Below are 72,089 nucleotides of genomic sequence, written 5' to 3'. Positions count from 1 at the left end.
TGAAAGTAGTGGACAACTTCTTTAATTTGTATAGTCCATTCTCTAAAATACAGGTGTCCCCCCCTTTAGGTATTTAAAGACTTGAGCTAAGAAGGTGAATAAAGATCTGTAGACCCTAGTACAGGAGTGGGGGACCATTTTACTGCCAGGGGCTGTTTGGATATTTATGCCATCACTTAGGGGGCCATACAAAATTATTAACTTGAAATTTATCCTGCTACATTTGGTCAGACATTTAATTAACTCACCCCTAATATGATGGCTGGAACTGCTCCCTTTGGTGTGGCGTATGATGTTAGGTGGTGTTGATGATGTTGCTATTCACAACTGCTTTTCCAGATTTGCAATGTCCTGGAGCGCAGGCGACTCTTTGCAATAAATTTTGAATAGAACTCGCAGCAGTAATCTCTTAACACAGATGTATATTACACTGCAGGTTTCCTCATAGTAGGAAATTCATCACTGCTCATGTAACATTTCTTGAACTCAAGCAGTGGTGGGTCTGGAGTATATACATCAAATAGGAGACACCGGAGACTGCTATATGTACATCACATAGGAGACACTGTGGCTGCAGCATATACTTGTTATAGGAGACACTGGTGCTGCAGCATCTATATTAAACAGGAGACAATTGGGGCTGCAGCATATACATTACGTAGGAGACACTGGAGATGGAGCATATACATAGCACAGGAGACACTGGGACTGGAGCATATACATCACATAGGGTACGCAGTGGCATATACATCACAGGAGACACTGGGGCATGTACATCACAGGAGACGTTGGGGTATATACATCACAGGAGATGTTGGGACATATATATCACAGGGGACATGGGGCATGTACATCACAGGAGACACTGGGGCATAAAAATCACAGAAGACATTGGGGCATATAAATCACTGGAGACTTTGGGGGTATATACATCACAGGAGGGGCTGGGTGCACATACAGTATGTCACAAGAAAAGCTGGGGCACATACATCACAGGAGGTACTGGGGGCATACAGTGGTATGTAAAAGTTTGGGCACCCCTGGTCAAAATTACTGTTATTGTGAACAGTTAACCAAGTTGAAGACGAAATGATCTCTAAAAGGGCTAAAGTTGACACATTTCTTTTGAATTTTAGGCAAAAATAAAAAATATTGTTATTTTTTACATTTTAAAAATTACAAAAAGGAAAATGGGCCGATGCAGAAGTTTGGCACCCTTGGAGATGTGTATGCTTAGATAACTTTGACCAAGGTTTCAGAACTTAATAAGACTGTTAGGGTTATGGTTTGTTCACTATTATTGTTAAGACAGGCCTGGTGATGCAAATTTCCCAGCTTTATAAAAACCCAGCCTCCTCTAACCTTGTGCCAAAAAACAGCAGCCATGGGTTCTTATAAGCAGCTGCATAGCACTCTGAAAATGAAAATGGTGGAGGCTCCCACAAAGCAGGAGAGGGCTATAAGAAGATAGCAAAGCATTTTCAAGTTGCCCTTTCATCAGTTCAAAATGTAATTAAGAAATGGCAGTTAACAGGAAGAGTGAAAGTCAAGATAATGTCTGGAAGACCAAGTCAAATTTCAGTGAGAGCTGCTGGTAAGATTGATAGAGTATGCTGTTCCCCCAGATATAATTACTATTCAGCTGTTCTCTTTGCATATCGTAGAAAATAAGTTCAGCATTTGTTTGTTACTCGCTAAATGTATTATCTTGCTACGCCGCCATCTGCTGGCCAGTAGTTGTTTAGTGCTTGCTCTTGTTAGTTCCAATTAAGTTGGTTCAAACTGGGTTTGGCTTCACATGGCAGTTAATGGATCAGTTGCTCTAGGCAGCCATTTTATAGTCCGAGTTGCTGTGAGACAAGGACCACATGTGCTGGGCTTGTGAAGTTATCAATTTCTGACCAGCAGCAACCAACATTAGTTGCTTCAGAGAAAGTTAAAGTATTGTACAAACAAGTACTTTTGCTGTATCCGGGTTGTAAAAAAATCAAGTCTTGAATTGAATTGGACCCGACGCTGTGGTTCTACATTTGAGTCTGCGGACGCTGAGTTTGCGCTGGTCCTGTCTACTGCTGATCTTGGATAAGGAGGAAGGTACGTTCAGCGGTATCTCTAATAAAATCCGAGGCCTACCACACGAATCAGGTATTGACATGAGTGCCTGTATCATCTCCTAGCAAGGGGAGCTGGAGAGGGAACCAGAACAGGAAAGTGGGCCTAAAAGCATTGAGACTGAAGAGCCAGAAAGAGCATCTCAGGGACCAGAGGAGTCAGCATTGAGAGGGAAAGCTCAGGCTGTGAAAATGAACATGTGCTGTACTGAGACTGCTATGGATTCTTTGTTATCAAGTAAAGTTGGATTGTTAAAGATGAATACCGAGTCTGTGGGTGAATGTGTGGTGTCGTCCGGATCCGGGATCGGAAGACTAGCCGGAACTGCAGTTACAAACTTGAGTTTGTTCAATACTCCCACACCACACGACAGACAGGACATTATCTATTCTTTCCCAGGAAGCCAGGGTGTGGGAGAACAGCAGCCCTTCGCCACAACTACCACCCTGTGCCACTCACAAAATTGGCGTAGTCGGCAGGATTCCTTGCGTTCAGGAAGCAGAGGAACCCCCAGAATGGCAAATATGGCAGCCGTTGAAAACTCTAAAATGGCGGATGATGGCGCGGAGCCTGGCAATAGCTCCTCCCATCGTGGGCATTCTGCAAGCAAAACGGTGCGAAAATCCTTCTGGCGTGGGCGCTAGCCTGAGCCCAGGTTGCAAACCCCATGCATAGTGCCCGCTCGTGGTCGGCGTGGCACAAGAAAAAGAAGCTCCATCCTCTGTAGCAGATCCCTGAAGAATGGAAGGAGACAGAGGAAGAACGAATGGGACAACAGAAAGCGGTTCCACACAGTTCCAGTACTCCTACACGACAGACAGGACACTGTCTATTATTTGTGGGAATCCAGGGTGTGGGAGGATAGCAGCCCCTTGCCACAACTACCACCCTGTGTCACTCACATATACATCACAGGAGGGTCCGGGGCATATACAGTACAGGGGACGCTGGGACTGCAGCTGGTCTTGTCGTTGTCAGTGGGACTGGAGAACAGAGTGCTAACTCCACCCACATAGGACGTCCTGACACTGGCACACATCAGAGTGTAATCCTTCATTGCACACGCTGCAGCATTCAGTAGTGAAAGCTGTGTGCGCGTGCACACATTGTCAGGAGTAAAAGGGATGGTGGCCAGCATTTTTCTGGCCATTGGCCCAGGCACTGCGGTCACTGGGAATCTACCTGGGGGCCGGAGAAAAGGACATGGTGGCCGTATATGTCCTGCAGGCTAGCGGTTCACCACCTCTGCCCTAGTTGAAGCAGATGCTGATATTATTATTATTTATATAGCGCTATTGATTCCATGGTGCTGCACATAAGAAGAGGATACATACCAAATACAGATATCACAGTAAACAAACTAACAATGATAGACTGGTACAGAGGGAAGAGGACCATGTCCTTGCGGGCTTACATTCTACAGGATACTGAATCATTAAGTACTCAAAGAGACATGTATGTGGACACTACTAGATGCTGCAAGGACCAGCACCCTGAGGAATACAGCAATGAGATACATTGCTTTCATAGACTCATATAGATCACATTGGAAAGGATCACAGACACAGAAGGTTGAGCTCAAACTGGATACTCAATGTTAGGCCAGGGTCCCGAGAGCATCGGATGAAATATGCTAATGACACTCGGCTCCAGCACAGCTGTGGAGGAGACAGAGAAATTAATTTCTCCATCTCCTCTGTTGCCGGCATCAGCGGGAATCACACTGAACTCGGGAGTTATCCGAGTGTAGTCCGATGTTTCACACGCAATCATAGAACTATATGGGTGCGTGCGATCTGAAACCAGCATGCAATTGCAGCATGCTGCATTTTTTTTTCAGTCCGAATGCAATCCGATTGGAGCTGAAAAATACGCATATGAGCACACACTTGCAAATTAAAATTGGACCGAATGCAATGCAATTTTTTAAGAAGCATGGCATGGATAGCACCGTCCATCGGACCGATATTAAGTTGGAGGGGTTAGAATGACCTTTGATCAGATGAAACTCTGACATGGGAAGTTACCTTCTCCACCTCTGCGTAAATGAATCCAAGTCTTAGTGTCTGGTTCTCAGAGCAAATCTCCTGTTGTAATTACCTGGTCACTGCAGGAGGTCCCTACTTCAATGGAAATTGAAGTGTCAGCTCTCTCTCACTTCCCCAGTTATAATTAGTTTCTCACTTCCCCAGTTATAATTAATCCCATATATTCAATGTGAATTCCTACTTCAATGGAGTTTGAAGTGTCAGCTCTTTTTCACTTCCTCAGTTATAATTAATGTAATATGTTAAATGTGAGGGTGATATGCCCCCTCTCTGGAGACGTCTTTATGGATTTATATTTTTTCTCTATGACACCTCCCCCTTTTAGAGGTGGCATGGGAGACTGATTTACAGATCATCTCCCAAGCCCATCTCACGGGACAACCTCCCTGGATCCGACAATACCCTCTCCTTCTTGGCTTTTCCGTGAGGTCACTCAGCGCCTCAAGACTGACATCTATGGGTAATGCAGTCTGAAATTCCTGGCTAGAGGTAGCCAGAAGCAACGTTAAGGCTGCTTTCACACATTGCGTATTTTTTACGCGCGCGTATTTTCCTGCAGTTTTTACCTGCGTTTTTTTTACGCAGGTAAAAACTGCACCTCCATTCACACACTGCGTTTTTTCCTGCGTTTTTTTACGCAGGTGCAGGAGAAATGAAGTGTGAGGAGCATGGACACCTGTATGTAATGTAATGTATGTGTATGTATGTAATGTAATGTATGTGTCTGTGTGTACTGTCTGTGTCTATGTGTCGTGTGTGTGAGTGTCCCCCTAGCAGTGTATGTATAGACTGCTTCTGGCTGCAGTACATACTCTGCTTTAAAAGAAAAAAACTATGGATACTCACCTATCCGATGGATGGGAGGGGCGTCCGGTCCGGTCCCGCGGCTTCCAGCATCGGCCGTGAAGCGATCAGCTGACTGTCAGGTGACCGGCTTGTAAATCAGCTGACCGGAAGCCGGTAAGCTACAGTCAGCTGAACGTTTCTCCGGCAGATGCTGGAAGCCGCGGGACCAGAGCGGACGCCTCTCCCATCCATCGGATAGGTGAGTATCCATAGTTTCTCCTGCGCCTCCATAAAAAAGCGCTGGAATTACGCAGTGTGTGAACACCGCTGCGTAATTCCATCGCTTATAATGGGCACAATAGTAGAAAGCGCAGGACGCAGCTGCGTAAAGAATTGACATGTCAATTCTTTACGCAGCTGCGCTTTCGCGCTGCGTAAAATAACAGTGTCTGAACGGCAAAGTGAATTTCCCATTCACTTTGCTGGTAGACACAAGGCACATTGCGTATTTTGAAAAAGCGCACGCAAAAAAGCGCGCAAAAATACGCAATGTGTGAACGCAGCCTAATGCCCAAACCTCACAGGAACCCTCTGGGACCTACTCTGGGCCAGTAACTGGTCCTGTTATCTTGCTGGATGATGAGGGTCAAGAAGGCAGCATGTAACCTTCGTACTGGGCACTCTGACTGCGGGTAACAGCGGAAATATAGGCTGTCTCCCCGACGGATAACAACACGTTCCCATCAGCCTGACAGGCTTTGAATAACCCTTTACCCCACCCTGTCAGACTGGGTATACTACTTTCTCACCAGCCTAACAGGCTTTGTGCACCACCTTCCCACACCCTGACAGACTGTATGTAACACTTTTATCTCACCTTGACAGGCTATGGGGCACACTTTCTCACCACCCTAACAGGCTGTGGATAACACTTTCCATCAATCTGACAGGCTTTGAGTTCTATTTTTCCATCACACTGACAGCCTGTGGGCAACACTTTTCCCTCACCCTGACAGGCTATCAGACACACTTTTCCACCATCCTGACAGGTTATGAGTAACATTTTTCCCACACCTTGACAGGCTGTGAGACACACTTTCCCACCACCCTGACAAGCTGTGAATAACATTTCCCCATCACCCTGACAGGCTAGGGGTACCGCTTTCAAATCTCCCTGACAGGCAGTAGGTAACCCTTTTCCCTCATCCTGACATGCTGGGGGACAAACTTTCCCACCATCTTGACAGGCTGGGGATAAAACTTTCCCCACCTCCCCTGATACCGCTGGAGCAGTGCTAATCTTGGAGCAGCTGCCACAGCCCATGTCATAGTCCGTCATGACACTGGTCAGCTGCACTTAACCACCTGCTTCATCACCTCCGTGCCTGTTCTCATAACCCTTAGCACTGATGCTTAATCCTTTTAGGAGATCCTCAACAACATCACCCCGCAACGTAACATGGCTGGGTTCTCCTGTACCACGAAACACATTATCATCATGCATGATGTTGACACCCAAGTTATTGACATTTGAATCAAGTGAAGGGCCAGATCTGGGAGAGTAATTATTGAGTAATAAATCGTCCCAGATCAGTCCCCAATAAAATATTTGTGAGGAGGTTATTGGACACCCTCACTTCCCTTAACCCCCTCCTGGCACCCTAGTCTAGGAAAACCCAGACCATCGATAAAGGCGGTGCACACCCCCATCCCAGTGATAGTCAGGGTCTTCCAAGGGATAAATTCTTCAGGGAACTCAATTCAGGGTGGATGACAGATCATTCTGCACCAGTGTCCTTAAGCCCCACAGTGACTGTGTCGCCCATAGTAACCGGTTGCAAGTTTTTCACGGACCCTCCCAACCGTCCCACCCACAAAAAGGACTGCCGCATTAGGCCCCTGGGCGTCAGATGTGGGGTTCCTCTTCTGCCTCTCCGGGCAAGTGATGCTAATATGTCCAAGTCGGTCGCAGTTATAGCACTGGCAGGAGCCCGATGCAAGCCGGATGCTGTGGCAAGACCCCCGAGGACCAGCTGACAGCGGCACTGGGTGTCGCCTTACCCCGTTTCCAGCTGGCGATGGCTGACTTCCCACCTCAGGTGTATGGCTGGCCTCATAGGTATCGACTATCTGTGCGGATTTAGCGGCCTACTTTGGCTTCTGGTCCATCATGAATTGTCGCACCTCCACAGGGCAAAGAAGAAGAAATTGGTCTTTGATCATCAGGTCCTTCAAACCATTGAAGGTGGTAATCGATAGTCCCTGGACCCACTGCTCGAAATTGGTTCTGAGTCTGTCCACCACATCACCGTAGCTGCCATGAGTTCCACGTTGGAGGATCCGGAACTTTTTTTGGTACAGCTCAGGAGTCAGCTGATATTTCCTTATCAGAGCCTGTTTGATGGCCTCATAGTTTCCATCTTGTTTTTGAGGGAAAGCGTTGAACATTTCCAGAGCTTTACCTCGTAGCCCTTGGGTTAAGTATCGAGCCCACTGGTCATCAGGCAACTGGTACTGTCTGCAAGCCTTTTCAAACACCCTCAAAAAATGTGTTCTTGTCCATGACATGAAAATGCTCGGGATGGGGTTTAAAGGTGTTAACATTACTGGATTCACTGTTCAGTGGGGTAGATTGCTCCTTTTGGAGTCGGATTAATTCTAGCTGGTGCTCTCGCTCATCTTGTTGCTCAGCAGCCTCTCACTCGGCTTGTTGCGCTGGTCCGGGGTTCTGGTGCTACATCGTGTTGGTGCTTGGCATCACCCTCCACCAAGGCACAGATCAACATCTCTTTGATCTTGTCTGACCCATCGAGACCTCGCTCCTGACAAACGGATCAGCACAGCTTTCTCGTTCTTCTTATGAACAGCTGCATCTTAGCAGTCAGTCGCCAAATAAAAGAAAGAACAGAAAAACAAGAGAGGGGGGTGGGATGTAATTGCTACAGCATTGTCTCAGGTATAAATAAACAATGAGTCCGATCCTCAAAACTCTGCCCAGAATCCTTGCAAATGTAATGCAGGTGCCGGAATGCAACGCACAGAGACACAAGGCAAGAACAGTAAGAGTTGAATATAAACAGTTTATATATATATATATATAACAGGTATGCTGAACAAGGGATTGCAACAAGGGTAATAAACAGTAATTAGAAGTATTATCAAAATGCGAAGTCTCTCAAGGTAATGTGGTGCCCTCGATAATGGGAGACACCACGTGAGTTCCTTAACTGTGAATATGGCCCTAGCGGGGGTCACCGGTTATTCCCGCTAGGCCAAAAGTCTTTTCCGGACAAATTCAATTAGATCACGTTGAAGTTCTTTAACCCCAACCGTTCCCCTCCCAACCTGAGTACCTAAACCCAATTGGCCCCGGTACCGTGAGTGAACAGTAGAAGTGACGGCCCTGTTCACGTATGCAGCTCCTCTGCTTTCACTGGCGTGACTTTCCTGGGGCAGCCGTCTCTCAAGTCCTCTCTGCTTGGCCGGTGGAGGCAATCTCTCGAGCCTTGGGTAGGGGGGTCCAGACCTCGTCTGTCGGCGGGCGACCTCGGGTTCCGCGAACTCACTCAGCACCGCAAGCAGGTTCCGAGTCTCCTCAGCAGGCACAGCACTCGGGTCACATCTGTGAGGGATCCGGAGCTCTTCTACCGGTGCCCGGCTGTGGCACCTCACAGGCCTCTGGCTTAGGCCTGTCACGCGGGGCTTCTCCGCACGCAGGGAACACGCCTGCTCCTTTCTGCTGCTTGGCACCAAAGACTCCTCAGGTTTGGCGCGCTGGCCTCTTATCTCCCGGAACTCCTTCCTGGAAGTCACCTGATCGGGTCCAGCGTCTAAATCTGCTCTCCCTTCAACTTCCCTTGCATATCTTTGTTCCGCTTGACTGTGTTTGCCCAGTAGATGGCAGTCTCTCTCCATCTTTGAGACATCATGTAAGAGTTCCCTTACAAGCTCTCTTGTCTCTGCTACACAGAAACCGTGCAAGTTTTTAGTGACAGGAATGATTGCTCAAACCAGATCACTAATGCTATGTGATATCCCATCCCTGCCACCAGTTTGTCAAGGATAACAGCTGGTGAGGGGTCGAGCATATCCCACCACTGCAATCAGTTGTCAAGGATAACAGCTGTGGGGTCGTGCAGATCCCACCGCTGCCACCAGTTTGTCAGGGAGACGCAGCTCCGCTGACTTCAATCGTCAGGTCAGTAACGCAAATTGACTGACGAGTGATGGACGAGGGTGCGGCTGCTTCCACTACTAGGTCGCTTATTGGGGAATTCACAGTGGGCGTATGGTATATACACCTCCGATTCCAACACATAGAAGATAGAGATATATATATATATATATATATATATATATATATATACGCGGTACGGTCATTGCCAACTCCACAATAACAAAAAGAACTACTAGCTGCCACCACCAATCCTTAATACAGACCGAATGGACACCCATTACAGGTAGTGTATGGCTCCAGGGGTGCGGTTTACAGAGCAAGAGGAACAGAGCTATTAAATTTTATATGTTTAATCCGGAAAGGTAGGCTGTGTTTATAAAAATATACAAAGATGATACAAAATGGGAACAAAACAATATGGTATACTGTATACCTTTACATAAAATATATTTACTTAGAAAATTGGTGGCGTGTTGAATACTTATTTGACTCGCTGCATATATATAGTGCTAACCATAAATAAGTAGACCTCCTTTGAAAAGTAAGATTGCAACACAGCTATCTATTTCCATACATCAAGAACGACCTCTTTTAGAGCCTTGATGCTGAATGGAGAGTGATTTAAAGGGGCATTTAAATGACACTATTGCATAGCGCATTCAACTCGTACAGGCGCCCATCGGTCCCTCCGATGCAATCACTGGGATTAATGGGTTGTTATGGCACCTACGGACCTATCAAAGGCACCCATAACCGCCAATTTAGTGCTCCTAGCGGAGCTTATATAATAAGAGATTAGTAATTTTTATATTCTGCAATACTGTGGTATTTCATTATATAGTAAAAGCAATTAAACGATTGCTGGTTCAAGTCCCCTAGTGGAATTAAAAACAAATGTAAAAATAAATTAAAATGTTTTTAAAAACATTAAATAAAAGTTTAAATCACCCTACTTTTCCCAATTCAAAAATAAAGAAATGTAAAAATTTAAAATATTTGGTATATCATCATGTCCCTAAACGTCCGATGTATACAAACATAAAATAAATTAACCCATGTGGTGAACACCATAAAAAAGGAAAAATCAAAATGCCAGAATCACAGTTTTTAGTTTGTCTTTCTGAAAAGCAATTCCGCCCCAAAATGCTATCAATAAAAACGACAGCTCATTATGCAAAGAAGCCCTCACACAGGTCCATCTACGGAGAAATAAAAAAGGTAGGGTATGTGCCCATGATCAGGAAGCGTTTTGGAAGCAGCTTACCTGTGCAGGGTCCAAAATGCTGCGTTCTACATTAGAAGAACAGTGGATCGGATGTATAGAAATTCCATTTCCACTGTGTTTCTATTTAACACTGCGTAAACTCACCCGCAATGCGGGTTTACGAGCCGCAGCACGTTAATTATCACCAGCGTCTCCGCATAGCCATACATTAGATGCCGTAAATCCTCATGGTTCAATGAACACATGCGGATTTAACTGCGTGATTAGAATGCACCGTTTTGGAAGCAGCCAAAATACGCTGCGTCCAAAGCGCTGCTATTTCATGATCGTGGGCACATAGCCTTATGGCATCAGAAAATGATGAAACGAAGCAATTTTTTTTTTTTACAAAGTTTTTCATTTTTTTAACCATTAAAATATAATTTAAAAAAACATATACCGTATTTTTCGAACTATAAGACGCACCTTTTTCCTCCAAAAATTTGGAGGAAAGTGTGGGGTGCGTCTCATAGTCCGAATGTGGTGTGTATATATACACATACACTGTGGCTGGTGGGGTTAGCGGTAGCGGCGGAGGAGCGGGGCACAGGAGGCAGGAGACGGCTGCTGCAGCTCTCCTGCGTGTGCCCGCTGCTAAAGAAAATGAATATTCACTGCTCCCCACGCCCATGAGCGTGGAGAGGGGGGAATATTCATGCTTTTTAATAGCAGGCACACGCAATTGCATGGCTGCAGCAGGAGCCGCGGTGCGGCTACACTATGTGCCGGCTATTACAGAGAATGAAGTCACTGCTCCCCACACACACAGTCCTGGTGTGGGGAGCAGTGACTATTCCGGCAGCTCATCATTTATATATTTTTTTTTAATTGTAATAGTGCATCAATAATAAAAATGGTAACAATACATTTGTGAGGCCTAGTCCCAGTAAGTTAGTAAGTTAGTGTAGGGAGGACATTTGGGGGAGAAAGGTTGAACTGGATGGACCTAGGTCTTTATTCAACCTATGTTACTATCTCACCTTGTAAGGGAGCATGGCAGTGACGTAATGCGTGGCTCACACGGTGAGATCAGTGCTGGCAGCAGAGCAGGACGCAGAGCTGGAGCACAGGGAAGGAAGGTGAGTAGAAGTGGGGTTTTTTTTGTGTGCAGCGTGATGGGGATTAGGGGGGCCATGCATACCAGGAAGAGGGATGAGGGGTGCCATGCATATCAGGATGAGGGATGAAGGGTGCCATGCATACCAGGAAGAGGGATGAGGGGGGCCATGCATTCCAGGAAGAGGGATGGGGGGGGGGGGCATGCATAAAAGGAACAGGGGTGCCTTGCATATCAGGATAGGGATGAGGGGGGCCTTGCATACCATGATAGGGATGAGGGGGGCCATTCATACCAGGATAAAGATGAGGGGGCCATGCATACCAGGATGAGGGGTGCCTTGCATACCAGGATGGAGGGGTGCCATGCATACCAGGATCGAGGGGTGCCATGCATACTGGGATGGAGGGGTGCCATGCATACTAGGATGGATGGGTGCCATGCATACCAGGATGGAAGGGTGCCATGCATACCAGGATGAGGGGTGCCATACATACCATGATGGAGGGGTACCATGCATACCAGGATGAGTGGTGCCATGCATACTAGGATGGAAGGGTGCCATGCATACCAGGATGAGGGGTGCCATGCATGCTAGGATGGAGGGGTGCCATGCATACCAGGATGAGGGGTGCCATGCACACCAGGATGGGATGAGGGGTGCCATACATACCAGGATGGGGATCAGAGATGCCATGCATACCAGGATGTAGGGGTGCAATGCACACCAGGATGAGGGGTGCCATGCATACCAGGATGAGGGGTGCCTTGCATACTAGAAAGGAGATCAGGGGTGCCATGCATACCAGGATGGGGATCAGGGGTGCCATGCATATCATGATGGAGGGATGCCATGCATACCATGATGGAGGGATGCCATGCATACTAGGCTGGGGATGAGGGGTGCCATGCATACCAGGATGGGGGGGGGCACGTATAATAGGAAGGGGGGGCCATATATACCAAGATGGGGGACATTAACAGAATTGGGGGACATTACTCCTATAATAGTGTCAGCAGCAGACCCCCTCCCCCTTAACAGTGCATCATGACCACATTTTTTGCTTCAAATTTGTTTGTACTTTCCTCTTCTAAAACCTAGGTGCGTCTTATGGTCCGGTGCGTCTTATAGTCTGAAAAATATGGTAAGTTTGTTATTGCCATAGCCGTAAATTTTACCCTTTAATGAATGCTGAGAAAACATAACCCCCAAAAATTATGGTGGAATTGGGATTTTTTTCACCAGTTCACCTCACTTGGAATTTTTCCCATTTTTTGGCATATTTTAAGGTGAATTGAATGGTGAATGTTTGGCCGACTATAAACTTTGGCACTATAAGTGTTGACTTACTGATTGTTGAGATTGTTAGAATAGAATCTGGTAACCAGGCTTGGCAAAGTCTGTCTTGAATGGCGCAGAGATGCTTGGTCTCAGCTATATTCCTTGCAATTAAACAGCACAGTAAAGCTATCTCTGGATCACTGTGATTCATAAGTTATCCCATATGTGAAAAAGGGATAACTAACTATCTTGGAAATAACTCTTTAAAGGAGTTATCGAACATTAAGAAATTTTGAACAACACCTCCCAGTACTTTAAAATATGAAAAACAACTGAAACCAAAAAAATAGCACTCCCAAATCTTTGTTTACATGCAGCCGGTAAATGACCACTGCAGCCAATCAGAGACTGCAGCAGTCATGTGTCCAACTTCTAGCATCACCTCTTGGTAATGTGCGCTGTAATGCCAGTAGTACAACCAGCAACTGCTGTGACCACATGCTGGCCGCATGTAAGGAAAGTATGGTGACCATTAGCACTGGATTGCTGGCAGGGAGACTAGGTAAGTATGGGTGCTTATGTTACATAACACTTTTTATCAGATAACCCCTCTCTTTGAAAAGCAATAAGATTAGACAGATGAATTTTAATCAGACCTCTATCAGTATTGGGACGTTATGCCGGGCAGACTGTTTATACACACATTTTTTTTTACAATTCAAATAAACTTTGAAAGAAAAATCTCATTTATTTCTATGGCCAATAATGTATTCATCTCACTGATTGTCATTTACACATAACTGTGTTAAAAATGATTTACATATTGTTTTCAAGCATTACAGATTTTACTTAGACTGGTTATCCTTATCCACAGAAAAATATTGAGAGTCCTCTAGTGGCCAAGTGTAAAACTGTTTTTCAGTGCATATGCCATATAGCAACATGTTTATAATATATCAATAACCTCTGGGACGGATAGAGAAAAAATGTAACCGAGTATACAGGCAAATACTTCTATCTGCAAACATGCTTTTTATAATTCTGTGACATGCACATAGACTTAAAAATATACAAGAAAGTGGGGCAATGCGGAGGGGGAAGACACAATTGCCAGTTACTTGAAGCATGGAAGACTTTTGTGTACATATAGCAAAATATCTACAGTGGAATGAGAATACCCCTTTAACCCTTTCACCACCTTAGGTTTTTCTGTTTTTTTTTTTCATTTTTGTTTTTTGATTCATCAGGTCATTACGAGTTTGTAGATACAAAACATATATAGGTTTTTTTTTAATTTAAGTGTCCATACGTCCAAGGTCGTTAAGGTGTTAAAGGGAATCTGTCAGCAGGTTTTTGCTATGTAATCTGAGGACAGCCGGAGGTAGAGGTTAAAACACAAAATTCACGGATGTGTTACTTATCAGGCTGTGTGCTGTTGTTTACTTACAGTGAAGGTTTTATTTCTAGGACATTATCATTGCTGTGATGAGCTGGCGTGCGCTTGCTAGTCCGACTCCACCCCATCCTGTGATAAGCAGCTCACTGTCAATAGACAAAGTATATACAGAGCCTGGTGTGGGCGGGGTTAGCTTTCTCAGCTCTGCTCCATTCTAAATCTAAAAACTCTGATTGTGTCAGAACTGTTGCACCCAGTAATCTAAGTGATACATGGGTGGATTCAGGGTCTCTTTGCCTACTTTCCGCTGATCTGAGATGAGGTAGCAAAAACCTGATGACAGATTCCGTTTAAAATGAATAAAACCATTCACCTTATTTAGCGTCGCAATATTGCTCTTGGTACTTTACATATAATTGGCTTTACATATAACTTATATGCACCTAAAAAGTAACAGGAGCGTATGATGTACATCATTTTGATCATATTAACCCTTTGTATCATGAGTTTTTGCATCACCAGGCTTGAAGAGATGATGTTTGTCTACTTTGCTTTGTAAGGCCTAAACTTTGCTGACCCGATTTTTTACTTGGCTATTGATAGCCCCCATACCTATGGACACAAAAAGAGGGCACCTGCTAAAACCTAATGACTCCATTACCTCTCAACAGGGCCCCCTTCAAGGCATTACTGCCCTTACTGCTGTATGGGGCCCGGTGAACAGAAGTAAATTATAATTAGTATATAATTGTTATTATATAACAAACTAGAGACAGCCAATGCATCTCACACACCCCTATGAAAAAGATATATGCAAGAAAAGAGACTAATCTATATACACCATGTGCTATTGTATAATCAGACCACACTGCCCAGTACCCCAAAGCGTGTTTCGCATGCAGCTTTGTTAGAGGGTACTGGGGCAGTGTTACTAGCTGGTATATATAGGATACAAGTCATCTGAGATCGTTGCACCTTAATGGGCGCATGCCCGCTGCCCAGTGTTCCGTCGCCAGCCGTGGCCGGCGTCCCGGAAGTCCCACTGCGCATGTCTACTCAGCGGGAGCTCCGATTGGATGCCGGGCGAGGAGAGAGAGGACCCAATGATGCAGCACACCCATGAGTGTAGAGTTTTTGAGGTAGTTCCACCTTTGGGGGCGCATGTCCGCTGCCCATTGTCCCATCGCCCGCTGGTGCCGGCGTCACGAAAGTCCCACTGCGCAGGTCTGCACAGCAAGAGCGCCGGCCAGACGCCGGGCGAGGGCTACAATGATGCAGCATGCATGCGCACCAGTGGAGAGCTCTGATTCGCCATTTTGGAAATGAGCACTATCACAGGATATCTGAAATAATGCTGAATAGCTATAGTATAGAATAGACAGACCTAGATCAGTCTGTCTAACCAATTAAAGTATTTTTCTATTTTCTTATGTATATCTCAGTAGTATTATAAGTTTCTTGCTCAGCTCGGAAAAGATCGACATCTTATGGATCCATTCAATATTGCAACTATTATTTTGTATAAATGAATATTAACCTCTTAACGACCTTGGGTTTTTTTGTTTTTGCGTTTTCATATTTTGCTCCCCTTCTTTCCAGAGCCATAGCCTTTTTATTTTTCTGTCAATATTGCCTTGTGGGGGCTTATTTTTTGCGGGACAAGTTGTACTTTTAAATGGCATCACTGGTTTTAACATAAAGTGTACTGGAAAATGGGAAAAAAAATTCCAAGTGCGGTGAAATTGCAAAAAAAATGCAATTCCATGGTTGTTTTTTAGTTTTTTTTTTACCAAGTTCACTGAATGCTAAAACTGACCTGCCATTATTATTCTCCAGGTCATTACGAGTTCGTAGACACTAAACATGTATAGGTTCTTTTTTATTTAAATGGTGAAAAAAAAATGCAAAGTTTGCAAAAAAAATAAAAAAATGGAGCCATTTTCCAAGACCCATAGTGTCTCCATTTTTTGGGATCTGGGGCTGGGTGCAGGCTTATTTTTTTGCGCGTCGAGCTGACATTTTTATTGATACTATTTTGGGGCAGATGTGATGTTTTGATCACCTGTTATTGCATTTTATTTCAATGTTGCGACGACTAAAAACGTAATTCTGGCATTTAGAATATTTTTCTCGTTACGCCGTTTACCAATCGGATTAATTCTTTTTTTATATTGATAGATCGGGCGATTCTGAACATGACGATACCAAATATGTGTATGTGGTTTTTTTTTATTATTATTTTATTTTGAATGGGGCAAAAGGGGGGTGATTAAAACTTTTTTTTATATATATATATTTTTAAAAACATTTTTTTTCCACTTTCTGCATGCTTCAATAGTCTCCATAGGAAACTAGAAGCTGCAGTTATCTGATCGGCTCTGTTACACAGAGGCAATGAGCAGATCGCCTCTGTGTAGCAGAAATGCTCACTTGCTATGCCACTGGGTGGTGCTCATAGCAAGCGAGACATGACAGCCACAGGGGTCTGCTGCAGACCCTGGGTTATAATGCCCACCCATCGGTGACCCGCAGAGATTGACAGCGGCATTTAACTGGTTAACAGCCGCGGGTGGATCGCAATTCCACCCGCGGCTGTTGCGGGCTCATGTCAGCTGTAAGAATCAGCTGACATGTGCCCGATTCAGTGCGGGCTCAGCGCCGGAGCCCGTGCTGAACCGGGGGTGATGGCCTAGGGCGTAGTAATATGCCCCAGGCCAGTAAGGGGTTAAAAAGATAAACAGAAAAAAAGTGTTAATGCAAAAATAGTAATAAGACAATCAATTGAAATAGATAACTGTATTTTAGGTTCTTTATCAAGGTGCAGCACTGTGTTCAATAGGGTAGGGTAACCTCCATTAAATTCATCAAGACACAGCACTATGATCAGTGAGAATCTCCAATCCAGTCTATAGTTCAAAGGTGCAACCATTCATCGTCCCATTCCTATATTCTGTAATGTAATAATACACCATTAATCTAAAATGCCCTCATGATGATAATAGCTATAAAAACAACATTAGCCCAAACACCCACAGCAATGTCAAAAATCAAGGAAGGAATTATTATTATTATTTATTATTATAGCGCCATTTATTCCATGGCGCTTTACTTGTGAAAAAGGAGGTATACATAGCAAAAACAATTACAAAAGTCTTGAACAAAAATGAAACGGCAAACTGGTACAGGAGAAGAGAGGACCCTGCACGCGAGGGCTCACAGTCTACAAGGGATGGGTGAGGATACAGTAGGTGAGGGTAGAGCTAGTTGCGCAGCGGTATGGTGGAGCGATGTTTACTGCAGGTTGTAGGCTTGTCGGAAAAGGTAGATCTTCAGGTTCCTTTTGAAGGTTTCCACGGTAGGCGAGAGTCTGATGCTTTGGGGTAGAGAGTTCAAGAGTAGGGAGCATGCACGTGAGAAATTTTGTATGTGATTGTGGGAACAGGAGATAAGAGAGGAGTAGAGAAGGAGATCTTGTGAGGATCGTAGGTTGCATGTAGGTATGTACCGGGAGACTAGGTCACAGATGTATGGAGGAGGCAGATTGTGGATGGCTTTGTATGTAGTGGTTAGGGTTTTGAACTGGAGTCTCTGGGCAATGGGGAGCCAGTGAAGCGTTTGACAGAGAGGAGAGGCCGGGTAATAGCGGGGGGACAGGTGGATTAGTCTAGCAGCAAAGTTTAGGATAGATTGGAGAGGTGCCACAGAGCAGGAGGTTGCAGTAGTCGAGGCGGGAGATGATGAGGGCATGCACTAGTGTTTTCGCAGATTCCTGGTTGAGGAATGTGTGGATCCGGGAGATGTTTTTGAGTTGGAGTTCGCAAGAAGTGGAAAGGGCTTGGATATGTGGTTTGAAAGAGAGGTTAGAGTCCAGGGTTACCCCGAGGCAGTGAGCTTATAGGACTGGGAAAAGTGGACAGCCATTGATTTTGATGGATAGGTCAGATGGGGGGGCTGAGTGAGATGGGGGAAAGATGATGAATTCAGTTTTATCCATGTTAAGTTTTAGAAATCTAGCAGAGAAGAAGGATGACATAGCGGACAGATATTGTGGGAGGAGAAGGACAGAATAGTGTCGCTTGGATTTGGCGGTTAATAGGTCGTTGGTGACTTTAGTCAGGGCAGTTTCAGTAGAATGGTGAGGTCGGAAGCCAGATTGTAAGCAGTCAAAGAGGGAGCAGGAGGAGAGGTAGGAGGACAGTTCAAAATGGACGTATTGTTCGAGTAGTTTTAAGGCAAAGGGGAGAAGTGATATGGGGCGATAGCTAGTCAGAGAGGATGGGTCAAGGGAGGGTATTTTGAGGATGGGTGTGATCGAGGCATGTTTGTAGCATGAGGGGAAGACACCAGTTGTTAGTGACAGGTTGAAGAGGTGGGTTAGAGTTGGGATTAACATTATAGTAAGGTTAGGGATGAGGTTGGACGGGATAGGGTCAAGGTCACAGGTGGTGAGGTGTGACTTGGAGAGTAAGGAGGAAAGTTGATCTTCCGTAATGGCGGAGAAACTGGTTTTGGAGGAGGAGGATTGAGTAGATATGAGAAGGGGCTGTGGGGACTTTAGGCAAAAGCTTTGTCTGATGGTATCAATCTTCTGCTTGAAGAATGAGGCAAAGTCCTCCGCTGAGATGAGAGGAGGTGCTGGTGGATGGAGGAGAGAATTGAAAGTGTTGAATAGCTGTTTAGGGTTGTGTGACAAGGAGGATATGAGAGATGAGAAGTAGGTTTGTTTCGCTGCAGTGAGTGTGGACTTGAAAGTAGTGAGGGACTGTTTGAATGTGATGAAGTGCTCGTTGGAGTGGGACTTTTTCCATCTCCGTTCAGCAACCCTGGAGATGCGTCTCAGTTCTTTAGTCAGGATGGTGTGCCAGGGTTGCCTGTTGATTGCGCGAGCTTTGGTATGTGTGAGGGGGGCGACCGAATTGAAGGCTGCAGCTGTTGTGGTGTTATATAAAGCGGCAGCAACATCTGTATCGTGTAAGGAGCTTAAGTCTGTAAGAGGGAAAAGGAATTCAGAGAGTGAGTGTAGGTCGAGGTGTTTGAAATTTGTGCGAGGGTATGCAAGTTTGTGGAGTGGGAATTGTGCACCTGGGGAGGAGAGGGAAGAGAATGTGAGTAGATTGTGGTCAGACAGAGGGAGAGGTGAGTTGGAGAGGTTAGATAGGGAACAGAGGCGGGTGAAGATGAGGTCCAGTGTGTGGCCATATTTGTGAGTGGTTGCGGAAGACCATTAAGCAAGGCTGAAGGAGGTTGTGAGGGATAGAAGCTTAGAGGCAAATGAGTGGGAAGCGTCAATAGGGATGTTGAAGTCATCCATGATGATAGTGGGGATGTCAGCGGAAAGGAGGTGAAGCAGCCAGGTGGTGAAGTGGTTGAAGAAAGTGGTGGCTGGCCCTGGGGGGCGGTAAATGAAAGCTAGTTGGAGGGGGAGTAGATGTGCACACAGTGTGCTTTGAAAGAGGGGAAAGTGACAGAGGGCGGCAGTGGAATTGGGGAGAAGGAGAAGTTATCTGACAGGAGGATACCATCTCCTCCGCCATGCTTGCCACAGGAGCGGGGTGAGTGGGAAAGATGGAATCCACCATAGGAAAGTGCAGCTGGAGAAGCTGTGTCAGAGGGGGTGAGCCAGGTTTCTGTGATGCCGAGGAAGGAAAGTTTGTTAGTAATGAAATGATCATGGATGTAGGAAAGTTTAAATACAGAACACTACTCCAAAAGCATAGATAATACATACTGGCTAGAGATAAATAGGTCATATCTCCCCATTTGATCAGAATAGACAAAAATATGCAGTGGGTCCCCAATCATAACACCTAAACTTGGAAAAAAATCCAAAAAACCACTTGCAAATATATAATTACACTCTTTATTGACAATTAATGACTAAGAATTCATTATAAAATGGTCACAAAATTTAAAATATTTTCAAGAGGAAAAGGATGAAACAAAAAGATCAGGCACACATGGACAGAATTATTTTAAGTTTTTGGTAGTAAATTTTAGTTCCTGTAGGTAAGTATTCATAAAAAAGAAAAAATGAATAAGGTAATGGCAATAATATCTCCCATATTAATTGATAAATGTGGCCATTTGGAAAAGGTCATAAGTTAAATACCATTTCAATAAATGCCCATAAATCGGCTCAAATGATATGGCTCACAAGAGATTTTTAGCAAGATGGAGAGAGTAACCAAAAGGTGCTTGCACTTAGTAAAAGCGCCAACCTAAGTCATTAGACTTATCCATCAAGAATGTGACTAAGTTCAGTCCCGTGCCACCAGTGACACCCCAACACGCGTTTCGCACACCCAGTGCTTTCTCAAGGGGAGACATGACAGCCGGCCCCAATGCAGATCCAGTGTCAGTAAGGGCCGGGGGTGCGGTTAAAGCCGCTGTTCTGTGACTGAAACTATGCCAGGTCCACCCTCATGGCTAAAACCAGAACACTGCCGTGGGGAATGAAGTTCATTTCTCCCCGCAGTGTTCAGCCAAATGTGGACGGGTTAATAACACTATTAATATGCAGATTAACCCCATATCTGCAGGTTAATAGCATTTTTTTCTGGTGACAGATTCCCTTTAATCTACTTTCACTTTGATGACATTTTATTTGAGAATCCCAGTGCATGCTGGGATACTCTAACAACACGTCATCAAGGGGCAGAGGCTGCGGTCACTGAGGCATCCTCTGTCCCCACGCTTTGTTTCCCTCTGGCCTCGTTTAGCTGCGCACTGCCAGCGGAGCGGAAGTCTCAGGGACTCACCGTCGCTTGCGCAATATAAGGCTGCGGCACAGTACGCAGCCAAACAGGGCTGGAGGGAAACAAAGCGCGCTCCATGGGAGGGGAGGCAGAGGAGGGTACGTCACAGGGCCCTGTGACCTGCAGGGGAGGGGGGAATATAGTAATTTAGCACAGAGGCAGCAATTTAGGGGAATAGTAAGCAGAGAGGAGGGGATTGCTTGGAGTCCCCCGGACGCCAAGCCTCTGGAAAGCAGACTTCATAAAACCGGATTTCTCTGCAATCAGACCTCTACTATGGGCCATACAGGTATGTATACATTTACTTTTCTATCACCTGTATGCCCATAGTAGAGGTCTGATATCGCCCAGGGGGTGACACATTCCCTTTAATAAGGGCTGTGGAAGGCCATCTCCTATCACTGAGTCTATAAGCTGACAGGTGACCCGCCCCAGAGCTCTGACTGCCAGAAAGCTACTGCAGAAGTGACAGAATCAGGTGACTACGGAAGCCGGAGAAGGCACTAAGCAGAACACAGCTTCGCGTTTTTGTGACGCAGGCTTGTAATGACTGCTTGCAGTACAGGGGCCTCTCCGCCAGCTGAAGGCAGCCGCGCACCACTCAGCCGTGCTGCTACCCATGGTTGATATCTGTGGCGCGCACGCACTATCCTGGCGGCCGCACATCAAGTCTCTGCGCGTTCACTGTAGTCGGGAGCGCGTACGTGTTCTAGCCACGCCCACCAGAGTTCCAGCGCCGGCCTGCACCGCCAGCTAGGGAGGAAGCGGCAGCAGCAGATCCTCCCACAACACGACGACAAGCGCCCGGGACATGGAGCGGCCCTGATTCACTACTTAGCACTGGGGTAGAGCTGCCGTCCGCAGGGAGACACTGACAGGAGACATGAGCAACAACAACAACCGGCAGAGCAAGCGGGTCACCAACAGCGGCTCCATCCTGCTCACTACGCAGGAGAATGACACTCTGTACGGCTACCTGGGCAAGAAGTGTGTGGTGAGTGCAGCGGGCCTAGTGCTGGGAACGGCTGGGACCGGGCCTGGGGAGGGTGGACGTGCCCAGCATCCTGTGTGTATGTATATATAGCATTGCATGCATCTGTGTATTTATGTATTTCATTTAGTATGTATATATACATAACCTCGGGGTGTATATATATATATATATATATATATATATATATATATATATATATATATATATATATATATATATATATACATACATATAATATGTGTGTGGGCAGAATGTGTTTATTTGTGTGTATGTATGTGTGTGTGTGTGTGTATATATATATATATATATATATATATATATATATAATATTTTATTACACACACACACACACACACACACACACACACACACACACACACACACACACACACACACACACACACAGCGTCGTACCCACTGTACATTTTATTTCTGCACGTGCCTGCGTTACTTTGTGGAGAGACATGCGGTATTGGCCCTCCCATAGGGAGATATACTGCAAGTAATCCAAGGCTTCCCCCCCTCCTTTCTTGCACATATTTCAGGTAGGGTGCTTCCTGTAACTTCTGAAGACACAGAGCTTCTTAGAAGTGACTTGAGCTTTTCTTCCCCTGGCTTCCTGCTTGTACTGGGAATCACTTGTCTGTATCTGGAGCAGGTAGATCTGCTGCCATGATGTCACCAGCCACAATGCTCCAAGGGTCATGTTGACAAATTGCTGTCCGCGCTGTCACATAGACATTTTCTTTTAAAGCACCACTCCTGCTTTTTTTTTTATTTAAGCGCTGGAGTGGTGCCACTATTCTAAGTTCCCTGCCCCACTTGTCTTATACTTAGCAGCCGCTATTGGCGCCACTCCGGTTGTTTTTTGCGGGTGGTGACCTGACAGATTGTTCCAGTGTTTGCGGGGTGATCCGGAAGTCATTACTCAGTGTAAGGCCACAGCCCCACTATCAGTATTCAGTCAGTATTTTTTCTCAGGAGTGGGAGTCAAAACCAGGAGTGGGTGATAAATGTCGAATTGGTGACTTGTTTGTATTAAAACCAGGTGAGGAACAATCATAGAAAAGGTATAATAGAAACAAGTCACCAATTCGGCATTTATCACCCACTCCTGGTTTTGGCTCCCACTCCTGAGGAAAAAATACTGATAGTGGGGCCGTGGCCAAAGTGTCATAGCTTGTGACCGTTACCTCTGACTTCTACTCAGTCACAAGATGGCAGTGCTGAACCGGAGTGGTGCCAATAACAGATGTAGGCAGCAGCTGATAACTATAGTACTTGGGTCAGGGACCTTACATTAGTGGCATCACTCCAGTGCTGTAATAATAAAAACAAAACTCAGGAGTGGTGCTTTAATAGATCAAATTAAGAGTAAATTTATCGATTCATCATTTCCCTCTAATTTTGGGCCAGTGTGTACAGAATTGGCAATGAAGGTAATGTTCTGCATTTTTCCTGCAGATTAGTTTACAGCACGTGTGTTTAATACTAGGGCAGAAAACATTATGCCAGTCATTGACACAATGCGGGTGGTCTAAATGGCAGTGACAGGAGAGCAACTAGGGACTTTGATTTCCCTGCAGCTTCTCATTCATCTGCACATGGAGCCCAGGCACCCCAATGAGAAATCCCAAATTTAGAAATAATTATTGCTTCTTGTCTTATGTCATTTGGCAAATTAGAAGCCGAATTATAGGGTGAGGTAGAACGAATTGCTCAAGATATTTAGGAATAAAGAAAGTGTGACTGCTCAGACCGTGCTATGAATCACTGATACCAATTACATAACTGCCTCCGAGATGATTCTCCTCAATGTATCAGTGATACTATGTCATAAATAAGTTTCTCTTGTCTAGTTAAAATGTTGTAAATAAAATGGAAAAGAGATCCTAAAAACTCCTAACATGAGCTAAAAATATCCTTAAAAACAAAGTGAAATCCGACTTCATGTCTTGTATTGAACATTGTATATCGGATGTCTGGTATATACGTGCAGTGTGAACATGATCTGGTAAGGGCAGTTCAGCATTACTGTAACGTGTATCAGCATGTGGTTTCTTCGCTTCAGTCCTGCACCCGAAAAATAATTCTGCCTTCCTTCGGGTATGTTCTCTGGGATTTTCATATTGCAGAAATCACTTGGATTTCTGACAGTGGGGCTAATCCGTATCAGACGTATGTGCCGTCTTTTGCATGCCGAATCCATGGGAATAAGTAGTATGCCAGATACTATAGCAGTTTTTTTTGTAAATGGAAATTTTCAGTTGTAGATGTGATTGCTTATCACTCATTCACATGCCATGGGATACAGATTGCAATGCACATCAGTAACATGGGACATATAAGATAATGTATTGTAGAATGTATACTGTCCAAAAAGCTTTAGGTGGATGTGGAAAAAATGCTCCAAATAAAGAATGCTTTCAAAAACATTTTAATTTTCATCAGCTAACAAAATTCAAAGTTAACAAAAGCGAAATCAAATCAATATTTGGTGTGACCGCCCTTCAAGTCAGCATGAAAGCATCAGTTCTTCTATGTATACTTGCACACAGTTTTTGAAGGAATCCAGCAGGGATGTTGTTCCAAACATCTTGGAGAACTAACCACAGATCTTCTGTGGATGTAGGCTCATGCAAATCCTTCTGTCTCTTCATGTATTTCCGGACACACTTGATGTTGTGATCAGGGCTCTCTGGTGGCCATATAATTATTTCCTGGACTCCTTGTTCTTTTCACTAAAAATAGTTTAAGAGAGTCTGTCTGCAGGGTTAACCCTTGTAAGCTGTCTTTATGGCATGTAGGTCATAGGAAGCTGAATAAAATGATACCCTGTGATCTGATGTCTTACTCCAGAGTAATCCACCTTTTTCTTATATGTAAATTGAGCTGTTCAGGACTATGGGCCGGATACTGTTCTGAGTAAGAACCTGCCTCCAGAGCTTGTTTTAAATAAAAGGTAGAAGTTGCTAGTGTGAGACATGTAGATCAGGAGAGTGGACTGTCAGTCATTACATGTCTCTGGGTGGTAATTATCCCTTTAACTCAAAATACGTTTATGTATTACGTATTTTGTCTTTTGTGTATTATATTGGAGCCTGTGGGCTGCATGTTACTGTATACAGTGAAATTTATAAAAGGTATTCTTCAGGAAAAGCTCCCATGGACACAGTAATACCGTGTGAAAGAATCTTTATTCCTGTATTCCTATTGAGAACATATAAACAATCTATTTTTAAAGGCCCCATACACAATGGTGACAACTGAAGGCCTCACCTGACATGATATAAAGGAGTGGGCAGCATGAATTTCATTGCCCATACATTTTGTTCCCAAGAGAGATAAGTGACTGCCAGAAGAGTCTGACAGTGACTTTCTCCTCTCTGCTCACTAAAAAGACATGAGCACTCAGCTACGCTCTCTTGTATATAAGGGAGGTGGTGCCAACAGATCTGTCCTGTGTTTAGCCAGCCTAAAGACCCCCATGCACTTTAGAGACTAACGTTTTCTGAACATGCAAATATCGGTGGGCTTGGCCAACAGTCTAAAGTGTATATCGGCCTTCCGACTCTTCACCCTACAGATGATTCCAGGGGAGGTACGGATTTGGCAAATACGATTTCAGGGTGCCGTTTTTTTTTTTTGTTTTGTTTTTACCTTTTGGTGAGTTAAGCTGCCACCAGGGGAATTGGGCAGAACTTCTTCTGAACAGGAGTGCTCAGCCGAGCAAGTGCCTGTGTTTCATTCAGCTATCAGCGGTCTACTGTGTATGAGGCCCCTAAATGTTTTTCAGAAGGAAGCGCTGATGTTTAGTGTTGAGCGAGTATGTTCTGTTAACCCTTTCGGTGAGTATGCGCGGGCCGAGCTCCGAGTATTTACAGCTGCTCGGTGATATGGTTGAATCACTCCCGTGTGCATGATTTGCGACTGTTTGACAGTTTTACTACATGTGAGGAATGTCTATTTCTTACACATTCCTCACATGTAATAAAGCTGTCAAACAGTTGCAAATCATGCACACGGGAGCGATTCAACCATATCACCGAGCAGCTGTAACTACTCGGAGCTCGGCTCGAGCATACTCGGTCAGAACATACTCGCTCAACACTACTGATGTTCATCTAACAGCTATTTAAGGTGTATAGCTGACCTTAAAGGGTACCTATAACAGAACAAACATTTGAATATGTGTATTGGGAAGCTCATGATGATGCACTTCCAGCTCCTTAGACTCACTTTACGTTCCTTGCCTACTGCCACTATCTCATGGCTGATCGACAGGTCATACATAGTCTGTATACCAGATCCAATGATCAGCCAGGGGAGAGTGGTGCTAGGCATGGAATGTAGCATGCAGCGAAGGAGCTGGAAGTGCATCGTCACGCCACCGTGTACATTGGGATCATAAAGGGATCGACTGGCTTATCTTTTAAAGGGCTTCACATTAATGTTAACAGTTTGAGTGGGGCGGTGGTAAAAGTTTTGACATACTCCCTTTAGTGTGTCAATATGATACTTTCAATAAATACATCTTTAAGATTCCAATGAGGGGCTAAAATGGCAGTTTGAGTGACCCCCATAGATTCCCTCCAACCAGAGTCAGAGCCTTCTGTTCACCTTTATCCCTGTCTTTATGAAAGCATGTGGGGGCAGCAGTTCAGAACACCACTTCCGTTTCAGAAGTGGAATAAAAGCGACAAACAGCCAGTTCCTACTGTTATGAGAGGGGAGATTTTAAGAGGTTTAACTGTCCAGATTTGTTGTGTTCAGAAAGCTGAGAATATATTAAAATAATGAAATTTATAGTCTCTAATTTCCTGCCTCCTTAGCGCCAGCGACCCCCCCCCCCCCCGTGTGCCCATGTGACTGCTGCAGCCAATCCCTGGCTACACGGTGAAGGTAATATGGGTGGCATATGACCACTGCGGCCTGAGATTAGCTGTCGTAGTTGCTCACTTGCGGTTACAGTTCACAAATATCGGCGGCATGAAAAAGGCTGGGAAATAAGCAAGTGAGAATAAGTTACATTATTATTTCAATGCACTCCTTGCTTTGTGCCTGCCTTACCTCCCAATAAGCTGAACAAGTGCTGCAGCCTCTTCATTGTTTGCCTGTGTGCAGTACCAGGCACAACCACACGGATGAAGGAGTCCAGGCACAGCCACACTAAAATAGATGCTGGACCCCATCATGGTTTGGCGCATAACGTTCACAGTGACACTTGCTGTCATTTATGTAAGCAGTCCTGCACAATGGTGTGATTGAACATGTGACTGTATTTGCACTTGCTCATGTAGACTTGGCAGGAAAACCTTGTCATAAGGCCTTTATTAGGAGGTTGTACATAAATAAACATATCTTACAATAAACAGGTAGCATTAGTTCTTGAAATCTTGGGACATGGCTTAAAGTGAAAATACCATTTTTTTTCTAATGGGATGCCATTGATTTTACATATGGGAATTACATGCCAAAAATGTCATTTATAGCATAGTTGCCTGTGTTACTTCCATAAATTTTACATTCTACAAATCCAAAGCAAGTTTCATACCAGGGTCCATTTATACGGACTGACTGGCAGCGCAATACAACCACCTATCAGTAAACCTTTATCGATCGATGGTTGCTTTATAAATAGAGCAGTGAGTAAGGGTCCGCACTAAAAAGAATAATCGAAGGTTTGTGCCCAGAAGGAAAGGGATGAATATATGGTAGAAGCAACCCTCGGCACAGTTCAATGTTTTGTCATTTATCTGTACATTGTTGATAGGTAGAAATCAAGTATGCAGCAGTTCATATTAGGGTAGTCTGTCACATTGGTGTTCAGTGGCCTCCCTTTTCTTTGTTCTGTGTGGAGGGTTGCTACTGCTTTAGAAACAGTTTACATTGAACTGCCTGTGTAAACAATGTGCACAGTGATCTCTAATAGATCATCCAATGCGCATAGGCTGCCATGGTTTTTGGCATCAAGAGTCCTGTTTTCACAGGGTGACTCACCACCGAGATCAATGATCTTTTGCCTTGCACAAGATATCATCCCACCCGATGAACCAGTATTTTTGCTCAATCACAGCGTGAGTGGCAGCCTGTTTATGCTCAACGTTTGCACACGATTATCTTTCAGTGTAAATGCAGGTTATGGTCAGTGTTAGTAGGCATAACATTGAAAACAATGGGTAGTGCAAATTGAATCCTTTTAGCTTTCCTTGCAGAATAACCACACACTTTAAGAATTCTGCTGCAGAGCACTATAGAAGTCACTTGGCTCAATTAATTATTGCCTGTAACCTCTGTTGTCTCTAGATCCAGAGTGTGCGCAGTCTCCTATATTGTAGCAGGCATACTTCACTCCCTTCAAGGGAATCTGACTGCTGATGCATGCCCAGGAGACTGAGCCGCATGGGAAACTAGTTGAACAGGTGGCTTCTTCCTGCCCAGTGCCCTGGAGTGGCATGTCACCGGGCAGACCTATCACTCAAGGGGAGCATGCAGGGAGAAGTTGCTGGGGAACCCGACTGTCTGACTATTCTCCTGTACACCTCGGTCCTTGGCAGCTGTTAAACTGTTTTTCTCTGAAACACCATAGAGTTCTAGTCCTCTTTCTCTCTGAAGAGAAATACTACATTTCCCAGGGGAGCTATCAAATCTTATAAGTCTCCTCACTCTGACATGCCAGGCTTGGCTTGTCACTCTCCACAAGGAGAGATGTGTACCCCTTAGATCCCCTTCACCAATGTAAGTATCACTGCCTCGTGGTCAGTTCACATTCTGATAATTGCTTTTGGTTTGATGTATGCACCTGGAAATCTCCTGAAATATAAAACCAAATTGAGGCCAATTCTATATCCCACTGTATAGTTATACAGCAGGATGGCACATATAGTTTACCATTGTAGAAAAATAGCTATATGATGCTGTATACATACTGTCTCTGCTTAGAGCTTCTCGCCTGCTGTATTGCTTCCCATAATGCTTTTTCGCAGCTTAAAGGCCTTTTCCAATTTCAGTAAACTATTGTCACAGGCATAGTTCAGTGTAAAGAATAAAAACCAAAAAACAAACAAACTGATAATTACTTAGGATCCAGGGTCCAACACTGTTCCTCCACCACTGCTGCGACATCTGTCGTTTATCTGCAGCACTGACGTCACTGTAACAGCGCTGCAGCTAATCACTGAGCTCAGCAACTCGTGCTGTCTACATAGCCATCGCTGCAGACGAATAAGATGACCAGGTCAGCAGGAGGGAACACAGTGCTGGACCTGGGGAGGGTAAGTTAAGAATAGGTATTTTTTTATTTTTTACACCAAGCGGCGCCTTGGGAAACGGAAAACTCCTTGGAACAAGCCTGTCAAGGTTGTGTGCCTTAAGTCTTACGTCCTCCCAAGTTCAAGATATCTGTATGTATGTCACAAAGAGAAAAGTGCAGATGGAAATTTGCATAAAGAGGTTTAGAGAATTGAAGCCCAGTAATATTGGCAAGTCTCGGGCAGAGGGTTTTGATTCCGAATGGGGTGAGGGTGGGGTATGAACCTAGTTGCAAACACCACTCACAGAGGAAAAGGAAAAACGAATTGTCCTGAGGGATTGACAGCGATGGAACAGAAAAGGGGTGTTTAATTCTTTGTCTCGTCATCTGATCTTTACATTGCTACTATTTGACAGCCCAAGTTGTCAGTGCTGTCTCACGTGCCTGCCTTGACACGAGTGTCACTTGATTATGTTGTACTAGCTATTGAACCCGTTCTACGCCCGGGTGGCGAGCATTTTTATTGGTATATGGTCTCCCATGCTGGTATGTGCTGCCCCCCTCCTGGTATTTGTGCTGCCCCCATCCTGTCCCCACCATCCTATCCTGGTATGCATAGCACCCCATACTCCCAATCCTGGTATGCGTGGTACCCCTCATCCCCCCCCCCCCCAATCCTGGTATGCGTGGTCCCCCTCCCCAATCCTGGTATGCGTGGCGCCCTCATCACTTTCACACTGTACACACATACAAAAAGAAAATAAACAGTTATACTCGCCTTTCTTCTCTGTACTCCAGCGCTGCTGCGTCCTGTTCTGCCGGGGGAGGAGTGCGGCGCTGGAGCACAGGGCTGTTCGGCGCCATTTTGCTGAAGACACTGTAAATGTGTCTTCAGTAAAATGGCGCCGGATAGCGCTATGCGCATGCGCCGATCCAAAAACACACTCCTGCCCCGGTCTCTGGCGAAGAGAGGCGCCGCGGCAACGCTCTTCCCGGTCAGGTAAGTATGCAAGTATGGCGCAGGAGATCGTGGTATGCGTTCAGTGCCTGCGCATACCGTGATCTCTGGTGCCATACACTCCTCTTACCTGTAACGGCTGGATGCCTGCTTTTGTCTGGAGCCAGACTGCGCGTCACGCATGCGCAGTCTATCGAGGCTTCAGACAGAGGGACGCATCCCCCGTTATATTATAGATACCATCTTACAGGATGACAGCTCAGTGATCTGTAGGAGTCACATTATGAGCAGGGAGACCCTACTACGTAATGTACGTTGTCCTCAGACACAAGGGTCCAAGTATTCCCCCTCACTAAATGCAAGGGATGTTAAGACTTGCTGTTACAGAAAGTGAGCATAGAATATTGCTGTGCATATCATCCCAATTAGCCCAGCCTACAGGACAGAGCTAATAACTATTTTGCAATTCTTTTGAAAATAACATTTTTTTTCTTTAAAATTGTGAATTAATCAAATTAAATTCAGTTATCACCCAGCTCTATTGTGATATCCGCATGGCCCAAGAGTAGGTGTAGGAGAAATCCATTGTTTACTGAAGGCCCCCATACACATTAGACTAAATATCCACCAAACCTGCCGATTTCGGACTACAATTTAAAGTGTATGGGGGCTTTCCGACATTTTCCCACCATCGTATATGTTGGAGGTTAATAAGGATCCGGCCTGCTGAATTTTAACGCTTGGCATTCTTGTGTCCGGCAGAGTCGGGAGAGGTGACTATCGGCCAAACAGGCCAACAGCCATATAACGTGTATGGGGCCTTTGTTGGGTGAAAAAATGACTAGATGGAGTCCCCACACAGTGAAAGTTCGATGACAATAGAATAACACCCAATATAAAAGATCATACGTTGTAAAGTAAATTAGTAAGTTGTGTAGTGAAGTCCTTTCTCCTACACTTCCGGTACATTGTGGTTGCAGAGACCCATGGGGTATTCATTACCTTTGCTTAAGTTACAATATGTTTACCTTTCACCCCCTTTAGGGTCACCACACACATAGATGTTGGATGAATGATTCAATTGACTAATGTGTATGGTTGTCTCCCTATTCACTAGTATTTTGCTCCCATACTACAGACCAGATCTGTAATGCCAATTTAAAGTTGATATAAAATATGAATACTTTATGCTACTGATCCTCTGTTTTTAGGCTCTTAAAAAAAAAAATGATACTATTTTACCCAAATTTAAACAACTGAAAATGTCTGTATTATCCCAGGTTCCCCAATCTTCAGGTATTTCCCTTCAATCACAGGTTTGGCAGTTCCACATCTGGCCTAGCGCTTCACATGGCTGAGTATCTTGTGATGGCACTTCACCAGCGCTGTGTGTAAAGGAGACTGGCTGCCTGCAAATTTCAGTAGGGATCCCATGTCGAGTACCCAGAACCCAAGGGAGGTAGTGAACAACACTGATCACAGAAGCATAATGCAGCGTAGTGTAAATTACTGTTTTAAGGATTGTATAGAAGTGTGAATTGTTGTTTTGCCACCTATTCTGTATGCAAAGAATACAGTTTATAAACATACAAAGGTGAATAGAATTTTTACTTTACTCATGTTCATGTGTCTGCTAGCAAGACACCCCAGCTAATGTATAGTCACATTGTGAGCCTAGCTAACTAAACTTCAGTATTTTACTTCTAGCAATAACCATATGGACACCAACACACATTTTCTACATTTTTACATATTTAACATAGATTTTGCTGAAAGGCTTGTTCATAATACCGGACAGAAACAAGTTTAGCCACATAACTGTGACTCAAGCGAATGAGCTACCTTAGCCTTCTGCAGGATACTACACAACCAGTTGGTATCTAATGTTCTCAAATATGAAAGGGAATCAGTCACCAGTTTATTACCAACTAATCTGAGAGCAAGATAATGTAGGGACAGAAAGATGGATCCCAGCAACGTCATTTTCTGGGCTGTTTGCTATGTTTTTTATAAAATCACAGGGGATTATCACTAGAGGACTAGCAAACCTGCTGCCATGTGTTCCTCCATATTCATGATAACCACACCCCCAACACTGACAGCTTTCTGCCTATGCACAGTGTACACACAAAAGCTGTAAATCAGCAGTGTGGGTGGGGTAGATTTGCAGAAGAAAAGAGTGATTTTATCAAAACTATAGCAAGAAACCCAGTAAGTGACACATCACTGGAATCAGTGTCTCTGCCCCTATATCATGCTGCTCTTAGATGGGGTAGCAAAAACTTAATGACAGATTCCCTTTAACCTTTAGTTAGGTGCATTGGACCCCAAGCAAGGTTATCATATTTCTGCAGGGTTGGAAGGTAGGTAACGTCCGTTTCGGTAGCTTTCTACCACTGCTGCCCCTCCTTCCTCATTGCATCATGAGATGGGGCATCAACTACACATGCTGCAGTGATATGCTTGCAGCCAATAGTGTCAATATTTAGGTGTGACTAACTGAAGGATTAGGGGCAAACTGTGGCATTATAGCCACTCACCCACTATATGTCCTAGTTTTACAAAGGGCATACAGTGGCCCTCAAACAGTAAAAGACTGATCTGATCCCTAGAAATGTTGCACTACATTTGTTAAACCTGAATTTTTACTTCTTCCTCTGTACCCTACAGCATAACAAGTTGCACTTTGCTCCTCCATTGGAGAATTGTTGGCCATTTCCAAGGCACTTGCATATGTCATAGCTGCAGAATGGCAAACAAATATGCTGGGGATCATTTCTAGCCTGGCCAAGTTTCCAACAGCAAGGAGCCTTACAGCATTAACTGAGATGATTGAATACCCAGAGGCCTGTAATATGCATCCTGTTGATCTGTAGCCTGGTGCACAGAACAATGTGCGGGAATACAGGATCAGTAGGGGATATGTGCCATTTACAGACAAGACAAGTCCAAGCTTATTCTTCAGAGTAACTCCTTATCAGACGACAAATGTATGTATGTGTATATATTTATATATACAGGTGATTCTCACAAAATTAGAATATCATCAAAAAGTTAATTTCATTTCAGTTCTTCAATACAAAAAGTGAAACTCATGTATTATACAGAGTCATTACAAACAGAGTGATCTATTTCAAGTGTTTATTTCTGTTAATGTTGATGATTATGGCTTACAGCCAATGAAAACGCAAAAGTCATTATCTCAGTAAATTAGAATACTTGATAATGCCAGCTGTTGTTATCTATTGGTCATAAGTGGCTTGACACAAGGAATGCGACTCTTGTAGCCCATGTCCTGGATACGTCTGTGTTTGGTGGCTCTTGAAGCAATGACTACAGCAGCAGTCCACTCCTTGTGACTCTCCCACAAATTTTTGAATGGCCTTTTCTTAACAATCCTTTCAAGGCTGCAGTTATCCCGGTTGCTTGTGCACCTTTTTCTACCACACTTTTTCATTCCACCCAACTTTCCAATAATATGCTTGGATACAGCACTCTGTGAACACCCAGCTTCTTTAGCAATGACCTTTTGTGGCTTACCCTCCTTGTGGAGTGTGTCAGTGACTGCCTTCTGGACATCTGTCAAGTCAGCAGTCTTCCCCCATGATTGTGGAGCCTACTGAATCAGACTAAGGGACCTTTTTAAATGCTTAGGAAGCTTTTGCAGGTGTCTTTTGTTAATTATTCTAATTTACTGAGATAATGACTTTTGTGTTTTCATTGGCTGTAAGCCATAATCATCAACATTAACAGAAATAAACACTTAAAATACCGTATTTTTTTGGACTATAAGACATTTTTTTTCCTCAAATTTTGGAGGAAAGTGAGGGGTGTGTCTTATAGTCCGAATACTATCTCCCTGTATATACTGTGGCTCTGCGTGGTATGAGGCCTGGGGGAGCAGCAGCAGGGGATCAGCGAGGCACAGGAGGCAGCATCCGACTGCTTCAGCCTGCACTGTGCCCGCTACTAAAAAAAAATTAATATTCCCTGGGGAGCAGGGAATATTCATTTTCCTTAATAGCCGGCTCACTGTACCGCAGCGCTGCTCCTGCTGCTGTCGGTGTGCCTGCTATTAAAGCTCATGAATATTCACTACAACCCACTACCATGGGTTGTAGTGAATATCCATGGTCTTTAATAGCAGGCACACCGACCGCGGAGCGGCAGCAGGAGCCGCGCTGCGGTACAGTGTGTGTGCTCTCACACTTTTTTGGATGGAGGCTCAAGGGGTGCCAAGCATACCAGGATGGGGGATAAAGGGGTGCCATGCATACCAGGATGGGGGAATCAAGGGGTGCCATGCATACCAGGATGGGGGAATCAAGGGGTGCCATGCATACCAGGATGGGGGAATTGAGGGGTGCCATGCATACCAGGATGGGGGAGTCGAGGGGTGCCATGCATACCAGAGTGGGGGCTCAAGGGGTGCCATGCATACCAGGATGGAGGATATTAACAGAATTGGGGGACATTACCCCAATATCAGTGTCAGCAGCAGACTGCCTCCCCTATAACAGTGCATCATGACCACATCTTTTTTCTTAAATATTTTTTTTTACTATTTTCCTCCTCTAAAACCTAGGTGCGTCTTATGGTCCGGTGTGTCTTATAGTCTGAAAATACGGTAGATCACTGTTTGTAATAACTCTATATATGAGTTTCTTTTTTGAATTTAAGAGCTGAAATAAACTTTTTGATGTTCTAATTTTGTGAGAAGCACATATGTGTGTAATATAAATATATATACAGGGTTGTCCAAAAGTAGGTGGACAGAAAGTGTAATAAGGTTATGAAGGGGGAGATTTATCAAACATGGTGTAAAGTGAAACTGGCTCAGTTGCCCTTAGCAACCAATCAGATTCCACTTTTCACTCCTCACAGACTCTTTGGAAAAAAAAGGTCTTTATTTCCAACAAGATGGGGCCCCTCCACATTATTCAAGAGTAGTCCGCGAGTATCTTGATGAAACATTTCCTAATAAAGAGGCCCACTTGATTGATCGGCACGTTCACCAGACTTGACCCCAATGGATTTTTTCTTTTGGGGCGTACTCAAGGACAAAGTTTATAGTCGGAAACCAAAAAGTGTCAGTGATTTTGAAAAATGACATAAGAGATGCATTTCAGGAAATTAATACCCAAAGAGACTTGTGCAAAAAAGTTTGTTGAAGCGTAAGAGGCGACTTCAAAGCTGTGCAAATTGTAATGGAAAACGGTTTGAGCACCTGCGTTGATAAAATTTAAGGGCTTTTGTATTATTGTTCAGAATAAAATGTAATTGTCAATGTTATGCTTGTGTTAGTAAATATAATTTTATATATAAATCAAAATAAATGTTATTATTTTCTGTCCACCTACTTTTCGACCACCCTGTATATTATAATCTTTTAATTTTTTTGAACTCCAAAAGTAACGAAGCAAGTCTGGACAATATGAAAACCAATTTAAAATGTGTAATGTCTAGTCTGCTGAAACCCACATGGTATGTGTACCAAAGATCTGCTACTAATGGTCTACTCCCACAATAGATAAATCTAGCAAAGAAAACAAAGGGTGTCAATAGTATAAAATACCATGGCTACATAAAGAATACAGAACACATAAAATATATTTCTAGAAAATATTCTTCATCTTTGTAACATTTAAGTCATTAACACGAGGCCAATAACTATATGTGACAAATGCACCAACTTTGAGTTGACGTTGCTGAGACAGTAATCATTCATGTGCCGAACATAAGCTAAACAAAGAACAGGTAATATATGCTCCAAAAAAACTATTCAGTGAAATATACCAAATTGTCAATAACATGTAGACAAAAAATAAAAAGCAACGCATAGAACGCAACTACAAAGTGTTAGTCAAATACAAAATTATACTAATGAGGCACTCAATGTAGAAAATGCATGTGTCATTAGACTGTAAAGATACTTTATAAGAACAGGTGTGAAGTCTTAGTTTCTAATGATTTGTAACAGCAGTCCAAAAATGAAACGCTGTATTTTCCGTTATAGCGATCTTCTACCCAGACATTAAATTTGACTTTACAATTCTGAAGAGGAGGGGAAGCTTTAGACTTTGCGCAGCACACACCATGCCACTGTGGCAGTTATTATGGACACCATAAGAAGGGCGAGGGGCACGAACTATACAAGGGAGGTTATTGGGTATGGTAATTATACATCAAAACTGTTAAGTCATATTTAATGTTGGGAATTGAGGGTGTATAACATGTACAAGCACAAATAACTCCCTGCTATTAAAGGGTTTGTCCCCTGCTCTGTCTTCAGGAGCATACCGGTACTCAGCCTCCTGGTGTCCTGCTTGCCAGGGGAGAAGTGCTCTCCTGATGAGTGATCGTTCAGAACAATGCCTATGTTATGCCATGAACAGGACCATTGTGGAGGTGGGATCATGTTAGGCTTACGTAAGTCCTCGAGTGTTAAACCCTGATAGTTTTTTACGCACTTGGGCCACATTGACATGTGTTGCATTGTTCTACATACAGTGTGATGCACATGGACAGGGCTATAAAAGTATACAACATCCTCTATTCGGCCGTGGGCTTGTTTCAGATTTGCCATAGATCTAGGGGTGGGCAACCCTGCTGATATAATAAATTTTATATATATATATATATTTATTTATATTATATTATGAAGAAATGCACATTTCTGTGGACTTTAGAAGGAGGTTTTTGGGGGCAGGTGATTTTGCTTATAGACCTTTTAAAATCCATATTCTTCATGAATAAGAGGAGTGACAAAGTGCTTCTAACAAAAATGGGGCAGCTTTGCAAACCATATTCCACCATATGTTTTACAGCTCTTAATGCTGACCGATACATTCCATGGCAGCACGCAGAAATCAAGCCCTATGTAGTGTGATGGTGGACTCCTATACTAAGATACATTCACAGGGCTACCAAGAAGTAGGGCGGTATGTGCCATTGGAGAATGCCTTTTGAAATTGAGGAAAGATGGTGCTATGATGTATGTAAAGCGCTGCGGAATATGTCGGCGCTATATAAAAATAAAGATTATTATTATCTACAGAGTGAGGCTGTTTGATATATGCTTTCCATATGTAATAATAGCCTCAACACATGCCACCAACAGCTCGATAGGCTTCATTGACTTATGACTTCCATCGCTCTTTACCAGGGTGTTTTGTGATTTTTATGGGAGAACACCTTTGCACACAGTATTTCTCCTGCCAAATATGACGGCAGCTACGATGGAGGCAGCTTCTGACAGGCATGTGGACGTAGGATGTAGCTGGTCAGGATAAATGGCTTTTGTTCACATCACTATAGCTTCCAACTGCTTCTGAGACATGCCAGGTTCTGTGTTTGTAGTATTCCAGAATCTTTTGCCTTTTTACTCAAATGCACAAATAAGGAACAGCAAAGTAATCTTCCTAGTGTAATAATACTGATTGCTTCAATAAAGGCAGAAGGAATGTACTTGCCAGTCAGCATTTACAACAGGAAATATTGGTCTTTTTCTTCCTTAGGGAGAGGAGATTGGAATTTAGATCCTTTTGCAGCATTTAGAGTTAACATGCAAAAAGCACAACCAGATTTACTGACTGCAAACAATTATTAACTTACAGACAACCTCTCTGGTCATATTCTTACTCGGCTGCTTTGCTACCTTTAAATTGTGTGGGCAAACCCTCTAATATACACATTAGAAAGATAGATAGATGTAAAAATGATGCTTAGAGGAGCAACTTCATGGGATCAGATTTCCCCACTTTGTTAAAACAGAAAATCTTAGTGAACTAAGTGTTGCCAATGTCACTTGCAGGTTTGAACAACTAATACTAAGACTAGGTTCACATGTTGCGTTTCTGTTGCTTTTTTAAAGCTTTTTTGTTGACTGAATTGGAAAACTGGTGCTTTTTTTGAAAACTACAGCCTGTCAATTCTTTCAGAATTTCAGAAATGTTGCCATCAGTTTTTGCATCGTTTTTAGTGGAAAAAAAGCGTGTACAGCTGGATGTGAAACTCGTTTGTATGTGATTTTTTTTTTTTTTTTTTTCTTTTCTTTGCCTTCCCAAGTTTAAGTTTTAGATCAAAATGTGCCCTCACATGAGCAGGGCTGTTAGTATTAGTACAATTTAATTAAATTAGTGATATATGAAAAGTAAACCATGCCTGACCATCTCAATGGCCTACCAATATCTTAGGTAAACTATGCCTGACCAGTAGAACCACCCCCCCTGCTTTTCATGAACTCGTATGAACTTTTTTTTGTTCAGAACAGTAACTGTTTTTTCAGACAAAAACCTTTTTTTCCACTAAATAATGTGATCAAATTGCCCTTTTTTTTTCCAAAACTGTTATATTTTTCACATATGTCTTGCATTGGCGGCCTAACACCTTGCATTGTTCAGTCTTGTATGGTGGAAGCAAAGCTGAACTTTAGGATCCTGAAAAAAAACGTAAAGTAATGCAGCAAAAAAGCCAGAAAAACCTGCTTTTTGACTGAAGCTCTTTTAGGCTGAGTTCACACGATGCGTTTTTAATGCATTTCCGCGGCGTTTTTGCAGTTGCGGAAATGCATTAAAAACGCATGGTAGAAGGGCAGCAATGTTCCCCAATTGAAATCCACATGTGCTGTGCCCATGATGCGGATTTTTCCGCAGCGTAAACGCTGCGCTCAAAAAGCAGCATGTCAATTAATTTTGCGTAAACGCAGCGTTTTCACCGCCATTGACTTGCATTAGAACGCGCCAATTCCGCAAGACTGCATTTGTACTTGAGCTATTGCCGCGTTCTAATGTGCGGATGGTACCCGGGTGTGGAGGAGAGGAGAGTCTCATCCGCACCCAGGTACCATTAAAAAAGCTGTAAAAAAAGAATAAAATAAAAAATAAATGTATACTTACCTTCTGTCGGCCTGCGCACCGCTCCTGCTTGGTTCCCGGCACTTGGCAGTGAGTTGAAGGACCTGCGCTGACGTCAGAGTCATGTAACGGGTCACGTGACGCTGACGTCGGCAGGTCTTTCAATTCAAAGTTGCTGGCAAGGGAGAATGGATTGAGCAGGACAGCGCGGGCCATCGGAGGCAAGTATATACACTCTCTTCTCACACTATATAAATCTATGCTGTTTGCATGGATTTATATAGTGTGACCTAGTCGTCAAGCACTTTCCAAGTGATGCTAAAATCGCCTGGAAAGCGCTTGTCAATCCGCATGCGATGCGGAAACGCATGTGAATCCGCATGTATTCTGCAGGAAAAACGCATGCACAATCTGCATGTGTTTTTTCTGCCAGGGAGATGCAGAAATGATGCCGAAATTTTCTGCTTCATTTCTGCATCGTGTGCACATACCCTTACTGCCAAGAGATCAGGTTTTGGGTGCAGAAAAAAAGCAGCAAAAAGCAACGTATGAACATAGTACAATTTCTGTAGCAAGTCTGGAATAGGCTGCTGCAGCAATTCATGAAGGGTTTTTTTTTGTGGATCGCCTGATTTTTAAAAAAACAAAACACTATACTAGCCCCCTTGGCACTTCCTTGGTAATGCAGACTGGATACCTGACAGCAAAAAGTCATCATGTGAATTCTGCAGCCTGTGATTGTCAGTAGAACTAATGACATGTCACCACTAGGCATAGAGATGTTGGTAGGGATGACAGAAGTGCTGTCACTGCAGTGCCATGAAATGTGAGTTTTATGGTCATTTTTTAATATAATATTTGGTTAATGTATGGTAATCTGCAACAAATATGCAACATTTAGGATTTGAATTTCATTAAATTTCTTTGCGCTCAGTGTAATGTCTCATGCAAATGGTGGGAGTGTGCATGGATAAGCTAATCGCAAGGGGATCTCCCTGATAAAAAGCAATGCAGGCAAAGCCTTTAGGCTAGGGCTCACCAATGATGCCCCCACAAGGCTCTCTAAAATGGCTGCAACCTATTGCATACAAAAGGGGCAAGCGACTGCTACAATTGGGGTTCCTGTCATGGCCACTTGCTACTTTCTTTCATGGTAGTCACATGCATGTTTTCCTGATATTTTCAGCAGGTGTGTGACAAGAACATTGTGTATTATGTAGAAAAGCTGAAATTCTGAGAAATGAACCCATTTTCTGTACTTCAATGGTTGCTGGATGTAGGGTGGGGATTACAGAACACTGCACCACTTATTTTTTTGGTTTTGCTGGAATTGTTCTGAACTTTTCTTTTCGGCATTTGCTCGCAATGCGCTGGTGTGGATGTTGTAAAGGTTATAATGAATGAACTGTTTATTTGAAGCATCCTGCAAACTGATCAAGACAGGCGCTTGGTATGTTCACTGTGGGCTTTGTGCAATGCGGTTGTGGAAGTGGGAAGAGTATGTAAAGGCTTCCTACACTTTACTGCTTCCCTGTAATTGTTGCTTTGCATGCCCGCTTCTTAAAGAGGACCTGACACTAATTCAAGAAGTGCCCAGTTTTTGCATATATAGATATAGATTTTTTTTTCATCTGCATCCAGTTCCAGAGATGAGGGTCTTTTAATTTTGTGCTACTTTTTATGGTCTTAACCAAGAGGGTGAAATTCACAGGATTCTCGGTAGCCGTGTCTTTAGGCTACTTTACACACAGTAATTACCCCGTTAGCCACACCGCTTGTAAACACCATGAAAAGTAGTGTCTCTTTATGGCGGATTAAAAAGAGAAAATTTCGAGAGCAGTAGGAATAAACTTTGACTTGGTGACAGGTCGTCTTTAACTTAGAAAAAAAATCAGCCGTGTCTTGAGCTCCGTTTTATTAGTTTTTCTTTTTTTTTTTTTTGTGGTAAATATATGTAATAGATATATTTTATTTAATATGTATGATGTACCGTTATCTTGATGGTATCAAGCCATCGAGTTGCTGGTCTTTCTCTTCGACTTGTTCCTTCTTTTCTTACTACAATTATGTCCTTCTCCAGTGATTGCTCTCTTAAGATGATTTTTAAAGCAGTCTTAATCATTGTTCTCAGCAGCTCCCCACCCTGTGTAAACCAGACATGTGCTGCTGATGATATTCTATGAGCACATAACAAACCTGTTAATAGCCTGTTTAAACCGGCTATTAAATGACTGCCGATCGGCAAATGCTATATGTAACAAATTGGCAGTTGTTTAATGGCCACAGGTCGTCCAATGTAAATGCACCCTAAGGGCTCTTTCACACATCAGTGTGTCCGGTATGTGTGGTGATAGTTTCCACACGTACTGGAGACACTGACACATGTAGACCTATTCATTTGAAGGGGTCTGTGTACATGTCAGTGTGTTTAAACGGACTGTGTGTAAGTGTGATCCACACGTAGACATGTCTGTTTTTGGCTGGCAGCATGAATCACATGGACCCATTCAAGTCAAAGGGGTCCGTGTAAACACGTACTGCATACGGATGACATCCATGTGACACGTACTGGCGCTTGGGAATCACCGGTACAGTTAGCGCTGTTCCCAAGCGTCGGGTGCTGAACGCTGCCCTCATCATATTCCCCTGCCGGCACTGCGATCAGCACCAGCAGGGATGATGATGAGAGTTGTACTCTGCTCCCGGTGTCTCCACCTGTAAAAATAAGAAAATAAAAAAATCGAAATACTCTCCTGTCCTAAGCGTCTCCCGCTCTAATCCATGTGACCGCTCACACCAAGGATCCGGGGAGAATAACTGAGCGCAGCAGAGGTCAGGGGCCCGCTCGCTGCAGGAGTCATTTTCCCCGGCTCCTCTGCTGAGCGGTCGCATGTATTACAGCGGGGGACACTTAAAACAGGTGAGGTATATGGATTTTTTTATTTTATTCTTATTTTTTCAGGTAGACACTGTGGGAGCTGTCACTACTACCCTCATCATGGTCCCCTGCTGGTTCTGATCGCAACGCCGACAGGGGACTATGATGAGGGCAGCGTTCAGCACCTGGGAACAGCACTAACTGTACCGGTGATTCCCAAACGCCAGTACGTGTGCTCGTGATGCGGCACATGGCTGCCACACAGGTGCACACCTGCACAGCTATCTCCGGTACGGGTTTTTCCGGTACCGGAAATATCCGGACATGGGAAACCGGCCTAAGGCAGAGAGAACTATGGTTTACATACCGATTATGCTAAATGGGAAACAATGCACTGCCAATCATCTTTATCCAGAACTAAAGTTGACTGTGCATTGAGGTGTATAGTCCATTATCTCTGTAAATGTAAACTGTGGTTAATAATTACATATATCCACAGAAGAACACTTTTGTGGTATTTATTCTTTCCTGACTTTAGTACTATAGCATATAATAAAAAATATTAGTTTTGTCCTGGTAGATTTATAAAAACCTAGATTTTTTGTTTTTAAATACAGGTATAATCTGTGCTTAAATCACTTCCTTATGAATTTGCTCTTTAAATGTTCAAATTCCTCTAAAATGAAGATAAAAAAGACGCAACTTTGCATTATGGGTCCTATTTATCATAGTTTTTATGCAAAAATTCTGGCGTTAAAAGCTTTGAAAAGTTGCAAAATGTTGAAGCAATTAGAGGCTGTCCTAAAATTGAGACTGTGTGCTCTCATGCCATTTTCGCCCAACTCCTGACAAATTAGACGGGGTTTGACAATCCCCACACGACAATTCATGATGATCAGCCTCATTCCTTAAGCCACAAATCTTACCACAGTCCCTGACAGGAGTAAGATTTATGTCGAAGAGCCTCTTAATGAATTTATGAATTTGGACCGTCTGACTCCAGCATGCCCCCTCATCAAGACCAGCATGATTAATGCGGCCAAAATCTTAATTAAAAAATGTTCTACTGTTTTTGGGTCTACAGTTCCCATGCAGGACTATGCAACTGACTTAAATCATGCAGTCAAATTTCTTTCAAATCGTCCTGTAGTTTTTGCTAACGGGCAAGGCTAGTAAGGAGTATTGGGGATATCTGCCAGCATTATAATCAGCTTCGCCCCAGGAATGCCTGTTAAAATCACGAATACCTTATTTCTGAAGGTGTTTGTCCAAGCCCACCTCTTTAGATTCCCTTTACTGTCGCGTATCAGTAGTGGAGCACAAGTGCGCACAGGACTTGTTTCTGTTACTGTGGCTGCAAAAGTAGCAAAATAGAAGGAAATCTTAAAGAAGGTAAAAAAAAGCCTGTTGCTTCTTTTTTTTTTCATTTTAGATGCATTGAGTCAATGAAAAAAAACAAAAGTGTTGTCAGAGGTCGTAGAAAATATAACTAGATTTCTACTTTATCAGATTGTAATTGAACCATTTTATTCCCCACCTCTTTCTACAGACCATTAATTCAGCTGTTGTTCAACTATATGCCTCAGACCGTAATTCTATGTGGGTGAAGAAATGCTGTGGAGTAGTATGCCTGGTGAAGGACAATCCACAAAGATCATATTTCATTAGAGTGTATGATATAAAGGTAAGTCACAGTTACTTGTCTTGCATCCATTTTTCTACATAAGACACAAGTATCTGCAGAAGATCTCTTCTCTTTGGGAGCATGTGAGTGTTTACATTGTGGATACGACTAAAAGAGACATAGGGGTAAATCAAATCTAACCTGTAATCCTGCAATGTTGACCGAGAAGAATACAAACTCCCCTGAGGCAGTAACCTGTAACTTGTGATACAATATTAGAGAAAAACATCCACACCTCCACTTGAACTCCATGAATTAACCATTAGAACATCCAATGGCAGACGGGATGCTGCCAGCTTCAGAAGTGCGCCTGCAAAGCTGTATAGGAAATGGCTAGCAAGCGGGCTCAGGCGTGCTGTAAATACTCATGGCTGTTACTCAGCCATTACTTGCCGGGTATGAGGTGAGCCCGCTCCATACACCGATTTGTGCCGCGGATGTCTGCAAGGTGTTAATAAACATATGCGGAAGGTGTTCAACTCTGAATCTTGTACTAACTGGTAACAGCGACCCAATCCAAGTATCTTCCGTCAAAACTTTGGCATTTTTCATCTCCTCTCATTTTCCAGTTAATTTTTTATAATTTGTTTTTTTTTTAATTGTTTTGTCTTTCTGTAAAACGAATTAAATAACAGCCAATGTTGTGTAGACGACAGCTTTTAATTGCATTTTGTTTTCTTCCTTAGGATGGTCGTCAACTGTATGAACAAGAACTTTATTATAACTTTGTATATAATAGCCCAAGATCCTATTTTCACACATTTGCTGGTGATGTAAGTAAATAAACTGTATACATGTGTTGTGTAACAGATATCAAACAACTTCAGTGTTACATCCATGGTGGAATCACTGCTAGGTTTTAGGATTGACAAGACTCCACCGCTTACAAACATGCTCTACATCATGCAAGAAAATAGTTTTCTGGTCCTCCCCCCCCAAAAAAAATCTAGAAAGGTCTAAACTTTGGACATAATTCAATGAGACGTTTCCCAAAGCAAAATAGGTGGAAGGGATTCAGTAACATTGGATAACGTCACAAAAAAGGTCTCTTCTTATTTTGGTTGTGTATTTTGTATACGTTATGTGATTGCAGCCAGGTATGTTTTAGGCTGAAATGCTGCCTCGTCTCAGAGTAAACATACTGTGCAAGCCGGCTTGGGGCTATTAGAGGCATCACTATTCTGATGTGGTCCCTGCTGGTTTCTTCCCATCCCACTTTAGTTGTTTGCTAGGTCTGTTCCTGTGTGTGTACATAGCATGAGACCTGTCAGTCATGGTGAGTGGGATGGGGAGCAGCTTCCAGGAACCACATCAGACTAGTTGGGTCTCTCCCAATGGTACCTGGCTGGCTTTTCAAAGTATGTTTACTCTAAAACACCGCAGCATTTCAGCATAAAGCATACCCACTTGCAATCGTGCAGTTAGGCTCTCATTCATGTCCTAGTTTGAGTAGTAGGAAGCTAATGACAAGTAAGCTATAAATGTGACATTATATGTGTATACATCCTGGGCTGGAAAGTGTTAAGAGACAGAAAGATCTCTCATTGCATTTATGAATTGTTTTTATTTTTGTGCTACAGGCATGTCAAATTGGTCTAAACTTTGCAAGTGAAGAGGAAGCAAAAAGATTCCGGATAGCGATAGCTGAATTGCTTGCAAGGAGGCCTAAAAAACCCGGTATGATTGATAACATTGTATTGCTAATCCTTGATTGATAATCCTTGTATTGGTTTGGAATGATGAGGGATACATACATGGTATATTTGTAGGCCATCTGCTGATATCCTTATTGCAGTTTACTACATGATGCAATTTGTTGGGAGAGAAGTGTTCAGCCACCCATTTGTAGTGGTCTGTGACATGCGTCAGAGCAGGATTGTTTATGGGTCATTTTGACAGCTTTATTTTTCATACACAGGCCACTATTCATCAAGGCAAGCGTTGTTCGCTAGTCTTGATGAGACGTGCTGGTGTCATATTCTCCTGAGTCATTAGAGGCATACGCCTTAATGAATCGGGTCTATCAAACTAACTATTTGCACTTCCGTGTGCACCTCGTGGCAAATTGTACTCCAGTCCTTTATGATTAAACTATATAATTAATATATGAAAAATAGATCCAGGTATTTAACCCAATTAAACACCTAAATGAGAGTATGGAGTGCAGGCATGGGTGACCAGCTTTTGACTTCTTTTTGTTTAATTGGGTTAAATACACTGATATATTTTTCTAAAACGAAACAAATCCCCTAATGAATCCTAAGCGGAGGAAACGTGCCAGGAATCTTTAAGTAAATAAATTGGGACCCTTCTTTTGGGAGCCAATGGGTCATCTGTGAATGGTCCTTGTTAGGACAGGAGTCAATGGGTTTGAGGATCAGACAGATGTAAGGGATAGACAGCATCAGATCCCCTTCTTCTACTCCGACTCTGCCTTTATGGATCTACCAAATGGGTGAGATCATTCCTTTTCATTATAAGCTATATGATGCACTCATTTGATTAGCAGTTATCTGATACATTTGATCACCCTTATTGAATGTATGTTCACTATATAATGCACTCATCACTTTGCGTATCTGCTTGATCTGTTAAACAGGCAAGATCTAAAACTGCTTTCTATATGATACATTCAACGCTTTATTAGCAGTGAATAGATGAATATCTGTATTTAGAGTTGGAAAATAACCTTTTGCGTGTGATTGAGTCTAGGAGAAGGTAACATTAGATCTAATACCACAACCCTGTAGTTATATCAGCACACAGATGGATATTTACACTATACCTCCATTTGTATTCCATTAAAGAAAGGGGTGGACTCGTGATTGGCTCATTACCTGAGTCTATACCTAGTGGGATTCCCACATGAGAACTGCATAATTGTGCTTTGGCAGATATTTAGTCACCATACCAATGATCTGTCTGCTGGGGCACAATAGACTTTTTGATTTTATAAGTGTGGCAAAGACATTTTAATTGATTAAAATAAAATTGATATTTTAATTTATATTCTCATATTCCCTGCTGTATTGTTTGTGTTACTACATTGTAGTTAAGTGAATGCAAGACATGTTGAAGTTCGTAATAACTGTAAAGTTCTATAATGGCCTTTTTCTCTTCCAGATAAAAAGAGAGAACCTCCAAATGGTAAGTTACAGAAGGTCTGAGGGTTTTTTCCAACCCTTTTTAAGTAGCATTAGTGCGCTGACCAGCTTGCTGTATTTGAAACTGATTATTGTCATTGTTTTTGCACTTTATGAATTGAGGCATAAGCACATTGTAAATCCATTTGTAAGACCGTGCAGAGTTACTGTTCCCTCCTTGACTGGTGGTTACTTTTTATATGTACTGTATTATCAGTCATTACAGTGTACAGTCAGGTCTCATAGTCCACAAGAACAACTTCACGTTGTGTAAGGAGGATGAGATTATTTCTAAATTGTACAGTCTGTTGTATTACATTCTCCTTTTCCAGGGCCAAGTCTTCCCATGGCAACGGTTGACATCATACATCCTGAAATCGCCACTCCGAGATACAGTGCACAAGTGAATAACATTCCTTATAGCAAAGACAAGAAAAAGGGAAAAAACAAGAAGAAAAGAATTACCAAGGCAGACATTGGCACACCTAGTAACTTCCAGTAAGTAAATGTGCAGTCATATAAAATCACTTGTTTTCAATGTTTTATTGCAAACGGTGCTGGTGCATCGGCTAGCCTTGGTTTGGTTTCACCTGGTCATACTTTGCTGAACATTACATGACAAACATGCCCTTGGTCAAATAGAGTTTTATCTGTGCAGTATTTCTAGCCCACTCCATTTCCTAGCTTAGAATTATCAGATATCTATAGCAATAAACTGTGTGCTGGTGTGCCAACACCCTTCTCTGTAAACAGCTATCACATATGAAAAAACATTGTCTGTTGAGTGTACAATTTGCCTTCAACGACAGCACAGCATTAGAACACCATAATATGTAGGTGGTGTTACTTTTACAGTTGCTATCAAATATGGGGTCACTTCATTCAGAATCAGCTTAGAAATGTAGATAAAGGGTTAAATGGGTTGTCTAGTGCTAGGGTATGTGCATAGTTAATCAGTAGTAAAAAACACTATGGAAATATTGCAGTTAAGCTGCACATTTTACCACAAGAACTAGAATCGGGGGGTGGGTGGGCGTTGGGGACATGCAGCATATATTGACTCTTTGCCGGCATCAGATGTACAGCATCGGTCAGTTTCCACTGAGGATACGCTGAAGCATCTTCAGGAGGTTTTACTAAAATCTCATACACCGCCTACTACAATAATACACAACAGACTTTCCAGACTGAAGATATAGTCTTCCTAGATGAACATAGCCTTAACTGCAAAGCATTGCCCATAAGTTGTATTCTTGTTTTGCCCCATTTCCTTCCATGTGGCTTGACTGTGATGCCAGACAGTGGTGCTGTGCTTTAATTTTCTAGCTGGAACCATCTATTCAGGCTAAATACGTAGTTATTTAAAACCGCTAATTCTTAACTTTCCTACTCTATTCTGATGGGGTATAGCCAAGCAAACAAGCAAGCACCCAATTTTGTGGGTGAAAGCAAAATTGCTTGTTGAATATTTGGTTACCCTTGCGGTTACTTGCAGATATGGGAGATTTTTGGTACTGATTTTGTATTGAAGATCCAAAATGCAATGCAAAAGGGGTGAATGGGTTTTCTAAATGCCGTTTACATGTTGTGCTTTTCTCCGTTTTTTTCTTTAGCATGCCATGGATATGTGCCCCAGATTTCACCCTTTGCAAATTGTCAGCAAAATAAACATGTAACCTGATGTGTCAAAATTGCCAGCAGAATGTGTATGCTATGTCTAAACTTGTCCTCAGACAACTGGGTAGTTGACTTCACCAGTAGGACTCATTCACACTCCAGATCTTTTTTGTCTCCCAGCTAATCTTGCGGATATGGTCACAAATCACATTTAAATGCTTGCATTTTTGCCACGTTTGACATTTTAGATAGCCTCAGTACAGAAGCAGTGCAGCAGACATTACAACCTCCTATACATATATTGCCAAAGTGACCACGTCTGGTTGTCCCAAATATCAGTTACTGGGTAATGGTGAGGCATCTGGTGATTTCGAGAAGGACTCTTTAGGCCAGGCAAAGACTGTCATTGCAGAGTGGACCAGACCAGTGAATGAAGCAATTTTACCATATACACCCCCCATCCCCCTTCCTCCCCCAAATACACGCTAGCACACAGACCACTGTTGGTCCATGTGTAGTACCTCGTCTACATAGACCCTGAATGAGGTCTTAGTTTTTAGGATGCTGGACTCCAATCTGTGTTCACCTTTGAACTGAATTGTTTTATTGTTCATCATCTTTCCAAGTGCATCATTAACCAACTTTCTAAACATTCTCCATTACAATATTCTTCCATTTGCTCTGAAGTCTATGCAGCTCCTTTGCGTAGTTACTGTACTTGTGCTTCTGATCTAGATTGGACCACATAATGGTCCTGATTACAGGGTGAAAGTATGCACAGCAGACTGTGATGAGGGAAGGAGAAGTCCTCCCCAGCATCAGGTCAGTACAGGGAAGAGGAGATCCCAGAGCAAATGTAGAAGGGGCATGTGCTAGTACTTGTCATCTAGTGAAGGCAGCGGGACTCTACAGACCTCACCATGTGCATGCGGCACTAGGACGGACAATCTGCAGCTAGTGTACTTTGCTCTAACCACTTTTTTTTCCCATGTAAAATGTGTCCATAGAACTTAAAAATTTTCAAAAGTTTTTTGTTTAAACCCTTCCCGCAAATGGCCTTTGCTGTACATTCAGATTGCAGGTGATTTCCCACGTTTGGGCATACATTTACATCACAGGGTTGGCACAAGTCGATGGGTTGCCGTGCTGAGACCGAACAAAGCGCAGCTCCCAACACTTTAACCCTTCAAGTTCTGCTGTCACTAGTGATAGCAGTATGTGAGTAATTTAACAAACAGAGTGCTGCCATTTGTCAGCCCATTGGCACCCCTGCAGCATGACCGCGGGAGTTCCGATGGATGCTATGGTAACAAAGAGGCCTAATATGGCCTGGGGGCGAGGCCTGATAAACTAACTGTCAAACACTGATCGGTTAGATCATGCCCTGCACAGTATGGGGTTGTACAGAGCATTATTATCAACGTGATAAAAGGATTGCGTTTTCAATTCCCTCTGTAAAAAAAAAAAAAACAACAAAACCTCCAGATTTTATTAAAATGATTCCATTTCTACAGTGGCAACATATACCTCAACACTACTTTATAATTCATTGTTCTTTGTTCATACCTGCTACCGAAAAAATAAATAAGCAGTGATCAAAAAGTTATATGTGCCCAAAAATGATACTGGTAAAAACTACAGCTTGGCCTGCTAATAACAAGCCGTCGTACAGCTCCATCTGTGGAAAAATAAAATGGGTGTCATTGTGAACCCAAATATATATATATATATATATATATATATATATATATATATATATATATATATATATATATATATATATATATATTTATTTTTAGTAATTTCTTCTGCGAAAGTAGCCAAACATACAATCACGCCAATACCAAATTTATATATGTTTTTTTTATCAGCTCACAGAATAAAGATAACATGACAATTATACCGAACGGTTAATGGTGGTTTTTTAATATATATATTTTTTTAAAGAGACTTTCTGGGGCTTTTTTGCCTTCCAAAGAGTTAATAAAAGTGATTAAAAGGTCACATGTACAATAGAATAGCACCAATCTGCTGAAATAAAGTTGTTAAACTTATGATTCTTACAATATGGGGACACACGTAAATTATTTTATTTCCTGAGTGTATGTACAAAAGTAATAAAATATAAAAGTTTATACATTTGGTTTTGCTTTAGTCATACTGACCTGAGAATAAAGTTAACACTACATTTGTGCAGTATGATGAATACCATAACATTTAAAGTGCAAAAAAAAAAAACTGTTGTAGAATTGTTGCTTTGTTCGTATTCCTTTCCTTAAAGAATTAATAAAAGTTTTGTATATGTACCCCAAAAGGATGCCACTGATAAATAGTACAACTCATCCTGAAAAAAAAACAAGGCCTCATATGACATTGTTTCCAAAAAAAATAATGTTATGACTCCTGGAACATGACAATGGGAAAGTAAAAAAGAAAAGAAAAATTAAATTGTGGCATAAAGGTCAAAACTGGCTGTGATGCCAAGGGGTTAATGAATCAGCATATTTTGCAATCATTAAAGGGAACCTTCCATCAGATTCATCCATCCAGAACCGCAGGCCGAATGGATTGGAACATATTTTACTCTGAAACGCTGCGGCCAGGGACCACATCAGACTAGTCATCTGAGGCCTTCTCCCTGGCCAACTTTAAAAAGTATGGTTGCTTCAAAGTGTCGCAGCATTTCAGAGTAAAACATAACCTGACTGCAGTTGTGCAGCCAGTGCCCGATTCATGCTGTCCGTTATTGGGGCAGCATGAATCTGATGACTGGTCCCTTTAATTGCCATCATCATTGAACGTGTCTTGTGAGGAGCCAGTTTGTCCACTGGATAAGACCTTTTTTCACAGCGATCTATATTTTCTGAATGATCTATGTATATTTGCTAGATTCCAGTATGTTTCTTTATGTAACTTTGATGTGCTTTATTTAGACACATTGGACATGTGGGATGGGATCCAAACACCGGCTTTGATGTAAGTATATGGCGTAAGAAAGCTAAATAAATCACTATTGTGGCAGATGTAGGTAGTAATGTGCATATTAGTGAAATTACAGCCTACTTTGTGTCAAGCAACTAATAATTAAATAATGCTGCTTGCTTTTTTTTATTTTTCTTTGTAACATTTCACCAGCTATAGCTCACTGTCTTAATGAATCATCTAGCTATTATGAGTCACATCAAAATAGTATGCCCGAAATGGTTCTATATATACAGTGTGCCTGATTAGGTAACAGTGCAGACTACTGGGCTGTAAGTTTTCTGATAAATTGTGTATGTGATCTAGAAATTATGGTCCTGAGCCCAGAGGTTGCAATAACCCCTCTATAAATGGTATTATCCCTTGTATTGTCTCCTGCATACCTTGAAAACTCTTTATGTGCATTCTCTCTGGGTGGGAGGACAGCCTCAGCGGGTCATAAGATGTAAAATTAGTACATAGAATGGGGGCTTTTTCAGCTTATTATGCATATAATGTACACTCTTGTACTGTGTTGCACTTCTAGGCGGGTTTGAAGGGAGCCTGTCACCACTAAAAATGCTGTTTACCTACAGATCTATTGGTAATCTGTAGGTAAATAGTATTTTAAATCCTGCATAGCCGGCTTACTAGAACAATGACTATAGGGAAAAATGAAGTTATATTCTCCGTGTAGCCATTCACTTTCAGTCATCGGGACGGTGCAGAGAGCTGTAACATTTGGTGCTCACTAAACAAGGAGCGCACTGTAATCACTTCCTGACACACTTTGCGGTGACTGGACCAATCCCCTGTACCGCCCCTATGACTGGAAACAAATGGTGGTAGGGAGAATATAACTTCACTTTCTCCCTGTAAGCTGTGCTTCCAATAAGCCAGACAGACATGATTTAAATGCTATTTGCCTGCAGATTCCCACTGCATTTGCAGTTAAAGTATTTTTGAAGGTCCCATGTTCCCTTTAAATGATGTCAATAAGACCACGCTAGATATATAAATAATATTGTAGGGTTTCAGCTCTTGGCTAGCCGCTTGGATACGCACAGGATTTTTATATCAAACAGCATAAGTTTTACTGTCCATCATAAACTTTATAGCTCTAAAACAAAAACAGGTTCTTTCCGGTACAGATGCATAGCATAAATAGTCCTTTCTTCAGGTACAATGAACAAAGTAAATGTAGCAGCCTCACCAATCTGTGTTCCTGGCTGTATCAGCTCAAGCAGTTTAAGCGTGTTCACATCCAAACACACCTCTGTTCAGCTAGAGCCTAACTCCACTCTGTTGAGCTAACCCAGCTGCTGTTATTAGGCCTGTAAGACCTGCGATGGATTATGAGAACTACTTTTTTTTTCACCCAGAATATTTTGGTTGCTCTTAAATCCCAGACCCAAAATCCAGTCAAATTAACCTGTCTCCGTAACCTAGTGTTACTGGTATAGATTAAGTTAATAAAGGCCAACCACCTTGGTGGCACATATCTGCCATCCAGCACCTTACCTCTTGCTTTCTTACGATAACATATTATAGATATTAGTGTGGGCCACACTGAGTACATCTTTGCATCAAATCCTTAATGTAATATTAGTTTATATTTTTTTATGCAAGCAGAGATGTTTCTCCTGATTTATAAGTCCATAGAAATCAATGGATGAATGACTTTGTCTATTGTAAGTCACAGTATGTTTTTGTGTTATTTTGGTATGTATATAGACTTGACACCGCTAACGTTTTTTTTATTTTTTTATATATACATATATTTTAGGTGAATAATTTGGACCCAGAACTGAAAAAATTGTTTGACTTATGTGGGATCTCTGAAGCTCAGCTGAAAGATAAGGAAACATCAAAGCTCATATACGACTTCATTGAAAATACTGGAGGTGTTGAGGCTGTAAAAAATGAGTTACGCAGGCAAGGTGAGTTCTATCTAATTGCTATTCTGTGATAGTAAAGTGGTGGTTTTAATATTCTGTCTATTTTCCGTTTTTTTTCCCCGATGAGGATTAATACTTCTCATACAGTTTTGTTTAAATACAGAAGCCACTAAAGTCTGAAGAGCTTAGTTCATACGCGGAGGATAAGCATCTTTCTGTTTTTCTTTGGGTTAATAGTCTCACCATGTTTGTGAAATTGGGTGCTGAAATATCAGTTTTCCAATTAGCCACTAGATGGCAGTACAAGACACCGGACTGGTAATTTTCCAGCATTTTCCCTTTTACGTGGACTGCTCACACTGGTCAGAGTTATTCTGATACCTGTTTCTTCCAAAATACTCAACATTACAAAAACAAAAGTAATACTAATATGCACATGCTACATTTCAGCATTAGCAAATTGCGTTTTGACAGTTTCAGGTTATTACTTCTCCGAAAGTGCTGGCATATTGCTAGGTTATCGGTGGGAATCATGGGCTGCTTCACTGCTTTAGATGCTAGGTCTGCGTTTAAAAGGGATTGTCCAGGGCTCACACATCGTCAAGATTTCCTCACTTATCCTTAGCAAGGTTGCCAAACGTCTAGAAATTCCAGCACAGTCCGTAAAAATAAGGCACTTCTTTGCCCTGTTCATAAAAAAAAATTAAGGCGTCCATGATTTTTTTCATGAAGCGGAAGAAATTTACACAGATTATTTTGACTGTAATTATCATCATGTTACAGTTCAGTGAAGGCAGATAATGTCTTCATATCAGAATTATGGTCTATAGACGCGGATCACTTATGATCACAATAGTTTATTATGGTTTTCCACGGGGTCCGTAAAAAGTATTGTCCATGATGTTTTGATAACTTTATTTTACTGCACCGCTTGGGTAGGTCACCCTTATCACGCTGGTGAGAGTCTGACACCACTTCAACCACTGATAAATTGATAGGTCCTGCTGCCCACAGAAGGGAGACCGTACACCACAGCTTCTTATACTATGTAGGGCCCAGCTACTGCAGCTCAGCTCCCATTCACTTCATTAGGAACTGAGCTGCAGAATTCAAGAAGAGACACTATCTTCTGATGGGGTAAATAGTCCTGAAAAATAAACATCTCGTGTTGTATGATCACATATCAGAATAAGACAACAGGTCATTGTGCTTTCCAAACTTTTGCTGCACTCTAGCAGCCAGCAGCACATTTTTAATTGTGCACCTTGTATCAAAGGTCATAGACCTTTGCAATAAAACCCCTTTTTTCTATTGTTCATTTCTTTTCTGTAGACCACCCAGACTGTTTTTTATCAGCATGTAGATTGGGAGAGGAAGACACTTTACATACACAGAATCCCCTTCAGACTGGAAAGGGGGGCTTCCTCAGGAGCAGTGTGTGCCTCACAAACAGACTGGGTGTGTTGGTCAGCAAAGTAGGATAGATCCCTCATGCGCTGGAGACTGAGAAAGTAATGCAGAAATAAAGTTGTTCCAGATAATGCAATTGAGTGGGAGTATTTGTAGCCATCACAGTGGTCACTGTAGGACAAAAACTTACAGCATATGAAGTACTCTACGTATATCAGCTCTCCAGGGCAGGTATAATTTACTTTAGGAGTAGCAACTGAGCAGAAGAGAAAAAAAAAAATGTTTTGCTATGATCTTTTTGTGTCATAAACTCGCTGTGCTGCTTCTTTTGCACAGTTGGCTAGTAATGGCACCCTTCAGATGATGCCGCATAAAAGCAAGTAGACACCAGTGCTTAAAGCTGCAGGGGGAGATGTAACAGGCCACCAGGTAAATCTACACTAGGATAAAAACAAAGTGTGCTAATGCCCTTCAGTAAGTAAATAGTAATAGTACATGTAAATAATATAAGGTACTTAGATGATCAGAAAATCCTAAAAGCCATCCCACTGCGACAAGGTGTACCAATCAGGATGGTCCTATCTTTAGTATTAAACCTCTCTATGTGCCCGCAGGCCTCAGTAGACTGGCACCGAGCAGGACCCAGACCTGACTTATGTACCTGCCTGTGGAAAGCTGTATACATTAAATGCAGTACCAGGCCACCAGATAAATCTAACCTAGTATATAAACAAAATGAGCTAATATCCTGCAGTACATATAAATAGGGTAATTAGTTGACACTATTTTGAAATGAGCTGGAACACATGTTGGTATATGTGCAGGTGCACTTTCACACTGTGGCCATTAATAAACACAACCTAGGATAACAACAAATTTTAGCAAATACCCTGTAGTAATAGCTAAATAGTAATAGTACATTAGTTGACACTATTTTGATAAAAAAAAAAAAACTAAAGCCACCCCACTGTGACAAGGTGTACCTAATCAGGATGGTCTTATCTCTATTAGACCTCTCTGTGTCAACATGCCTCAATATTGGGGGACAATGTAGAACCCAGACCTGACTGTTTTGCACCTGCTTGTGGAAAGCTATATAGACTAAATGCACAGCCCACACTTGTGTGTACAAAGTACAAGAAACTAAAGCAAAAACTAAGAAATGAGCTGGAACACATGTTGGTATAAGTGCAATGTGCAGGCGCACATTCACACTGTGGCCATTAATAAACGCAACCTGTGATAAAAACTAACTTGGCAAATAACCGGTAGTAATAGCTGAATAGTAATAGCACATGTAATTAACATGGGGTACTTAGTTGACGCTATTTTGATCAAAAAAGAGTAAAAGCCATCTCACCACAAGGTGTACTTCATCAGGATGGTCTTATCTCTAAGTACCCTATGTTATCTACATGTACTATTTACTTAATATAGGGTATCTGCTCATTTTATCCTAGGTTATGTTTGCTAATGGCCACAGTGTGAATGTACACCTACACATTGCACTTGTACCAACATGTGTTCAGCTCATTTCTTTAGTTTTGGTTCAAAATATAAAATCTGCAGATAAAGCTACATAGTAGCAAGTAGATAGTTGTGAACAACAGACAGCCATGACTGTGGAAGGTGGGGATGAGAACCAGACCACCAGAAACACACTGAAGCCTGGGAATACCCTAATGCTGGCCATTCAGATTATATAGCTGTCAGTCAAATTATTGTTCATCCGACACCTATCTCTTAAGACTTGCCCCATCTCTATCGTTACGCATCAATGCTCAGCCGAGTGCTCCTGTGCTCATTATGAGGGAGCAGAAGCCAGAATTATCTGGCATTGGCATATCTTCCTGCCGAACAAAAGGATCATCTGTTGTCCTCATCTGTTAACGGAAAGTCTGGAGACCCCCATACACATAGATAGATGATTAACCAGTCCCGCCGAAATTGACGGGTTTGGACTACTTTTATCTAATGTGCATGGGGGCCTTAAGCGATAGGAGAGCAGGAGGAACTGTAGTATCACTAAACCAAGTAACACAATTTGCCACTCTTATTGCAGATAAACTGAAATATTAGAGATGAGCTATTCAATTTGCAGGACACTGGTCCAGCAGCCACATTAATATTCAGTGATCTCTTGACAAAAGTCCTGAAAAGCAGCCTCCTTCTTGCTGGCATGCCAGGCTTCTCTTTATTTTGGCCAGCATGGTGCAACGTCATGTGTGCATCACACTAAAGAGATGACCTTAAGCCAGGCTGGCTAATCGTAAACTAGGGATGCCAACAGGTAATAATAGGCTGTTGCATGGCTCCCATCCAGCTTTCACAAAAGTCCTACTAACTATTATCTAATAACTTTTCTTTACTTTGAAATTGACCATCTCACGAGCCCCATACTGATTGATACGCCGGTATGGACTGAACACTTCTCAGTTCTTCTGAAAATTCAATCTGTTTTCTTCAGTGTTGACTTGTGTGAGAGACGACAGGCGGAGTGTACAGTGTATGGGATATAGTTGGTTTATAGGAATTTAGTAGGGCGCAAGCAATGTGTATTCAGTGCCCTTCCTGTTAGCGATAAAATAATCCCACTAATGTATACTTTTTGTGATTTAAAAGGGAATTAATAAAAATTAATTTCCTTATTTTTGATGTGATATAACTCCTATTGCAAGTATCCTCACATGTTGCTGTTGGATTCACAGCTCTTAGGACCTTGATTAGGAAAACTTGGTCAGAGCACTCCTCCATCCTGCATGCACAGATTTCTTAAATTTAATGATTTTTGATGTTAATCTATTTTAAAGGTCTGCTCCATTTATTTCTGTAGGTCCTCCTCGCTGGAGTGGTATGTATGGAAGGTTGCAAATAATGAGACTTGATACGCATGGAGTGCAAAGCGTGCTTTCTGTTTTCTCTTTAAAATCTAGTTTGCAGAATTGATCTGATAATATATTTAGCTATACAATAAAACCTTAAACACTTTTCCATGTAGTAAATATCTACACTGTTTTAATGTTGTATAGTTGGCTTCTTTGAAATATTTTAAATGCATGTACGTAAATGTGCTTTTTACATACCTACTGTCATTCAAAGATGTATTTTAAGTAATTTTCATGTGTTTGTATTGCAATGCTTTTGACTATTGGTGGTTTGTATTTTACAGCACCACCGCCACCACCTTCAAGAGGCGGCGCTCCACCTCCTCCTTCACACAGCTCAGGTCTCCCACCCCCTCCACCAGCAAGAGGTGGCATTTCAAAACCCCCTCCACCTCCTTCCAGAGCTCCTATGGCTGCACCCCCTCCACCTCCACCTTTCAGACCAGGGGCCTCAGGACCGCCACCACCTCCACCTAATAGAATGCATCCTCCACCACCGCCAGGTCATTCTTCATCTGCACCTTCAAGTCCACCTCCCCCACCACCTCCACCAATGCAAGGATTTGGAGCACCTGCACCACCTCCTCCCCCTCCTCCACCTGGTCCCCCACCTCCACCTGGACCACCACCTCTACTTGGTTCGGCAACAGAAAATGATCATCCTTTTGCACCTCCAACTGGTAACAAAGCAGCAGTTCTTGAGCAGATTAGGGGAGAACCACCTATACTTAGGAAAGTAGACAATAAGGATAATCGACCAGTGTCTTCCTCTGGACGAGATGCTCTGCTAGACCAAATACGACAGGGAAAACAGTTAAAAAAACCTGTGAGTAACCTCCGCACATTTTAACTTCTACAAAAGCTTGCTCTTCGCAGTGCTACTTTGCTTTTCTCTATCCTTTCTTGACTATGTGCATTATATTTACTAGGTGACAAATGAGGCAGAAACTGTTGCACCTACACCTGCTCCTGGAATAGTAGGAGCACTAATGGAAGTAATGCAGAAAAGGAGTAAAGCCATTCATTCTTCAGGTATGGGCAGTACCATGGCTTTATTCTTTTACACCCGCAGATGGTCTTTTCTTTCCCCTTTTTTTTAGACTATTTCCTTTTTGTGAAAATTTCCATTGAGGATTTGACCACAAATTATTTGCGGCTTTGATTTCACCCTACTCTGTTATAAAGCATTGGATATGGTGAAATCGGCAATGAATATCTGCACAGCAGCATGCTTTATTTTCATGCAGATTTTTTAAGCAACTTGTGAATGGGGTTTTGAAAACCCTTGTGTTAACCTGTAAATTGCTGCACAATCACTCTACGTACATATCACACAGTGACACAGCCTATTGCTTTTTTTTTTTGTTGAAGTAATGAAGTGTTTTTTTGTTTACCTGTTAGATACTGATGAAGATGAGGATGATGATGAAGACTTTGAGGATGACGATGAATGGGATGATTGATTTACACATTATATAAATATATATAATATATATTTTTTTTAAGGTGAATTAATACTAAACACTACTTTCTGTCTGACTTCTGTAAAATGATCATGTAAATGGTTTACCAATCTGCTGTATATTTTTGTTGCCTTTTTGCTTTTTTAATATTCTGTGCAATACCTCATTGGAAATGCAAAGGTTTGTCATCACGCCGCACACAAATCTTCCTCCTGCTAACTGTGTGCAAAGTGACATTACATAAGAGCTCACATTAGTGAATATGTACCATCTGTGTGACGAGATCTCCCTCCGGAACAGTCAGCGACAGAACAACCTTTAATGTAATTGTTATGAGAAAAAAAAAAACACTATTTTCTTACCCTGATTTTTCTGTATCTAAATTTCTTATTGAAATCTAGTCTAGCACTACGTTCTTTTTTAAGTCATGCTGATCTTTGCTAATTATGCCCCTCATTTTGAACTCAAAGTTAAATGTATGTTACGTATGTTCTTCTTTGTTTTTGTTTAGCACTTTTCTTTTTTTTTTTTTTTTGACACTACAACAAATTGGATTGTATTATCGCAGCCACTACCCATAGTGCTAATAACTCATTTTACAAAGTTCAAGCAATATCCTTTGCTATTTTGTAGCAATATTAATTGACTGTTTGGTTAAACAGTTTTATATCCAATACATTGTAAAAAAAAAAAAAAGTAAAGTATGGCAGACGGTACACCAACTAAGAATCTGTGATATTTAACCTAAATGGCGAGTAGAACTGACTGACATAGCAAAGCTACATCTGGCCACGGCTGACCCTAACTGCATTAACCACGTGGACACATCGCTAGTTTCTACACTACACGCTAAACACTATATCAGAAATGGTGCCTGTGGCACAGTTTTATTCTTCTGTGTTGTCAGGACTGCTTGCTTCTCTACTGTAGGATTAAGTTTCTGAATGTGTACAAGCCACGTTACAGAAGCTCCAGAATACATTCAGTGCCGTTTATTGTGCTGCATTCTTATGTATCCAATAGCAAACACTACAATACAATCATACGGAAAAACCTATCTTGAATGGCAAATGAATATTAGTCTATATGGTAAAATAAACACTAATATGTTATGAACCTGCCTATTGCAATGCTCTATTATCTATTGTATAGTTTTGGGGATCAGAGGTTGGCATTCATAAGAAATAAAGAACACACTTTGTATAAATACTTGATATTTACTTCCATTCACATACCAACTTATATGAGAAGATAGTTTCTATCTGGTATTTTTGGGTCAAACATGTTTCCCATTATGTGGTAGGTAAGGGTTCACAATAAATAAGTTCCTGTTTAGCTTTCATTGTAAATGTTACTGGCTGTTAATAACTAATATAAGGTTAAGTGTGACAGGCTGGTCCTGTTTCATTTTATATTCTGGAAATCCAAAGTATTGGACTATCAATAATCATGCAATTAAAGTGATCATGTAAACGTTATAGTGTATTTTATGCATAATTAGGACTCTATTTATTTACCATGGGCTCTCATTCTGCGTAGATGTGACGACATGAAATATATTCAGAATGTCCATTTGTATTTTTACTTAGTATCAATTGTATCTCACCATTCTGATTACAATGTAGGGCTATATGCCCACGATCAGGAATAGCCGCGCGTTCTAATTGGCGCACTTGTTTGTCAGTAAATGCGGATCCACTGCATGTAATGACATTCAATTGGTCAAAATTCGCAGCGGAGACGCTACAGAAATTGACATGCTGCGGCTCGTAAAGCCGCGCCGCGGGTGATTTTACGCAGCGTCAAAGAGAAGCACAGTGGGCATTTGCTTGTAATGTAGAACGCGTTTTGGATGCAGCGCAGGTGAGCGGTGTCCAAAACGCTGCTATTTGTGATCATGGGCACAAAGTCTAAAGCAATGCTCACTAGACAGTTTTTGCTGGCTGTAGCGACAACAATAGTGGGAAGTTATTAGCACATGTCCCAATATCAAATCGATGAATACCACTTCTGACTAAATAGAACACAATGAGATGCATGCTAAAAATGTCTTAAATTGCTTGAATAAAATGAATAATTTTATTAAAAACAATTATTAAACAAAATAGCAGGGAGAGTTCGTATCAACAAACCACATGTGAACCAGTCCAAAAATATTGTAGCTAAAGGCTATGGGCAATATCACAGTACTATATCGGCTAAGGTGCAATATGGCAGATGTGCAATCTTGATTTTAATAAACAAAGTGTCAATGTAAACCAAATAAAGTGCATAATGCAATTGTTAAATAAAATATATACACCTTGATCCACCCTCACAGGCCAATATATGGTTGATAACCAGGTAGGCATAAACAGATATAATGAAAGCCGCCTCAATGTAAAGTGCTTAGTGTGGTTTTGCTGAGAAATTTATATTTCTACCTCCTGATCTATGGCATAAGTCTAATAAACTTACTATTTAATGCTGGTTGGAGTCCACATGTGAAGAGATGACCCCTGATGAATCGGTTTTGCCAGTGCTTTTTCCAAGGGGCGTTAACAAGGGGAAGTGATCCTTAAATATATTGTGATGGCCAGTATATGTATGACTGACTAATACAGCCACACTTTGGAACCTGAAGAGAGAAATTGAGGAATTATAGAAGACATTGAAAAATCATGGCAATTGATGAAGTGACGTAATCAAGAGGAGGAGATTTGGGAAGGATCCTAGCTAGTGTTGAGCGAGTATGTTCTATTAACTCTTTCGGCGAGTATGCTCGGGCCGAGCTCCGAGTATTTACAGCTGCTCGGTGATGTGTGTGAATCGCTCCCGTGTGCATGATTTGCGATTGTTTGACAGTTTTATTACATGTGAGGAATGTGTAACAAATAGACATTCCTCACATGTAATAAAGCTGTCAAACAGTTGCAAATCATGCACAAGGGAGCGATTTAACCTTATCACCGAGCAGCTATAAATACTCGGAGCTCGGCCCGAGCATACTCGGACAGAACATACTCGCTCAACCCTAATCCTAGCCCAAACCTAGAGTCGGTGGATATGCAGGTTGGGAACACTGACCCCATAAGAACGAAAACCTGTTCTTTGGCTTCTTTGATATAACATCTCATAATTTTCACCAGTCCAACAATCCCATCACGGTTTGTTACTTTCCTTGCCCTGCCCTTTCCTTGCCCTGCCCTTTCCTTGCCCTGCCCTTTCCTCGCTTTCTTTTTCTCTGCCTAGGACAGGTTTTTGCTCCGGGATTGACTCTGTACTTTCTTCCACGTATGCCTTTTTACACGGCTAAATGCCTCAGCAAATCACACTAAGCACTTTACATTGAAGCGGCTTTCATTAGATCTATTTATGGCTACCTGGTTATCAACCATATATTGGCTTGTGAGGGTGGATCAAGGTGTATACATTTTATTTGAAGGGGTTGTCCACTACTTTATATCCCCCCGGGGGCTCTAAGACTTCTTGTAATTACCTTCTGTTGCGTTATCACTGGCCGCTCACAGGCATCACGTGACTGCCGGCTCCGACATCTGCTGATGTCACGACAAGTGCTCGCAGCAGCCCGGGGTCTTTTTCTTCCTGGAACAGGTGGATGCCAGGCTGTGGGCGAGGTGTGTCCCCCCCCCCCCCCCCCGGTCACACCCGGCATCCACCGTGTGCTCTGCCTCTCCCCATTCATTAGGAAAGCGCTGTGGATGCCGGGTGTGACGAGGGGGGTAACCCCGCCCACAACCCAGCAGCCACCGGGGGTCCCCAGCGCTGTGTCACCCCTCACTTGTCGCGACGTCAGCGCGGGGTCACGTGATGCCTGTGAGAAGCCACCGATAGCGCCGCCCACAGGCATTATCAGCAACAGAAGGTATTTACAAGAAGTCTTAGGGGCCCCGGGTCGATGCTTTGGGGGGGAAAAATGAAGTAGTGGACAACTTCTTTAACAATTGGAGCAAAGGTTTACAAAAGCACTATGCACTTTATTTGGTTTACATTGACACTTTGTTTATTAAAATCAAGATTGCACATTTGATTTGAAATATACCTCTGCTGTAATGCACCTTAGTCTATATAGTACTGTGCTGTTGCCCATAGCCTTTAGCTACAATATGTTTGGACTGGTTCACATGTGGTTTTATGCTATTTTATGTTTAATTGTTTTTAATAAATAGTTTGAATGAAATTAATACTTTTAAGACATTTTTAGCATATATCTCTTTGTCAACCCTTGGATCACCCGTATCTTGGGTTGTGGTATAATAGGAAGTTGTTGGTATCTAGTCCTGATATGCTCATCTAAACAAAACCTAAAGGGTTGATGGTGCTTGGGGATCTAGCGAGATCCAGGAATTTGACAAAGAAATGGTAGGAGAAATTCTTAAAAAAAACAACACATTTTATGGTCAAAGGTAAAATCTATAATGTGCTTGGAGCATAGGAAAAACTGTTTGTGTAAATGATCTTTGGTCTCCTGATAAGAGTTTCACGGCAGTTGGGTGCCCGTGTTTGTTAGCATTGTGTCTATATCGGTGTGTTGTAAATTCCATGCTGACAAACAAAACTGCCCACTAATTCTACCCTTTAAAAAAAAATTATATATATATATGACTAGCCTCTTGACAAATGCGAAAACACTGCCTATGTTTATTCCCCTGCTTTACTAAGGATTCTATTGGAAAATCTTGCTACAGTCAATCCTACAAATTAGCTGTACTTTTAGATCAAACACATTGAAGATAAATGGAATTAAAGGAAAATCAACAGCAGGTTTTTGCTATGTAATCTGACAGCAGCATGATATAGTGACAGAGACCCTGATTCCTGCAATGTATCACTTAGTTTACTGGGTGCAGCAATTGTGATAACCCCGCCCACACCGCTGATTATCAGCTTTCTGTCAATATACATTGTACACAGAAAGCTGTCAATCAGTGATGGGGACATGGAGGCATGGGACAGTTAGTCCTCTAGTGATTTTCTGTTGATAAAACACTGATTTTATTAAAACGGCAAGGAATAGCCTAGTAAGTAACACATCACTGTAATCATGGTCTCTTCCCCTACATCATGCTGCACTTTGATTACATAGCAAAAACCTTTTGACCGATTCCCTTTAAAACCTATACAACCAAATGTCCTAGCAACTGGTATCTGTGTTTAACAGGAAGATCAATAGGAGTCACCCATTTAATGTCAGAAGTCTCAGAATTTCTTCTGGCTCAATAGCCTAAGTTCATAGTGTGCTGGTACTCTTCGTTAATGCTGTCTAGCATATGTCAGCAAGTGAAAGGAAATGTTTAAATTGATCATATTTTGGGGTTTGTATTCAAAAGAAAAAAGTGTTAAAAACATTTTTTTTATTAAAGTGTTGACATTTGTCACTATTCATATACATTGGCATCATTTGTGTTGTAATCACCTGCACAGGAAATATTCAAAATATTTGCGTGAAAAATCATTGCAGTAGGAGTTTAATTTGTTTCACACTTTTTGCCATTTTCCTTATAACAAAGACAATATAGAAATATGATTGCTCCAAAATGGCACATAGGAATGTACTTTTCTAGAAATGAAAAATTGTACAGTTTTTGTAACTTTTCTACAATTGTTACTGGTTAATTCCCATAAACCAAATAATACATGTCTATATGTATACCGAAAAAAAGAAACAAATGCGGTAAGCACAGAAATGAGTAGTAAAATTAGTGTGGTCCCCATAGCAAAACTGGCTGCCTTGACTTAGAGGGGTATTAGCATAAAAAAAAAATCATCAAGTTTGTTATTTACATGCTTTGTCTGTCTGCTCTGTATTTTCTTCTATGAGAGCTTTTATCTTACATAATGTACAGCTTGTTTCCAAGGTGCTTGACTACCATAGCCGAGCAGAGTATGCACAGTGGTTGAATTCTAGAAGATGAGTTAACTCCCAAGATCCCATTCAGCTCCTTCCAGCCCTATTGATGCCTATAAAGTAGTTAGCTGTTCACCTTCTTGTCAGATCTTGACTGAGCTGGTCTTATCAGGCCTGTAAAATCACAATTCTAATGATCCAGTTCCAGTTGGACGCTTACATATGCAGAAGTATCAATTTCTTTTTTTTTTATTCTACATTATTTTCTCCTATTTTTAATAGGGGGGCAGGGAGGTGAAGGGTGGTGAGTTGAATTCCTTTTATTACTGTTAAAGGCAGATGCTGCCTGTGTATTATAGTCAGTATATGCTGGTTATGGTAATGGCTCCGCTCTGGAGCTCGATTCATACACTGGGCCCAAACATCGGACATACAAATATGTCCAATGTCATTAAGGGGTGAAGGATAGGGTTTCCTTAAAGAGAATCTGTCAGCAGTTATCGCTTTGTAATCTGAGAGCAGCATTAGGCAGGGACACAGACCCTGATTTCAGCATGGTTTCACTGTGCATGCTGTTATTTTTATAAAATCCCCGTTTTCTCTGCTGCAGATTTACCAATTCTTGGAATTCACAGATATTTGTAACCCTGCCCACACCACTGATTGGCAGCTATCTGTATACACTGTACATTGACAGAAAGTTGCTAATTCGTGGTGGGGGCATGGTTACACAGAGCGGGAGGACAAGATGGCAGGAGACAACTAATCCCTTAGGGACAGGGCCGGTTATAGACAAAGTGGGCCCCTGGGCAAAAGTTTAAAGTGGGACCCTAAATGCTAATATTGCACCATCACAAAGAAACCTTTCACTTGCATTTATATACGCTGAGTTCAGGCCGTTAAACTAGTGCAATCGACAATATTCATGTCATTATTTACCGGACTCTTCACACTGGCTGAGGAAGAAAGATAGGCACAGAACGATCAATCTGTCTCCAGTATCATGTTATCAGCCACACAGCTACAGTTTACACCGGGCGATGTGCTACTGCAAACAATGATTTTTGGTCCGGTATAAACAATCTAATCATTTTATGAATGAGCTGCATTTTGCTCCTTTGTTGGGCAATTGCAGACATGTTTACACCTATGAACTCTCATCTGTTTTGCTGGGATTTATAACTGTGGATGAGACACACGTACACGTGTATACAGGTAGCGCACATACATGCATGAAACTCGTACATACAGACACATGCAGTTTTGGCACCTTGGTCAAAATTACTGTTATGAACAGTTAAGCAAGTTGAAGATGAAATGATCTCTAAAAAACCTAAAGTTAAAGATGACACATTTCCTTTGTATTTTAGGCTACATAAATATATATATATATATATATATCTATCTATCTCAAAAAATAAAGAGAACACTCAAATGACATCCTAGATCTGAATGAATGAAATATTCTCATTGAATCCTTTGTTCTGTACAAAGTTGAATGTGCTGACAACAAAATCACACAAAAATCATCAATGGAAATCAAATTTATTAACCAATGGAGGCCTGGATTTGGAGTCACCCCCAAAATTAAAGTGAAAAAACACACTACAGACTGATCCAACTTTGATGTAATGACCTTAAAACAAGTCAAAATGAGGCTCAGTATTGTGTGTGGCCTCCACGTGCCTGTATGACCTCCCTACAATGCCTGGGCATGCTCCTGATGAGGTTGCGGATGGTCTCCTGTGGGATCTTCTCCCAGACCTGGACTAAAGCATCCGCCAACTCCTGGACAGTCTGTGATGCAACGTGACGTTGGTGGATGAAGCGAGACATGATGTCCCAGATGTGCTCCATTGGATTCAGGTCTAGGGAACGATGCCTTCATCTTGCAGGAACTGCTGACACACTCCAGCCACATGAGGTCTGGCATTGTCCTGCATTAGGAGGAACCCAGGGCCAACCGCACCAGCATATGGTTTCACAAGGGGTCTGAGGATCTCATCTCTGTACCTAATGGCAGTCAGGCTACCTCTGGCGAGCACATGGAGGGCTGTGCAGCCCTCCAAAGAAATGCCACACCACACCATTACTGACCCACTGCCAAACCGGTCATGCTGAAGGATGTTGCAGGCAGCAGATCGCTCTCCACGGCGTCTCCAGACTGTCACGTCTGTCACATGTGCTCAGTGTGAACCTGCTTTCATCTGTGAAGAGCACAGCGTGCCAGTGGCGACTTTGCCAATCGTGGTGTTTTCTGGCAAATGCCAAACGTCCTGCACGGTGTTGGGCTGTGAGCACAACCCCCATCTGTGGACGTCGGGGCCTCATACCACTCTCATGGAGTCAGTTTCTAATCGTGTGTGCAGACACATGCACATTTGTGGCCTGCTGGAGGTCATTTTGAAGGGCTCTGGCAGTGCTCCTCCTGTTCCTCTTTGCACAAAGGCGGAGGTAGCGGTCCTGCTGCTGGGTTGTTGCCCCCCTATGGCTCCCTCCACATCTCCTGGTATCTGCTCCATGCTTTGGACACTGTGCTGACAGACACAGCTACCCTTCTTGCCACAGCTTGCACTGATGTGCCATCCTGGATGAACTGCACTACCTGAGCAACTTCTGTGGGTTGTAGTGTAGACACAGCCTCATGCTACTGTACCTCTAGGTGAGAGCAATGGCAAAATGAAAAAGTGACCAAAACAACAGCCAAAAAGGATGAAAACAGAGAGATGGTGTGTAGTCACCACCTGCAGAACCACTCCTTTTTGGGGGGTATATTGCTAATTGCCAATCAGTTGTCTGTTCCATTTGCACAACAGCAGGAGAAATTGATTCACAATCAGTGTTGCTTCATAACTGGACAGGTAGATTTCACAGAAGTGTTATTGACTTGGAGTTACATTGTGTTCTTTAAGTGATCCCTTTATTTTTTTGAGCAGTGTATATATATACACTGCTCAAAAAAATAAAGGGAACATGTAAACAACAGAATATAGCTCCAAGTAAATCAAGCTTCTGTGATATCAAACTGTCCACTTAGGAAGCAACACTGATTGACAATCAATTTCACATGCTGTTGTGCAAATGGAATAGACAATAGATGGAAATTATTGGCAATTATCAAGACACCCTCAATAAAGGAGTTGTTCTGCAGGTGGGGACCACAGACCACATCTCAGTACCAATGCTTTCTGGCTGATGTTTTGGTCACTTTTGAATGTTGGTTGTGCTTTCACACTCGTGGAAGCAAGAGACGGACTCTACAACCCACAGAAGTTGCTCAGGAAGTGCAGCTCATCCAGGATGGCACATAAATGCGAGCTGTGGCAAGAAGGTTTGCTGTGTCTGTCAGCGTAGTGTCCAGAGGCTGGAGGCGCTACCAGGAGACAGGCCAGTACACCAGGAGACGTGGAGGGGGCTGTAGGAGGGCAACAACCCAGCAGCAGGACCGCTACCTCCGCCTTTGTGCAAGGAGGAACAGGAGGAGCACTGCCAAAGCCCTGCAAAATGACCTCCAGCAGGCCACAAATGTGCAAGTGTCTGCACAAACGGTTAGAAACCGACTCCATGAGGGTGGTATGAGGGCCCGACGTCCACAGATGGGGGTTGTGTCCACAGCCCAACACCGTGCAGGACGCTTGGCATTTGCCACAGAACACCAGGATTGGCAAAGTCACCACTGGCGCCCTGTGCTCTTCACAGATGAAAGCAGGTTCACACTGAGCACATGTGACAGACGTTACAGAGTTTGGAGATGCCGAGGAGCGCAATCTGCAGCCTGCAACATCCTTCAGCATGACCGGTTTGGCAGTGGGTCAGTAATGGTGTGGGGTGGCATTTCTTTGGAGGGCCGTACAGCCCTCCATGTGCTCGCCAGAGGTAGCCTGACTGCCTTTAGGTACCGAGATGAGATCCTCAGACCCCTTGTGAGACTATATGCTGGTGCGGTTGGCCCTGGGTTCCTCCTAATGCAGGACAATGCCAGACCTCATGTGGCTGGAGTGTGTCAGCAGTTCCTGCAAGATGAAAGCATTGAAGCTATGGACTGGCCCGCCCATTCCCCAGACCTGAATCCGATTGAGCACATCTGGGACATCATGTCTTGCTCCATCCACCAACGTCACATTGCACCACAGACTGTCCTGGAGTTGGCGGATGCTTTAGTCCAGGTCTAGGAGGAGATCCCACAGGAGACCATCCGCAACCTCATCAGGAGCATGTCCAGGCGTTTTAGGGAGGTTATTCAGGCACGTGAAGGCCACACACAATACTGAGCCTCATTTTTGACTTGTTTTAAGGACATTACATCAAAGTTGGATCAGCCGATAGTGTGTTTTTCCACTTAAATTTTGGGGGTGACTCCAAATCCAGGCCTCCATTGGTTAATAAATTTGATTTCCATTGATGATTTTTGTCTGATTTTGTTGTCAGCACATTCAACTTTGTACAGAACAAAGTATTCAATGAGAATATTTCATCAATTCAGATCTAGGATGTGTTATTTGAGTGTTCCCTTTATTTTTTTGAGCAGTGTACCTCTTGAAGCTCATCAAGAGAATGCCAAGAGTGTGCAAAGCAGTCATCAAAGCAAAAGGTGGCTACTTTGAAGAACCTAGAATATAAGACATATTTTCAGTTGTTTCACACTTTTTTGTTAAGTATATAATTCTACATGTGTTAATTCATAGTTTTGATGCCTTCAGTGTGAATGTACAATTTTCATAGTCATGAAAATGCAAAAAAATCTTTAAATGAGAAGGTGTGTCCAAACTTTTGGTCTGTACTGTATATCTACAAGTTCTGATTGACCCGCTCGGTCTGCCCATTCGACTGAGGGTGGAAGGCAGAGGAAAAGGACAGCTGCACCCCCAGTCGAGAACAGAATGCCATCCAGAACTTGGAAACAAACTGGGTCCCCCGATCAGACACCACATCGGAGGGAACCACGTGAAGCTTCACAATCTCATTTATGAACACCTGAGCAAGTGTCTTAGCATTGGGAAGTGCAGGTAAAGCGATGAAGTGAACCATTTTACTGAACCTATCTACTACTACCAAAACCACCTTTTTGCCTGCAGAAACCGGTAGGTCAGTAATAAAATCCATGGACAAGTGTGTCCATGGCCTGCTAGGGATAGGTAGCGGAAGAAGAGTACCAGACGGACGGGTGTGCAAAACGGTAGCGGAAGAGTAGTACCAGACGGACGGGTGTGCGAAACCTTAGAACGCGCGCAAATACTACAAGCAGCTGCGTGTTCAATTACATCCTGATGCAACCCCGGCCACCAAAAACGACAAGAGAGGAGGTCCGCGGTTTCCTTACCACCTGGATGCCCAGCAAGCACAGAGTTATGATGTTCCTTGATTACTTTATGGCGCCGATCAGGTGGTACAAATAACTTTCCTGAAGGGCAGGAGGCAGGGGAGTCCCCCTGAGCTTCCAGCACCTCACCCTCTAGTTCAGGAAAAAGAACCGAAATAACTACCCCTTTCTGTAATATCGGGACAGGGTTCTCATGGTCACCACCACCAGGGAAGCTCCAGGACAAAGCATCAGCCTTGATGTTTTTGACCCCTGGACGAAAAGTGACAACAAAGTTGAACCTAGTAAAAAACAGGGACCATCTGGCTTGCTTAGGGTGGAGACGTTTAGCTGACTGGAGATATGACAGGTTTTTATGGTCAGTAATAACAGTAATAGGATGGACGGCCCCCTCCAACCAGTGTCACCATTACTTCAACCCAAATTTGATCGCCAAAAGTTCCCTATTACCCACGTCATAATTTCTCTCAGTCGAAGACAATTTTTTAGAAAAGAAGGCGCATGGACGCCATTTACCAGGGGAGGAACCCTGAGACAACACAACCCCGACATCCGAAGCATCAACCTCCACAATAAAGGGTTGAGAAACATTGGGTTGACTGAGAATAGGTGCAGTGGCAAAATGATTCTTTAAGGAAGAAAAAGCCTGGACAGAAGCCTCCGACCAGTTGCAAAAATCATACCCCTTCTTAGTCATGTCAGTAAGGGGTTTCACTACCACCGAGTAATTTTGGATGAATTTCCTGTAAAAATTAGTAAAGTCCAGAAAACGTTGTAGGGCCTTCAGGTTCTCGGGACGCTCCCAGTCAAGGACTGCACGGATCTTCTCCGCATCCATCTGAAAACCTGAAGATGACAACAAGTACCCCAAAAACTGCACCTCCTGAACAGCAAAAACACATTTTTTTCAGTTTGGCATAAAGTTTGTTATCCCTTAATATCTGGATCACCTGCTTAACATGCCTCAGATGGGTTTCAAAATCAGGTGAATAAACCAAAATTTCGTCCAGATAGATCACCACAAACCTCCCCACCAAATGATGAATGCTGGAATACCGCAGGTGCTTTGGTCAAACCAAAAGGCATAACCAGACTCTCAAAATGACTTTCCGGGGTATTGAACGCTGTCTTCCATTCATCCCCCTCTCTGATTCTAACCAGATTGTAGGCTCCCCTAAAATCCAACTTGGAGAATACCTCAGCTCCCACAACCTGGCTGAGCAAATCAGGAATCAGATGAAGAGGGTATGGATCACGGATGGTAATTTGATTTAATTCCCGGAAATCTAGCCAGGGATGTAGACCCCCATCTTTTTTCTTCACAAAGAAGAACCCTGCCGCCACGGGCGAAGATGAGGGTCTGATATGTCCCTTCTCCAGACTTTACACAATGAAAACCTTCATGGCTTGTCTATCAGGGCCAGGAAGATTATATAGTCTGGACTTTGATAGTTTAGCTCCGGGGGTCAGGTTAATAGGACAGTCATAAGCACGATGAGGAGGCAAATCCGGCCTCCCTTTTTCAGAAAAAAACGTCCTCAAAACCAGATAGAAAAGCAGGCAGTATTCCCGTAGACAGGGCCGGCCCGAGAGATTACGGTGCCCTAGGCGAAACTATTTTGTTGCGCCCCTACTATTCTTGGCAGTAGATGAAAACTTGGGATATAAATTTAGGAGCAAAATAAACCACAACAATGATTAATTAACTCTCTCCTAACTCTTTAATCTTCTGAGAAGTTGTATAGGACAAATATATACAAAGTAATCAATAACACAAAACAAAAACGACCATAGGTAATTAAAATTTTTGTTTCCTTGCCTTTTTTTTTAAAAGGATGACACTAAGTCACCGAGATTAATTTGTTTAGCAACTTCAGATTCTATCGAAATTGTTGCCAACCCAACCAACCTCTCTTGCGTCATATTTGCCCTTAAATATGTTTTAATTAGCTTTAGTTTTGAGAAGCTTCTCTCTCCTGAGGCCACGGACACAGGCAGAGTCAAAAGAATTCTTAGAGCCACCACCAGGTTGGGGACACTTTCTTT

The 72,089-nt window shown here is 42.6% G+C and overlaps 1 protein-coding gene across 1 annotated transcript; it reads left to right on the top strand.

Moving 5' to 3' along the window:
• Positions 1-21,558: 21,558 nt before the first annotated feature.
• Positions 21,559-59,410, top strand: WASL (WASP like actin nucleation promoting factor). The gene is made up of 11 exons (XM_073652077.1): positions 21,559-21,871; positions 43,364-43,498; positions 44,185-44,271; positions 45,079-45,175; positions 46,622-46,645; positions 46,974-47,139; positions 51,192-51,234; positions 53,006-53,159; positions 57,697-58,238; positions 58,342-58,444; positions 58,814-59,410. Exons 1-11 carry the CDS (start codon positions 21,761-21,763, stop codon positions 58,873-58,875), a joined length of 1,524 nt encoding a protein of 507 aa, XP_073508178.1. The 5' UTR covers positions 21,559-21,760; the 3' UTR covers positions 58,876-59,410.
• Positions 59,411-72,089: the final 12,679 nt, after the last annotated feature.

Source organism: Phyllobates terribilis, unplaced genomic scaffold (assembly GCF_046119375.1).
Source record: "Phyllobates terribilis strain yellow unplaced genomic scaffold, ASM4611937v1 Scaffold_11__3_contigs__length_659146591, whole genome shotgun sequence".
NCBI classification, from domain to species: Eukaryota; Metazoa; Chordata; class Amphibia; order Anura; family Dendrobatidae; genus Phyllobates; species Phyllobates terribilis.
The sequence above is the reverse complement of the archived record's forward strand: the minus strand, read 5'-3'. Positions and strand labels throughout refer to the sequence as shown.

Coding starts and splice junctions, on each gene's coding strand:
- WASL (XM_073652077.1), top strand. CDS start 21,761: ATGAGCAACAACAACAACCGGCAGAGCAAGCGGGTCACCAACAGCGGC. Junction 21,872..43,363: donor ACCTGGGCAAGAAGTGTGTG/GTGAGTGCAGCG, acceptor CTCTTTCTACAG/ACCATTAATTCAGCTGTTGT. Junction 43,499..44,184: donor TTAGAGTGTATGATATAAAG/GTAAGTCACAGT, acceptor TTTCTTCCTTAG/GATGGTCGTCAACTGTATGA.